The sequence below is a fragment of the Microtus pennsylvanicus genome, chromosome 11, assembly GCF_037038515.1.
Source record: "Microtus pennsylvanicus isolate mMicPen1 chromosome 11, mMicPen1.hap1, whole genome shotgun sequence".
Classification (NCBI taxonomy): domain Eukaryota; kingdom Metazoa; phylum Chordata; class Mammalia; order Rodentia; family Cricetidae; genus Microtus; species Microtus pennsylvanicus.
In genome coordinates, this window is record NC_134589.1 from 8,907,800 (window position 1) to 8,969,026 (window position 61,227).

A 61,227-nucleotide genomic window follows, 5' to 3' on the forward strand; every position below is an offset into this window, starting at 1 on the left:
AGACAGCAGGAATCAAATTGAGAGCTGAAATCAACAAAATAGAAACAAAGAAAACAATACAAAGAATCAATGAGATAAAGAGTTGGTTCTTTGAGAAAATCAACAAAATAGACAAACCTTTATTCAAATAACCAAAAGGCAGAGAGAGAATATTCAAATTAACAAAGTCAGAAATGAATTGGGAGACATAACAACAGACACGGAAAAATACAGAGACTTGTCAGGTCATATTTTGAATACCTGTACTCCACAAAATTAGGAAACTTAAAGGAATTGGACAACCTTCTGGATAAATATCATTTACCAAAATTAAATAAAGACCAGATAAGCAAATTAAACAGACCTATAACTTTTAAAGAAATAGAAACAGTCATCAAAAGTCTCCAGCCAAAAAAAAAAAAAAAAGCCCAGGGCCAGATGGCTTCATCTCAGAATTCTACAAAACTTTCAAAGAAGAACTAACTATTGTATTGGTACAATACAACTAAGTATTGGTATACTCCTCAAATTATTCCACACAATAGAAACAGAAGGAACATTGCCAAACTCTTTTTATGAGGCTACAATTACCCTGATACCCAAACCACAGAAAGACATTACTAAGAAAGAGAATTACAGACCAATCTTACTCATGAACATTGATGCAAAAATGCTAAATAAAATACTGGCAAATCAAATCCAAAAACACATCAGAACTATCATCCACCATGATCAACTTGGCTGCATTCCAGAGATGCAGGGATGGTTCAACATACGAAAATCTGTCAACATAATCTGCCATATGCTGTAGGAAGACCTGCAGCTTGTGATTATCCACCTATTGGGGCATGGCCTCTTATACTATATATGCGGACATAGAACCTGTATCAGTCCCTTTTTTCCTTTCTCCTTTCCACCGGCTGCTCATTTGGATTGCGGGATTCAACTGGTCAAGCAGAGGATTCTGATTTGTGAGTTTACCCCTAAATAAATAACTATTTCTCATTTCTGAGCTAGTGTGGGATTTCTTTCAAACATCCCTTCATCACTTGGTTCATTCCAAACTTGGCGCCCACGTGGTTTCAAACTCCACACCCACCGGGTGGACCACTTGGTACTTCCATGGCCCAGACAGGCTTGCTTTTGCCCAAGCAGTTTTTTTGTAGAATCCCCATCACAGCATGTGGCAACTTGGAAATTTTCTTGGCACACATATGCACAAAGAAGGTAGATGGATATATATATATATATATATATATATATATATATATATATATGTGTGTGTGTGTGTGTGTGTGTGTGTGTGTGTGTGTGTGTGTGTGTATGTATATATACACACATATATATGTATATATACGTATATATAGGTGTGTGTATATATATGAATGAATGAACTAAAAGAAACTAAGCAAGCTGTCATAACTTATGGCTTGCGTTCCGCATTTGTTAAAGAGATGGTAAAGACTTGGGCATCTAATGTCAGGGCAATCTCCCATGACTTTTTGCAGTTAGTTTCAGCAGTCCTGGATGACAGACCTTCCTTAATGTTTAGAATTTATTTCAGAGAAGAGTCCAAAAATATGGAACAAAAGGGAAAAGCAAAAGGCCTTGAGATTTTCCAAGATCAAATTTGTGACAAAGACCCTTATGCTGACCCACAGGTCCAAGCTCTTTACAATAAAGAAATCTTTTCCCTATGCCACAAAGCAGCCTTAAATGCTTGGGACCAGATTAATGAACTAGAAAAAAGAATTGAATTATATACAAGGGTTAGACAGGGACAGAGAGAACCCTTTACTGACTTTTTATAAAGATTAAGTAAGGCTGTACAAACAGGAATAACAGACCCAGATGTTAGACGTGTGATTTTTGAATCTCTAGCTTCAATAACTGGAGCCCATACATTTTATACTGATGCAAATAAATCATGGAAGGCAGGTTACAAATCAGAAGAATTAAGTACAGAAGAACAAAGCCCTTATAATTCTGTCTATAAAGCAGAATTATATGCCATTCTCATGGGGCTAAGGGATTTTAAAGAACCTCTTAATATAGTTACTGATTCACAACATGGGAGGAAGGAATGAGAGTTGAGGAGGGAGGTGAACTGGTCAAGATGTAAAACAAATGAATACATTTAATTTTAAAAAAAGATGCTTAATGAATGAAAGATTGAGAACCACACTGCCATCTACTGGCTGTATCTGCTTAGAACGTGAAGACTGAAAGTGAGGGAAGACTGAGCCTGACAGATGATAGGAGTCTTACAGAATTTGCACATGGGACATTAAACTGCTACAGCAAGGGTCTTAATTTAGGGCCATCTCATTGCTTGTTGTAAGGACAACAAGACCTGATGGTGCAACAACACATAGGCTACCGCCACAAGACAGGCAGAAGAGTTTTATCAACCCTGCTGACTGGTCTCCACCTCATCCCTGCTGGCCCATCTGTGCACCTTAGGTCAGTCCCCATTCCTGCTGGGGACACCATATGTCCCCAGGCATGTATCCACAGATATGAAGTCTCCAACCTCTAGTCAGTGCTCACAGCCAACCTCTGAGGTTCTGCACGGACCAACAAACATATTCTGTTTTGTTCAAAATAATTTAAGGGAAATTTGTTTTCTATGTAAGTTCCACAGTGGGTGTCCTGCCCTTGGTACAGAATCCATATTTTGGTGGCTTCATCTCTCCCTGGGCTCTAGGCAATGGAACAAGAAATCAAAAATAAATCACAATTCATAAGCTCCAACGTTAAATATAAAGCTACAAAACTCAGTTCTGTTGGCTATCAATCTAGCCAGAAACAAAACAAAACAAAAAAGATCGCGAGACCTTGTCTCAAGGGAATAAGTGATAGAACGAGATTGTTCTATGATCTCTTCATGCTCTTGTGAGTATGCGCGCGCGCGCGCGCACACACACACACGGAGGATTGGAGGAGGGGTAAACAAATATGTGGATAGAAACTTTAATACTTTTTTAAAAGTTGGAATCTGGGTGCTGGTGGAGCACGCCTTTAATCCCAGCACTCAGGAGGCAGAGGCAGGTGGATCTCTGAGTTCAAGGCCAGCCTAGTTTACAGAGCAAGTTCCATGACAGACTCCAAAGCTACACAGAGAAACCCTGCCTGGAAAAACCAAAAACCAAAACAAACCAAAAGAAAACAAAACAAAAACCAAAAATTGGAACAAATAAAAGGCAACTAATGCCTTTTTATACACAATATGAAACATAAACTTTGAAAGAAATGTTAAAGAATTGTGTGCCAACAAAGTTTTAAATGTTTAGGCCAGAGAGATGGGTAAAGGGCTTGTCATGTAACCATGACGACCTGAGTTCAGGTCTCCAGCACCTACATGCAAACTGGGTACAGTGAGTCTCATTTGTAACTTCAGCACTGAAAGTGGGGGAAGCAGAGCCAGGGGATCCCAACGTCGACTTTTCAGAAATGTTCCTTCCTTTTTGAAGTTTTATTTTTATTTTACATGTATGAGTGTTTTGTCTATGTGTATGTATGTCCTCTGTATAAGTGCAGTGCCCACAGAGGCCAGAAGGAGGCATTGGATCCCTCAAGATGGGTTCTGAGACACCTGGTGTGGATGCTAAGAACTGAATTTAGTTCCTCTGCAGGAGCAGCCTCTGCTCTTAACCTGGGAATTATCTCTCTAGCTCAGATGGGATTTTTTTTTTTTAGAAATTTGATCGTCTAGCCCCAAGATGTGCATAGAAGGTGACCCAACTATTGTTTACAGAGACTTGCTGATGTCCAAGAAAAGAGACATGACATCAAGATTGAGACCGAAGCTCTAGCAAAGACACAGCAGCATACCTGTTTAGAGTAAGAAATCAGACGAACTAAACAAACCAGAGAAGCCAGGGGGAAAATCCAAGCGTATCCAGAAATCAGTGTCTTCTTCAAATTGGCTGGAATTGCAGGGTGCTAGGAAGATGTGGGCAGTGTTAAACTGAGAGAAAGAAATATTGTTTATTAGTTCAGTCTTGATGGATAAATCAATAAAAGGCAATCACGGTGGCTTACACCTTTAATCCCAGCACTCAGGAGGTAGAGACAGGTAGTCTCTGCGAGTTCAGGTTAGCCTGGTCTATATAGTTTCAGGATATCTGGGAGACTCTAATGCATCTCTGTGTCCTCTTGCTTGTTCTGCATGACAGGCTTTGGGTTTACTTCTGAACACTGAGTGAAAATAGTGTAACGTTCTTCCAGGCATGGTAGTGCAGGTGAGTCTCTGTGAGTCAGAGGCCAGCCTGGTCTACATAGTGAGTTCTCCACCAGGGCTCACTGTGTTGCATTGGCTAGAATGGAATTTGGTGTGTAGTCCAGGCTGGTCTTAAACTCAGAGATTGGTAACTTTGCCTCCCAAGTGTAGGGACTAAAGGCAGGAGCCACCATGCCTAGTCTATCTCTCTTCTGACAGGATCTCTCAGTGGCCTGCAGCTTGCCACGTAGGCTAGGCTGACTGTCCAGCGAGTCCCAGGCATCCTCCTGTCTCCACCTCCAGAGATCAGGTATTTTAAGTATAGGCTACTATGCCTGACATGTGTGTGCTGTGACTCGAACTCAGACCCTTGTGTTTGCAAGATGAGCACTTTACCAGCAGAGCCGTCTCCCCAGGCTCTGGATGTGTTTATGTAGTAACCTCTGGACAGGAAACTAACTCCGTCTCAGCAGGTCTGTGTCTGGGGGTCCTTGCTGTGCTCCAATCTTTAGATGAGCAACCAGCACCCACAAGACACCCCACCCCCAGGTCAGCGTGGGATTGGGAGATGCAGGAGATGCCCAAGGAGGGGATACAAACCCTTCTCTCTCCACCCTGTCAGCATTACCTTCCCCACCCCACACGATCCAGAGGCCTCAGGGATATGGGATCCTCACCGAGGTTGTAGGCTGGGACCAGGAGTTGTGTCCTCTGTGGTCACGCTGGGCTGAGTGTGCACTGGTGAGGATGTGGGAGACCCCAGGTGTTTGTTCCTTCCTCAGGGGCAGAGCCTGTGATAGGAGTAAAAAAAGTAAACACAGGACAGTCTCAGTCACCGCCACTCCATCTCCTACCCACTGACACCTCTGCAGCTCTGCTTCACACAGGACCCTAGGGACATTGTTGGTAGCTGTCCCATAGCTTGTAGGCTGATGACCACACCAAGGCCTGGCCAGGGCCTCCCTTCCCATGGTGCATGTGGCTGCCTGGCACCTTCACACTTGAGGCCAGCCTTCCTACAGAGGAGAGTTTAAGTGTCAGTGTCGAGACACGTGTTAGCAGGTCCCAGCTGGCCTCAGTCCCACCTTTGCCTCCTTGTCCCTTGTGGGGACAGACACAGAGGGGTGGAGCCCTGTCTGCCTGGCCCACTCATTCCCACACTGTCAGCCAGACAGCCCACTGGGCAGTCATTTCGGAGGCATGTCCAGATGGAAAGTTCTAGAAAGGCAGATGCTTGAAGGACCCTGTGGAGAGTGGCCTCTACTGTGGAGAACTCGTGACTTTAGTAGATTTGTTCCACACTCCTCAGTGTGAACCCACAGAGGATGCTGGAGGGAAGTTTATGTGAGGGCAAAACCAACAGTGAGAACCAGAACAGGAAGCTGGGTGTGGGGAAGCCAGGGCGGGAGAGGCAGAGCCAGGAAGTTCAGTCATTCAAGACGAATCTCAACTACACTGGGTTTGTGGCAAACCTGGGCTACAAAAGACCATCTCTCAGAAAAAAATAAAAATCTGGGAATAACAGTGTGGTTCTTTCTCTGAAAAGAAAACGAAACTGGAAATAGCAGAACAGATCAGCCCTTCGGCCCCTGCCACCACCGTGCCCTTAAAGAGATGTCCTAATTTGGGTTCTATGAACAAGGCAGCCTCTGTTAGTGGACAATAAATTACAGGCATGGAGAACATTGGGACCAAAGTATCTGAGACCTGGCTTCCATTTCCCTTGACTCTCTGCCTGAAAAAGGGAACTTTTGGGGGATTCTCTGAGTTTCTTCCTTCAGGACATTGTTCTTGGGAAATGGGGACACAGAGGAACTTGGAGGGGTTGAATGGATTCCTCAGGGATCAAGAACCCCGATATACAATCTAGGCTCCTTTTGTGTCTCCGGTTCCTCCCATAAGCCCCAGAACCACTGTGATGAAGTTGGTCCTCAGGCCCTTCATGGAAGGGAGGTGTCCACTCAGTCCCAGGCCAGAGCAGCCCTTGATGGAGGGGAGCAGATGTGCAGGGGTTCTGTTTCCACGTGGAGATGGGGACCGGACCAAACGAGACCTGGGAGAGAGGACTTGCCTCCTATCAGGGCAGGAAGTCACAAAGAACCAGGCATTCAGGGCCTGTCTCTAGAAAGGTTAGGGCTTGAGACTGTCACATGGGACACAGAGAATCTCCAACAGGGTCTGATGAAACATCTCAGTGGGTAAAGACTCATGTTTGCCAAGCTCAATGACCTGAGTTTGAACACCAGGACCCATGGTATGGGAAAGAAAACTATGTGCCAGAAGTTCTCCTCTGATTGACACATAGCACTGGCAAAACCAAATACGTAGACAGACAGACAGACAGACAGACAAGTAGATAGATGTTACAAAAAGACAGGTTCTAAGAACTCACTGGTGAACAGACACTATCACACACCACCCATGCTCTCACAGGGCACGAGTGGACTCACACTCCCTGTGTCTGAGTCACTGATTCACCAAGCTCACCATGGTACTGTATCTGGATTCCTTCTTTCACGAGGGGATGACAGACCAGGGCGCAGGATGTCAGGACATGAAGGGGGCTTACCTGGGACCATGGACACCACAACCTTGAAGGAGGAAACAATTCCCAAGGAGGGATCGCTCACCCGGGAGAAGCCAGTGATATATGGCCTATTCACTCCACACTTGTAGGTGCCTGCATCCTCCAGGGTGAGGTTCTCCAAGGTCACCGTGAAGGTGAGGTTGGCTGGATGGTCCCTGATGGACACTCAGCCACTCCTAGCTTCTTTTGAGCCTCTGGTCCGGACAATCACGTTGCATCGTTGAAGTGAGTGTCTGCACCAGTATTTGGCATTGCTCTTGTATTTCTCCTCATACTGACACTACACACTCAGGGATTCCCCCACGGCGCCTGTCACGGTGCTGGGGTCACACACAGGGACACAGCCTGGAAAACACAAGCACCAATACTGCACCCTCACAGCTGGATGGGGGTCAGGCCTCCCTTGGTCAGGTCTTAGAGAGCGCTCTGGTCTGGAGGAAGCAATGAGAAAGGAGACAGGCTTTGTCAGACCCAGGAGTAAGGGTCAGCACCTATACTATCCAGAGAAAGGAAGGACCCAGCAGGAAACAACACTGTATGTGTGTGTGCGTGCGCGCGTACATGTGTCACAGTGAGAAAGAGAAACTGAGAGAGAGAGAGAGAGAGAGAGAGAGAGAGAGAGAGAGAGAGAGAGAGAGAGAGAGGATTTTACCCATGCACATATATGTGTGTATGTGTCTGTGGGTGGGACTTGAGCCCCTGTGGGAATGAGTTCTTGTGTGTGTTTGGTATGCACACATATCTGCATACATGTGTGTACACAGAGATTGTGTGGTTTTCAGGCAATGACTTCGCAGCTAACCCTCTCAGCAGGTCCTGACTGTCTCAGGTGTGGCTGACATGACAGTACTGAGCCTGACCACACCTGTAAGGCCAGGCTGGTCACTCCTGCCCTCCCCTACTTTCTGCCTTTTCTCTAAGCCCCGTCTTCCTCTGCTGGCTGCTCTCGCCCAGCTCCCATCCCACTGTCACGCCCTCTCACTTACACCAGGAGTTCCCCTTTCAAAGCTATAAGCTCCCCACGCTGTCCCAAGCTGTAAGCCCCCCACCCTGTCCCCGTGCTCACCTGGGACCTGCAGGAGGAGCAGAGATGAAGGAAGCCACACTCCCAACACTCTTGGGTCCATTTCTTCAGCTCAGATGTCACCTGCACCCACATCAAGCCCAAGAGAGGAGAAGGGGTGTGTCCTTCTGGAAAGCACAAAATGTTCACATTCCTAGTTCTCCTTTCTGTCCTATGCTTCCTGGTCCCATGTGAGGCTCCAGGTGAACTAGTACAGGAAGTGCTCTGAAGATGCTCCAGGTCCCAGGGACACTGGTCCCTATCACTCCTATCACATCCATGGCCATGGACTGAGGATGCCACCTGTCCCCCAACCCTCAGCTAAGGGCTTCACAACCTTCCCACTCCTGACAGAGCTCTGGAGAACATTTTCTTTTCTCAGGCTGCCCAACCTCTGTGACACGTCACTTCCTGAGTGGACTTCTCTTGCTCCATCTCTGTGAGTGCAGAGGATCCATAGCCTTTACTTAGTGAAGCCCACACTGTGTCTGTATCATTCACAAGGGACAGTTCTGGTGGATGCCTGGCCAGTCTCCTCTTCTCACCTTGGGTCTTGTTAGACCTCCAGAGTGGTAAATATGGATGGTAAACACATTGTCATGTCTTCATACAGACATGATATGCGCAGGAATTCCCCCAAGGGGACTTGCACAGTGTTGGGAAAGGGCAGAATGAGGGGCCCTGGGAGAGATAAGTTCTGGTTCTGACTTCTCACGTGGGCCAGGCTTGAGGCTCCCCAGGGTCACATTCTAAAGTGACCTCCATTTTAGAGGAGGCTGAGGAGGGATGGTGCCTTTGCCAGACGCAGGAGTTGAGATTGATGGCAAGGAAGTAAGGGGATAGGGAGAGAATGTTTCCATGGAAACAGGGAAGATTTGGGGTAGGGTAGCTACATTCTGTATATGTGATTGTGTGTATGTTTTTGCATATGTGTGTTTGTATGTGTTGTGTGCCTGGGTGTATATGTGTTTGTGTGTGCGCACACACATGAGAAAGAGTGAGAGAGAAAGAGAGAGCAACCAAGACATCATTCATATTGTATTGTTATAAGAAAATATCCCTACAGACATGCCCACTTGTCCAATCTGATGGGGGCAATTGCTCAATAAAGGTTCTTTCTTCCTGAAGTCTCTAGTTTGTATCAAGTTGACAAAAACTTAGTAGGCATTGTCTGTCTGCTGTTATCTTTCTAGTCTTTTCTTATTTTCTTCTTCCTTTCCAGAGGCCTTATATTAGTTATTTTTCTCATTATTACTGTAACAAAATATTTTTCTTGATTGTAAATTGATATGGAGGGGCTCAGGCCACCATGTGTGATGCCATGCCTGGGTAGATGGCCCTGGGTTCTATAAGAAAGCAGGCTGAGCAAGCCATGTAGAGCAAACCAGTAAGCACTGTTCCCCATGGCCTCTGCTTCAGCTCCTGCCTCCAGGTTCCTGCTGAATTCCTGCATGCTTCCTTCAAAACGGACTGTGACATGGAGGCCAAATTAAACCTTTCCTCCCAGCAAGCTGGCTTTGGTCAGTGTCTTATCACAGCAACACGAAACAGACTAGAACAGATGGATGGATGGATGGATGGATGGATGGATGATGGATGGATGATGGATGGATGATGGATGGATGGATGGATGATGGATGGATGGATGATGGATGGATGATGGATGGATGGATGATGGTTGGATGATGGATGGATGGATGATGGATGGATAGATGGATGATGGATGGATGGATGGTGGATGGATGATGGGTGGATGATGGATGGATGATGGATGGATGGATGATGGTTGGATGATGGATGGATGGATGATGGATGGATAGATGGATGATGGATGGATGATGGATGGATGGATGGTGGATGGATGATGGGTGGATGATGGATGGATGATGGATGGATGGGCCAGACAGACAGATGGATCTGCTTATCACATCCCTTGACTCCCACACAAGGTGCCGTTTCCCTACTTGCACCTGACCAACACTCTTAGCTCATGATTCAGTTTCTTCCTGTATTTTGGTCCCCTTCCCTCATCACCTCTTTTTTTTTTCCTAGACAGGGTTTCTCTGTGTAGCCCTGACTGTCCTGGAACTCTCTCTGTAGACCAGGCTGGTCTCGAATTTAGAGAGATCCGCCTCCCTTCTCTGTCAAGTGTTGGGAATAAAGGCTTGTGCTTCTACTGCCTGACTCATTTTATAATTTTTAAAAAATTGTTTTTATTGGGCTATATATTTTCTCCCCTCCCCTCCCTTCCACTCCCCTCCCCTTCTGCCCTCTCCCATGATCTCCACGCTCCCAATTTACTCAAAAGATCTTGTATTTTTCTACTACCCATGTAGATTAGATCCATGTATGTCCCTCTTAAGGTCCTCATTGGAGTCTAGGTTCTCTAGGATTATGAATTGTAAGCTGGTTTTTCTTTGTTTTATGTTTAAAAGTAACTTATGAGTGAGTACATAATATATTTGTCTTTTTGTGTCTGGGTTACCTCACTCAATATGTTCTCTAGATCCATCCATCTGCTGCAAATTTCAAGATGTCATTTTTTCCCTCTGTGTAGTACCATTCTGTACATGTACCACATTTTCTTTATCCATTCTTCAGTTGAGGAGCATTTAGGTAGTTTCCAGATTCTGGCTATTACAAATAATGCTGCTATAAACATAGTTGAGTTGAAAAAACACTTCACGGTTTTTAAGTAGATTATTTGGCTACCATTCTACAGTATTTTCCTTCCTGTAGGCCCCAGATGAGAGGCCACGTCAGAGAAGACCTGCATGGCCACCCTACATCACTCTTCGCTGGTTTGGCTCCTTCTGACAGGAAGTAAACTCCACGAGGGCAGCCACTCCACCTTTTTGTTTATACCTGGGCTTGGCACTTACTAGGCTCTTAGTAAATATGTGTTCAATACTAAAGGAATTGCTTAGAGAGACTTCACAATTCTGAGTGGGCTTGGAATCGTTAATCATCCCCCTTTCATTATTAATTGCTATGGTGAGTTTTGATACAGGATGAAGAGTGTCTGTCCTTGTCAAAAACAATTCCAGGGGCTGGAGAGATGGCTCAGTGGTTAAGTCGTTGCTCTTCCAGAGAACCTGGGTTCAATTCCCAGCACCCACATAGAGGCTCACAGCCATCCTTAACTCCAGTTTCAGGGAAGCTGATACCCTCCTCTTGCCTCTGCGTGGCACTGGGCATGCACATGGAGCACCGACATGCATGCAGTCAAGTGACCCATACACCTGGAATAAATGAATAAATAAATAGAACTAAAGTAAAAAAGAATGGGTGTTTCTCTTGCAGAGGACCTGAGCTCAGTTCCCAGCACCCACCCCAGGTGGCTCAGAACCACTTGACCTCCAGCTTTAGGGAATCTGCACCCTTTTCTGGGTTCCATGGACGCCTGCATACCCATGCACACACCCACATACAGATGCACAAATTCAAAATGATAATAATAATAAATATTGTTTTAAAAAAACACAGGCCAGAAACTGTTTCGAAAGATGGCTCAACAGTTAAAGGCTCCTGCTGCTCTTCCTCAGGGCCAGGCTTGGTTCCCAGCCATTATACAGCAGCACACAACCATCTATAACTCTAGCTCCAGGGGATCCTCTGTTGTAATAGGAGCGGCAGGGTTGCATCCCCAGCACCCCGGCCGCCTGGCTGGCTTATGCCCCGAAATAACAACACACAAATTGTATTTATTTAAACACTGCTTGGCCCATTATATCTATCCTCTTCTCGGCTAACTCTTGCACCTGGACTAGCCCATTTCTAATAATCTGTGTAGCATCAGTCTTACTGGGAAAGATTCTAGCCTATGTCCATCCTGGGTCGGAGCTTCATCGCGTGTGCCTCAGAGAGCAGAGCTCTCGCATCCGCCCAGGAGAGGGGAGCATGGCGTCTCCTCCAGAGAGCAGAGCTGAGCTCACTTCCTCTTCCTCCCAGCATTCTGTTCTGTTTACTCCTCCCACCTATGTTTTAACCTATGAGGGCCAAGCAGTTTCTTTATTGCTTAACCAATGAAATCAACAGATTGATATATGACACTCCCACATCAATCCTCTGACTTCTTCTAGCTTCTATGGGCAGCAGGCTCACACATAGTACATAGACAAACATACATATAAACCCATACATCACATAAAATAAGAATTTTAATTACAAGAATAAGCTCATACCAGGGTCACCTGGCAGTATCGTAGCTGTATTCTCAGGACTCCCATGATGCTCTGGCTCCAGAATCTGTCTCCCCATCCCATCCCCTACACGTGGTACCAGCTGCTCATTTGTCATGTGTCTGAGCACTGACCCACTTCAGTTTGACATGGGGAAGAAGTTGAAGAATTTAAGAAATGGTAGAGGAAGGATTTGAAAAAGAAAGGCAAGTGAGCGGAATGACTCTTGAGTAAACAAAAGCCAGCACCCTGAGTTCTACCCCTGAAACCCAAGAAAAGGATAAGGAGAGGGCCGATTTTATAGCATTGCTCTCTGAGCTCCACATCTGTGCCATGGCATGCCATATGTGCATATATAGGTTATGTGCACACCGTTACACACACACACACACACACACACACACACACACACACGCTGACCTCCACATCTGTGCCATGGCATGCCATACGTGCATATGTAGGTGTGTGTGCACACCGTTACACACACACACACACCTCCATACTTGTGCCATGGCATTCCTAAACACACATATGTCGGTGTGTTTGCACACCACTACACACGCTCACACTAACCTCCACACTTGTGCCATGGCATCCCCACATATGCATATATAGGTTATGTGCACACCATTACACATACACACAATTGGTTTTTTTTAGGACAAGATTCCAAGGCGAATCAGATAGGCTGTGGATGATCTTTGCTGAGGTCTGGAGATACGACTGTTTGTAGACGAAGGAGGCCATGAGTGGGAGGCAGGACCTGTAGCTGCCACCAATTCTTCTCCTTTTCGGCCCCCAGGTTAGTAACTCTGTGGCCTTGGAGACCTGGAACCACAGGGCTCACATAGGAGTCAGAGAAAGTCTGTTCTGGAGTTCAGGGAGAAGAAACATGCCGGGCGAGGTTGGGGGGGCAGGGAATGACCAGACCCTGTCTCACAAGAAATTCCCCCAAGTGTTCAAAATTGGGTGGGGCCAACTTCTTGGGGGTCCTTACCAAGAGTCTATGAGTGCAGACAGTGATAAAGGAAGTTTTGCATAGTATGGAGGCTGAGCTAATTTGTTATGTTGGAGCTTTGATGGTGTCCTCATAGAAAAACAGACTGGTCAAAATACAAACATTTAGTGGACAGAACCAGCTGTGCAGGCCCTGAGGCAGAGGAAGCAGCTAGACTTGGGACTGTAGACCTCAGCTACCCATAACTGTGTAGCAAGTTGCTTCTGGTTGCCTCTGATGTGGGTGGCAAAGAAGATGGATTAGTGGGCTGTATGGTTTCTTCATGATCTGTTTGTGCCAGGTCAGGAGTGTTTGAGGGAGATGAGAGTGTAGGGGAATGCATTAAAGCTGCGGCATTGCAGAGATATCCTGACTTATCAAGAAGCCAGGAAATACTTGGAGCCACAATAGGACAGCTCTGGAAGGGTAGAGCCGCAATAGGACAGTACTTCTCCTGGAGAGCTGCTTCAGCTGAGCTCTGCTTAAGGGAACATCCTAGCAGAACTATGGGCTTTTTCTTCCACCCAAGATGTTACTTCTTTTGCTAACACGCTGCTAAAAAGGTAGCCTGCAGAAATGTAACAGTCTCTCCAGCTCCAGCTAAAAGTTGTTAATTTTTTCTGCTCTGCCTTGCTCAGCCGCCCCCCAGTGAGCATCTCAGCAAGATTTCCAGCTTAGTCCCCTAAGGGACATCCAAGGCAGGTTCTTCTATTCTGCTCCAGCCAATGAAGATCGTCAACTAAGACTCCTTTGAGAAAGAGATTTATTTGGGAAGGAGGAGTCCAGGAGAGTTTCTGAGTAGCAACTTCTTCCAGGGAGAGATAAATGCCAGCCCCTTATTGAACAGGAAGAGAGGCTTATAGGGCTTCTTAAGGGTGGCATTTTCCCAGGGAGAAGGGGGATTGGTTAGTTTTTTCCCTGCTCAGGGATTGGTTAGTTTAGTTGGTCAGGGGCAGAGATGGCTCTGACTTCATGGCCAAACTGTGTTTCTTTCTCTGGTCCTTTCTAGTTTTTCTTACTCTAATCTTAGTACCAGGGCATATTTCTTTCACTGGCTCTGATTCTAGGGACAAAGTGTGTTTCTTTGGCACTGATTTCAGAGTCAGGGCATGTTTCTATGGTCCTGGGTTCAAGGATGAAGATGTTTCTTTCCCTGGCTCAGATCTCAGATACAGGCTGTGTTTCTTTCGCTGGCTCTGGGTTCATAGTCAGGATTCTCAGTGATTGGTTGGTTTCCTGCCCCAGTTGTCCCTTTTAGCCTCCAGGGAGAGTGTCCACCTCACATTTCTGCTCAGGGACATCTATCCTGGAAGACTTGAGAAAAGATCTATCTCCATAGCATGAGCAGAGTCCTGGCAATCTCAGCACCACTGCAGACTTTCAAGGGCTCCAGCCACAGACAGTCACTGCAGAAGAGGAGGAAAAGGTGCCGTGTCCGCGGACCCTCTAAGATGGCAAAACTGCGTCATGGTGAAAGTTGGCCAACAAGGCAACAAGTTGAGTAACGAGAAAAGGAGAAGTGCAGGCAATGAATCCACACAAATCGGAAGGGCGGAGGACTAACCCACGCGGGGTGTTTGCAGGAGGGAAATAAGTGTCACACATGTAAAACCTGCTGTGCTGACAAAGTCGGCCGCGAGAGAAGAAGGCGGGGACACTCAGATGAGACGCTCTTCCCTCTCTAAATTTTTCTTATATTATTTTTAAAAATTCTCTTACAGCTTCACAAGCATATACAATGAATTGGTGATTTTCAGCACTATCTCCCTTCCTCATCTCCCTTCCTGTTCCTACCTCTTTCTTTCTTTTTACCCTCTTTTTTTAAAACAAGGTTTTTCTATGTAGCCCTGGCTGTCCTGGACCTCGCTGAGTTTCTCTATGTAGTCATGGAACTCACTCTGTAGACCAGGCTGGCCTCGAACTCAGAGATCTGCCTGCTTCTGTTGGGATTAATGGAGTGTGCCACCAGCTCCTTCTAAAGGGCCTTTCGTCATTCTCTTGAGCACATGTCCTCTCTCTCTCTCTGTCTCTCTGTTTGTGTCTGTGTCTGTCTCTCTTTCTCTCTCTCTGTCTCTCTCTCTGTGTCTCTCTATGTCTGTCTCTCCCTCTGTCTGTGTCTCTCTGTCTCTCTGTCTCTCTGTCTCTCTCTCTCTCTGTCTCTCTGTCTCTCTCTCTCTCTCTCTGTCTCTCTCTCTCTCTCTCTCTCTCTGTGTGTGTGTGTGTGTGTGTGTGTGTGTGCATGTTTTCCATTGAAATTAGTTAGGATTGTTTGAATGTGGACTGAAGGCGAATTACTGGAACATGGACAACTGACCAGCAGCTACACCACTAAAACAAATGAAAAGCCTCCCCCCAACAAAGGCAGACTCCCTAGAGGTCCAACCATGTCGTCAAGGAGAAGATGCCAACACGGGGTCTTTTCCCAAACAAAATGCTAAGCGTGAGTTAGGGCTGTGGGCATAAGAGCCTGAGAGGATGAAAAGACTCCATGTTGTGGGCGTGGCACTCAGCTGAGGCTGGAGAGCTGGAAACAACTGTTTTCCACCTGAGCATTTGCCTTTGAAGCTTTCAGCTTCCTCCGTGGAGTTTAACCAGGTCTTTCTCATTTGGAAACTTGTATTTGGATGGTGTCTGGTACTCACACATTGAATAGATGCTTTTGAAGGAACAGGAGGAAAACTGAATGACCCGGTGTCGAGGCTGGCCCTAGAGCGGTCAACAGGGTGATGTGGGCTAGTGATTCCTGAGGAGATAGAAGCCTTCGCCAGTTAACTCCCCATTTGGTCTCACTGGGTGGAGAAGGTGGGGAACAAAGACTTCAGGGACCATGACTGAGCTACGCCATTGGAACCCCACTAAGCAGCACAGAGACTGAGTCGATTGCACCATCTGTGTTTGGAATGCATTAAGTCACTGGTTGTGTTGACTATAAAGAAAATACGGTGTGTTCCGTCTGTAAGGCACAGACATCCAATTTGACAGTTGCCAACTTTTACATTTCCCAGAGAGTTGGTCAAACACATGGCTGGTGGCCCACAGACTAGGGATGACAGGTGTCCTAAAGGAACTGGCGCCCTAAAAAGAAACATGACCTTTCCTTGTATTTTCTACTTCCCTGGACACCATCAGAGGAAGAAAGGCCCAGACAGGCACAGTAGGATGTTCTGAGAGAGGAACAACCTGAGGGGTTCCAGAACCTCAGCTGTCCATGCTGTAGAAGTGGGGAGCAGTCTGAGGGTGAGCCCACAGTACCCCAGAGTCATGATACTGCTGACCACAGTCATTGCTTGATATTCTTTTCTAGGCTGGGAGATGGCTCAGTCGATAAAATGCTTATCACAACCCATGGGTTTTTTGTGTTTAGTGTGTGTGTTGCGTTTTAAAGTTGAGGCACTTGTGTGTGCTTAGGATGGCAAGACAGGAAATGGAGGCAGGTAGGTCCCTCGAGTTCCCTGCTAGCTAGCTTGGCCTACTTGGCAAAGATACAGACCACTGAGAGACTCTGTCTCAAACAATAGTGGAATGGCACTTGAATTTGTCCTCTATCTAAACATGTATACTACAATGTGTAAACACACACACACACACACACACATACATACATACACACTAGAGAGAGAAAAAGAAAGAGAGAGAGGGGATTATTTCCTATATACAGGGAGGTGTTTCTCTCTGTTCGCGGCATCAGAACTCTGGACCTTCCCCAGGCCAACTTCACCTCCCCCAGAGCACCTCTGAGGTCTGTTCACCCAAAGGACAGCACTGAGCATGCTCAGGATCAGAGGCAGCTCCAGAAAGACCAGGAGGTTGAAGTAGATGCTGCTCATTACAAACCTGCGGGAAACGAAGGAAACAGAAAGTAAGAAGTCACCTGTCACAGAGGTCTAGTCTTCCTTGTGTCCGTATCTCATCCTTCAATGGTCAGATAAGGACAACCTGGGGCGCTACTAGGATGGGCTCCCTGCAAATGTACGGCTGCTCATGCTGCCTGCAAGCTAAGCTCCTGCACTGGGGAACTATGCCTGGTGTCCCTCAGTTCCCCTTTGACCACTGTCCTCTCTGCCTGGTCTCCCAGAAGTCCTCCTCATCTAGTCTTCATTCCAGCCAGGCTGAGGGCTTCCCTGTCCCTGAACTTTTGAGTTTGGCTTCTGCTACATTCTTCACCTGGATGATCCTGCCCAGCATCATCACTGTGTGGGCGCTGATACACATCTCAGGGGTCACACTACATCTAGAAATGGCTCATGGTTGCAACTGCTCTGTCACAGGAATTAACATTGGTATTGCACTTGAGACCAAAGACCCTGACAATAATGATCCCTCTTCTCCACCTCTCTGTCATCCTCATTCCCTACCCAGGTGTCCATCTCCTTTCTTGGACCATCCTTGGTTCTCCTTTGGCCCAGCCGGAGGCCATCCTCAGCTCATGGAAAGTATATACAACTGCAGGTCCTCTGTGAGTCACAGGTTAGCACAAACATGTTCCTGGAAGATGGAAGAGCTGCCCTTGGCACACCGTGCATCAAATGTCCTGACCTGTTTCCCAGGACAGCGCTCTGTGCATGCTCACACTCTCGTGGACTCTACATTTCTGGAACCTCATATCCTCTGTCTCTCCATGGCTAACACTCCATCGACTTGCAAAACAAAATAGCAGAAATACTCCCAAAGCACCAGGAGAGAAAGGAAACTTAAAAACTAATCCTCAAGAGAAGCTACAAGGTAGGAAAGCTTTGAGGCATGTTTGTTTACCTTAAGATTTAATAGGTAGAAAGAACACAGTAGAAGGAAGAGAGCAATGACCTCTGCCTTCACTGTAAGGGGAAGCAGAAGCTTGTGGTTTAGCTGTGTCCTTGACATGGGGACTTGACCCCAACAGGCTGGGATGGAATTATGCCGAGGTAGCTGTATGGTGCTGGGAGTTGCTCTGGACACCTTCAGGAGTGACGAGCATCACGCTGTCACAGCACAGTCCTCAGTTTCCCATGCTCCTCCTCTGCACTCCGTAGACCCCCACACCAGCTCTTGGCAGAGTTGGATTGGAACAATGGGATTTATTTAATGGGCTAGAGCCAGAAGGTGGTTAGAGAGGAATCTCTCTAACTCAGAGGAGACTCAACTGTGGCCCTCTGTCCTGCTCTGTAGGGAACACATGGGGAGACACCAAGTACCAGGCTCAGTCTCTTCTCCATTCAGATGAAAATGCTGCCTTCCTGTAGCTGAGGCTTAGAAGGGAAGTCTTGGTAAACTAAAAGGTAAAAGGATTGGGGAGCCCACCTCAGGCTTCGTCACGAGAATACAATCACGTGAGTGTCTCTATAAGATAGTTACTGAGTCTAGCAAATAAAATTACAAAATGGCCAGGCCAATCTGGTATTCAGATAAGCGACTTTTTAAAAATTATAAATATAGCCATGTAAAGCTGGGATAAATTAGGCTAGAAATTAACTGCTTGTGGATTCTAGGAGTCCTGGGCATCTTGTGTTTTGTCTGGAAGCTCTCCCAGGCAAGAAGCCATAAGGACACCCCAGTGGGAAAGAGCTGCTAGGGTCCAGCTCTGCTTACCAGGTGAGGGTGCTGGTTTGAGTCTCTCCACGGTTGGCAATGCTCTTCCTGGTTGTCAGTGCGGATGTCAGAACTGGAGCCATGGTTGTTAATATTACAGTTGTAGTTTCTGGGGCTAAAGATATAAACAGAAACAAGGGTCACTCCTCCTGAGGTCAGCCCAGCTCTGGGCATGGCCTAAAGCTTTTCTCACTAGGAATTAAATAGCTTTCTCTGCAGTCACCACCCAAAGCTTTACACTAATTCCTTTCTAAAGAAAGATGATGTATGGGCTGGAGATATGGCTCAGCGGTTAAGAACACTGACTGCTCTTCCAGAGGACCCGGGTTCAATTCCCAGCACCCACATGACAGCTCATGAAAATGCAGCTATCTGAAAATGCAGTCCCACGAGATCTGACACCTTCACACCAATGCACATAAAAAAATAAAAAGTTAAATAAATCATTTTTTTTTAAAAAAAAAGATGATGGACAGGCAGAGCAGCAGCTCCCCTTCAACACTCGCTTCCTCGTGGCTCACTCATCACTGTCTGGTGTGCAGTAAGCAGAAAAACCTCAGTTTTGCATGTTTCGTGTATTTTTTGAAAATCTTTATTTGTATGTGGATGGGTGTTTGCTTGCCCATGACTCTGGGCACCATGTGCCTGTGGTGACCATGGAGACCAAAAGAGGCCATCAGATCCCCTGGGACTGGAGTTGAAGATGACTGTGAGTTCCCCTAAGATGCTGAGCACTAAACCCAGTTCTGGGAAAGTAACCAGTGCTCTTAACCACTGAGCCATCTCTCCACCCCAATTTTGTCTATTTTCTTGATTGTAGTTGTTTAAACAGACACAAATCTGACTCATGACTCTATCTTGACCAGAAATGGAGTTTCTGTGGTTTCCATTATTATTTCTTGTTAAAGGGGTAGAGGCTGGGGGGAGGGGGCTCCTCAGGATGGGAGTTTAGCTCAGTGGTAGAGCACTTGGCTAGCACACATGAGGCTCTGAGTTCAGTTCCCAGATCTGTACAAGTGAGAACATGCAAGGCACACATGTGGGGGCGGGAAGACAAGGCCTTCGCACCTCACCTTGTATCCCGGTAGAAAACAGGATCAATAGAGTAGACTGTGTTTACATTCTCTAGTCAGATCTTACAGCAATGAATGCAAGGCCCCTGATTCCTCACACCAGCCATGATATTCTGGAATTTTTTCCTTACCGGGGTCAATGTTCACATTAACTTCAAAATTCGGATCATATCCAGTTCTCTCAATTGCACACCAGTAAATGCCGCCGTCGCTTATCCTCAGCTCCTCCATGGTCACTGTCACGGTGAAGTCTGTCTGGTCGTCCCTGATGGACACACGGTCCTTCTTCACCAACTGCTCCATATCCGTTTCAACCAGAATCTCACATGTTTTCCAAACAGCTCCTCGGCACCAGTACTTCTTGTAATCCTTCCAGGAGGAGTCGTAACGGCACCGCACAGTCAAGGAGCCCTGCTCGTGACCGCTCACCATGTTTGGACCTGTGATTGCATCCTGAGCAGTGGAGCAGCCTGGAAAATACAAACCCGTGGACCACTGATCTCCCACTCCAAGGGCAGGGCATACAGTGCCAGTTCCAAAGAGAGACACAACTCAGCAACAACAATCATTGAAGGGCTACCCCTTTCCCAAGATCATCCTCTTGGTCAAATTCTCAAAACTTGGCAGAAGAGCCTAGTCACGGGTCTCAGAAGTTAAAATGGTGACATTGAGCAATCACGGCTTCCTGCCATCCACCCCTCTTCATGCTGTAGTGCCCAATAAAAGAATATTTCAAAGGATCTTTTTTGCAACCATCTTTGTGTTTTCCTGGAGCAGAGGAAGTATCAGAAGACCCTGTCCACAGGACATGATCCTGCCTTCATTTCAGTACCCATGACCCTCAGGAGGTCCATCTGAAGAACCACATCCTATGGCCATGCAGAGGCCACCTCGGGTAGTCCAGCAGTCTCTAGGGGTTCTGTAGGGGACCATCTTAGATGAATGCCTTGGAAGCTGACAAAATGTCCCCAACCATTCAGATCTCTGTGTGGTACAGAGCCCACAGCACACAGACCCTGTTCTCTATTTTAGATGCATGTAAATCTGAGTTCCAAAATTCCCAGTAAGGGCTGTGGAGGCAGCTCGGTAGGTGGGGAGCTTACATAGTGTGCAGAACACCAATCAATAACAAAATCCTGCTTTAAAATGCTAAAAGAAGAGCTTCAGAGTATTGGCTTCAACGACAACAACAACATATGTTCCCAATGGCAGAGGTAAAAAAACAAAAATTGCTAAATGTAATTATTTCAAATTAAAGGACTCAACCAACAGAGTGAAGAGACACCTTCCAGCAGGGGAGAACATCTTTTCAGACTTTGCATCTGACAGGAGGTCAATTTCCAGACTATATGAGTACAAATTCAGCTCAAAGAGTCCAACGGCAATCATAATCCTATTGAAAATGATCTACTGAGGGGCTGAGGAGAGGGGGTAGCTAACGAAACACCTGCCGTGTAAGCCTAGGCATGAAGAACCTGAGTTTGTGTCCCCACCATCCATGTACAAAGTCAGGAGTGCTAGTGTGTCCCCACAGCCCAACACAGCGGTGGTCAGAGGAGACGAGGGATCCTGAAAGCTCCATGGCCATCCAAGACAGCTTCAGTTTCAGTGAGGAACCATATCTCAAAAAATAAAGCTGGGAGTAGGCATGATGGTACATGTTTCAATTGCAGCGTCCAGGAGGCAGAGGCAGGCAGATCTCTGTGAGTTCAAGGCCAGCCTGGTTTACATAAAGAGTTGTAGGCCAGCCAGAGCAATGTAGTGAAACCCTATGTCAAAAATAAAGTTATATTTAAAAAAGGTGGGGGGCAATTAAAGAATGACACCCAGTTTCTTGACCTCAAGCTTTCATATGCATGCATACCCGTGTGCAGGTGTGCCTGCAAGCACGCATGCTCTCTCTCTCTCTCTCTCTCTCTCTCTCTCTCTCACACACACACACACACACACACACACGAGCAATGAACCGAGCACACAGTTCTCAGGAGATCTTGTCTATTTCCCCTTCCCAAGGGGATCTATGTATGTGTCTCTTAGGGTTCTCCCTGTTACTTAGCTTCTCTGGGGTTGTAGACTATAGGCTTGTTATCCTTTGCTTTACAGCTAGTATCCACTTATAAGTTTGTACATATCATGCTCATCTTTCTGGATCTGGGTTACCTCATTCAGGATTTTTTTTCTAGTTTCATCCATTTGCATGCAAATTTCAAGATGTCTTTGCTTTTGTTTTTTTTAACCACTGAGTAGTACTCCACTGTGTAAGTATGGCACATTTTCTTTATTCATTCTTCTACTGAGGGACATTTAGGTTGTTTCCAGGTTCTGATTATCGCAACTAATACCGCTATGAACAAAGTTAAACAAATGTCCTTGTAGTATGACCAAGAATCCTTTGGGTAGATGCCCAAGAATGGTATTACTGGTCTTGAGGTAGGTTGATTCCCAGTATTCTGAGAAACCATCATATTGATTTCGAAAGTGGTTGTACAAGTTTGCACTCCTACCAACAATGGAGGAGTGGGAGCGCACAGTTCTTAGAGGAGATACAAATGGTCAATAAATACACAGAGAAATGCTCTAATTCACTGTCAGGGAGATAGATGCGAATCAGAACCATAGAGAGCCATCATCATCATCCCCCAGTCATTACGGCTATTACCAAAAGGACAAAATATAACAACCATAGAAGTGCATGTGGGACAGGGAGTCTCACACACTGTGCATCGTGATGTAAATGAGAGACCTGTGGGAAACAGTATGGAAGTCCTCAGAGAAGCATAGGACTGCCACACAATACAGTAACTGCTGGGGGGAGGGCGTATAGCCTGTGCTGGTTACCTTTATGCCAAGTTGATACCATCTGGGTGCATACAGAAAGAAAGAACATCAGTTGAAAAATGCATCCATCGGATTGGCCTGTACTAAAGTCTTTGGAACATTTTCTTGATGTGGGAAGGTCTAGCCTACTGTGGGTGATGTCACCCCTGTAGTATAAGAGAGCAGGCTGAACAAGCCATGAGGAGTAAGCCAGGGAACAGCACTGCACCAGGGTCTCTGCCTCAGTTCCTGCCTCCAGGTTCCTGCCCTGCTTGGGCTCCTGCTCTGGCTTCCCTCCTTGATGGACGGTGATCTGGACATGTAATCCAAACAAACCTTCTCCTCCCCTAGCTGTTCTTGGCCATGGTCTGTATCTATCACAGTAATAAAAAGCAGGCACACAGCCCGGAGGGTGAAGTGAGCATGCTGAAGAGACATCCTGCCTTGTGTTTCCTGCAGCAGTGTTCACAATATCCGTGGCATAGAATTAGCATAAATTTACTATCCTTGGTTGCATGGATAGGAAAGTGTGCTAGAGAAATGCAATGGAATAGCATAGTAGAAGGATTGAATTCCATCATTTGCAGCCCACAGATGGAATTGGAGGAAGTGAAATAATTCAGACACAGAAAGAGACTACCACACGGTTTTATTTATATGAGGAAGCTAGAATGTAATTCTCTGGGGCTAGGGGCATGGGGAGATGGACAGGTCAGCGAAGTGTTTGCTGCATAAGCAGGAGACCTGAGTTTGGATCCCAAAACACATGGGAACATCCAGGTGATGTGAGATGTGTCTGTAGCCATGAGAGCTGGGGAGTCAGCGCAGGAGGATCCCTGGGATCACTGGCCACATACACTGAGTCCGTGAGCTCCAGGCTCAAGGGAAACCCCGCCTCAACAAAGAAGTTTGAGAGTGATAAAGGTACCCAATGCTCATCTTTGTTTTCCACACGTACATATATGTGTGTTGCAGGGGGAGGGCCTGCTTATTTGTCCTGGTCGCCCAGCTAGCTTAGCCCCGAAACAACCACACAGAAACTATATTAATTAAATAACTGCTTGGCCCATTAGATCTAATTTCTTATTGGCTAACTCTTACGTATTAGTTTAACCCATTTCTATTAATCTGTGTATCGCCACGTGGCAGTGGCTTACCAGGTAAAATTGTAACTGGCGTCCATCTCAGGCAAAGGATCCATGGCTTCTCTCCCTGACTCTGCTTTCTTTTTTCCAGAATTCCGTTCTGTTTCCCTCCACACACCCGCCTAGCTCTGTTCCCCTCCAGCTCTTCTATAGGCCCAAAGAAGTTCCTTTATTAACCAATGAGAGCAACAAATAGAAGGACCTCCTACACCATATGTGTACCACACAATGTACCTGAGCACACACAAACACACATGCAGTCACCTCACAGACATATTTTTTTCAAAAGGAGCAAAATCTGACTTCATAGAAGTAGTGAACAGAATAGAGAAGATATCAGATGCTTCTAGTACAAAAAAGTGACAAATCCTTGTGACAGAGGGCAGCTACCATGATCTGACTGCCACATCCTGTACACACGTGCAAATGCCACATGGTACTGTAGTGATATTTTATTGTATTTTAATAAATAAACCTTGCCTGAAGGTCAGAAAAGCAAAGCAGTCAGCCACTGGCTCTTACCTCTCTCTCAGTCCAAAACGGTGATCCTGCCTCCAGGAATCCTCAAAATGAGACTGTGTCTGAGAGCTGTCTCCTCCAGTCTTATATTCCTCTCTAGTGCTGGGATTAAAGGCATACACCACTACAGCCCAATTTCTAGGGCAACTAATGTGGCTACTGGGATTAAAGGTGTGTGTCACCACTGCCTGGTCTGTAAGGCTGACCAGTGGGGCTGTTTTACTCTCTGATCTTCAGGCAAGCTTTATTTATTAAAATACAAATGAAGTATCACTACATTACACCCTATCAGTTTCTTTTCATCTTTTGAGACAGGTCTCCCTATGTAGACCAGACCGTCCTCGAACTCACTGAGATGTCTTAAAGCCCCAGCTACTTACCTGCGAGGAAGAGGAGCAGAGCAGGGAGCAGCCACATGATCCTGTCTTCTCCCCTGTCCTTGGTGGTGACAGAAACTAACACCCTGCAAGAACTTGAAACTCAGCTTGAATTTTCTTTAAATCATTCACTTCCTTGACAATTTCTCAATTTTGCATATTTCAAAAAAGAGGATTTGAAAAGATTAAGTCCTTGCATGTGTGGTACAGCTGGGTGAATGGGGAACTTCCGGACAGATGCAATGCTAGGTCTGAACTTGAAAGGTGGATGGGACTCCCGAGGGGAGATACAGACAGGGCAGCAGTGGCAGATAAAAAATACGGAATACAGCAAACTCCTCTTCTCATCTAGGACATGAGTGACTTGCAGGGGATCATGGGAGAGAAGAGCAGCCGAAGACAGAGTGGCTGCAGTAGCAAGGGAGTGCAGGGTATCCCAGGTGAGAAGCGTGGCTAAAGGCTCAACCTGAGGCAGGGCTGCTATGAACCCCAGAGCACGGATTTCTCCGGCCAAGGACACCCGTCACAACACTACTAGAGCCCCAAGTACTGGTTCCAAGAAAGAGGGAGAGTCTGGGTTTGAGACAAGGTCTCATGTAACTAAATCTGACCTTGAACTTCTTCCACCACCAAGCTCAGTTTTATGAAGGTCTGAAGACTGAAGGTTTCAAGCATACTAGCAAGCGCTCTACCGAGTGAGCTGAACTACAACCCCTTCTTTGGTTTTTCCAAGACAGAGTTTTGCTGTATAGTTCAAGTTGACTTCAGACTCTCTCTCTCTCTCTCTCTCTCTCTCTCTCTCTCTCTCTCTCTCTCTCTCTCTCTCTCTCCAGTGTCAACCTCCCAAACTGTGGGAATCTACAGTTGGTTTAAATCCAGAGGACCAGTTGTATGGATGGATATAGATACAGTGTATCCCTGGCATCAAATTCATGGGAGGAAGTTTTTAAGTAGATACACACCCACAAAGAGAGACAGAGACAAAAGAAGAGTTAGAGACAGAGACAGACACACAAGGGGAATGCTTATGATGGCCAGTCTTCATTGTCAGCCTGATTAGATTTGAAATCACCCAGGAGACCACCCTATAGGTGTCTCTGTGAGAGTGTGTACAGAGAAGTTTGAATGGGGAGGGACAACCAACCCTGAATGTAGGCAGTTCTAAAACCTAGACTGAGATCCATAAGATACTTCTTGATGGAAAGATTAAGGGCCACACTGCCATCTGCTGGCTGAAACTGTCCCAGAACACTCAGGCTCAAGGGGAAGGAAAATTGATCCTGATGAGCAATGGGAGTGTTAAAGACTTTGCAGTCAGGACAGTAAACTGCTACAGAAAAGGATCTTAATCTAGGATGCTCTCATTGCCTGTCATAAGGACGACAAGGCTCTCCGGCTCCTACCTGGAGAGCGTGCTGGGCATGTGAGCCAAGGTGCCAGCTGTGTGTGAAGGAGGACTATGAACCCTCCAAACATCCTCCTCACGGGTAGACCAAGGGTTGGAAAAACCACCCTGAAAAACCACACCAGCAAAGAACTTGCATCAAGATCAAGACTGAAGAACATTAATGTGGGTGACTTAGCTCAAGAGGTCTGATCACTGGATATCACGGAGTCTGACAGGATGGCTTCTCCCACGAGCGTGCACAGAGAAGCAGAGATGTTGGTACAGTTCCCGAGGGGACTGGGGATTACAGAGTGTGAGCTGAGAGTTACAAATCAGACGTTGGAGCTTGCCTTCTGATATGTGAATATCACAATTCTGGATGATGCTAAAGTTTATCCCAGCTGTGCTAAGAAAGCTGCTATTGATACAGATGCTGTGCGATCGGCAATCCAGTCCCGGGCCAATCAGTCTCTCACTTCTCCTCTCCGGAGAGATCTTTTATTAGATAATGCAAGACAAGGAAATCAAACCCCTTTGCCATGGATCAAGCCATACTCAGATCCTAGATTGTCTCCTGACATCTATTGCTTAACTGCCCCAATCTATAGGTTTAAGTCGTTACAGAAAAAGGTACCTACTCCTGCAGGAAGAATAACCGTTCCACGGGGAAGTGCTGGTTCAGTTCCTAGCAGACCCAGTACTCCCATGCTAGGCACACAAACTCCACAAACCATGTCTCTCTCAACTAAAGTAGGCACCCCAATGTCCCTCACAGGACAAAGGTTTACAGTACAGATCCCCCTTCACAGTCTCCTCGGTCCCCAGCTATCAAAGCTTCAATTCCCGCAGCCCTGGCAGGTCAGAATGTTCTGGCTAATCCGTCATTAATTGGGTCCACGAACATTCTCAATACTATGAATACAGTATCACAAAATACAGCCAATGGGTCCACAAATGCGCTTGAAAGAAAACGTGGAGATGATGCTGATGACTATGAAGATGATGGTGACTGTGATTAAGTTGTAATCTAGCCTTGATGCATGTAACATGTATACTTGGTCTTGAATCCATTGTACTGAGATCAAACAAGTATGTTATATGTTTTAAAGTTGTATTTTAGAAAATGGTATTTAATAAGTATACTTACTATGCGTTACAATTGAAATGCTGTTTTTTATTTTATTTTTTTTAATTTGTATTGCTTTGTAAATAATGCCATTCAAAATTTCCACTTCCTCCCCTCCTCCCATTTCCTTCCCTCTCCCCCACTTACCCTCCTCTCTCCCCCTCCAGTCCTAAGAGAGGGCAGGGTACCCTGCCCTGTGGGAAGAGAAAACAAACTACCTTTTTTTTTTTCATTTTACATACCAATCCCAGTTCCCACTCCCTCCCCTCCTCCTATTCCCTCCATCTTTCCCCCACACTTCCATCCACTCCCCAGAGAGAGGAAAGCACATTGCTCCGAGGAAGGACCAAGGCCCTCCCCCACCATATCCAGGCTGATCAAGGATTCCATCCAAAGAGAATGGGTTCCAAAAAGCCAGTACAAACAACAGGAGGCAAATCCTGGTGCTACTGCCAGTGGCCCAGCCATACAACTGTCACCCACATTCAGGTGGTCTAGCTTGGTCCTATGGTGGTTCCTTCCCTGTCCAACTGGAGTTGGTGAGCCCCCATTAGCTCAGGTTAACTGTTTCAGTGGATGTCCCCATTATGGTCTTGACTTCTTTGCTCATATTCTCCCTCCTCCCACTCTTCCACTGGACTTTGGGAGCTCAACCCAGTGCTCCGCTGTAGGTCTCTGCCTCTGTTTCTGTCAGCTGCTGGATGAAGGTCCTATGGTGACTTTAATATATTCATCAATCTGACTACATGTTGAGAGGAGCGGAGCGGCGGGTTGCGTTCCTGCCGCCCTGGCTCACGGCCGCCTGGCTAGCTTATACCCCGAAATAACAACACACAAACTGTATTCATTTAAACACTGCCTGGCCCATTAGTTCTAGCCTCTTATTGGCTAATTCTCACATATTGATCTAACCCATTTCTAATAATCTGTGTCGCATCACGAGCTGGTGGCTTACCAGGGAGATTTTTATGTTTTTGGTTGTGAGCCTAGCCTTTAACGGCTGAGCCATCCCTCCAGGCTGCCAGGGAGATTCTTAACCTGCGTCTGTGTCGGATGGGAGAATCATGGGGACTGACTGACTCGGCTTCTTTCTCCCAACATTCTGTTCAGTCTTCTCCTCCTACCTAATTTTCTGTTCTATCAAAGGGCCAAGGCAGTCTCTTTATTTAACCAATGAAATTAACACAAAACAGAACACTCTCCCCCATCAACTACAGAGAAAGGCCAGTTTGGACACACTCTCCACTATTGCTTAGGGTCTTAGCTGGGGTCAACCTTGTGGATTCCTGGGAATTTCTCTAGTGCCAGATTTCTTGTTAGTCCCATAATGGCTCCCTCAGTCAAAATATCTCTAAACAAGTAATGGTTTTTTGTAAGCTTTTATGCATAAAAATTTAAATTGTCATATATATATCAAGACCTGAAGGTGTGACACTGTGGGCCAATCACAAGACAGGCAGAAAAGCTGAATCTGCCCTGCTGACATGTCCCCACATTGTCCTCTCAGGCCCATCTGTGCACCTTAGATGTTAGTCCCCATGCCTGCTGGGGCACCATATGGCCACAGGCATCTATCCACGCTCTGAAGTCTCCTTTTAGTCAGGGGTCACAGACTAGCTTCTGAGGTTCTGCATGGATTGACAGACACGTTCTGTTTTGCCCACAACAATTTAAGGGAAATTTGTTGTCTGTGTAAGTTCCACTGTGGAAACTCTGTCCTTGGTCCAGAATCCATATTTTGGTGGCTTCATCTTTCCCTGGGTTCTAGGTAATGTCACAATCCTCCACACAAATGTATTTGACTGGTTTTTGTTTGTTTGTTTGCTTTGACCAAAAAAACAATCCTGGAAGGATGGTGGGCTTAACAAACACTATTGAAACATTTGGATACCCACATGCTAGAAAACTCCATGCCTAGAACTGCTTCCCTCCGTACTGACTAAGAAATCCAAAATAAATCACAATTCATGAGCTCCAATGATAGATAAAAAGCTACAAAACTCAGGTCTGTTGGCTACCAATCTAGCTAAAAAATGGTGAGCTCCATTGGATAGTCCACTTGCTCCTGAATCAGAGCCACTTGTTGGTTCAAGGTCAATATGTCCAATTGAATATGTCCATTAAGATCATTTTGAATGTCCAAAGCATTGCTGACTCTTTCATCCAGCTGGTTCACAGTCTCAGCCGTCTGCACAGTCTGGGAAAGAGCAATTCTGACAGCAGTAGCTGTGGTAGCAGAGATAGCAATAACAGCAATCACAGCTGTGGTGATTCCAAGGTCTCTCTCCTGCCGATCTTCTATGGTCCAGCACTTGTTGCCATATTTGCTGATACTCCTGACACTGCCATGGTGTCCCCCAGGCCAGGCACCCGAGTGGGCCAGGGCAACATGCATTTCACCACAGCCACCTATCAAAGCTCTGCTCCAGCTGCCTTCTGGCCCCAGATGCACTCTCTCTGGGTCTAAACTGCTGCATGGAGTGGAGCAGAACTCAGGGAAGCAGGCTCGCTGCTCCTGCTCCAGAACCATTTAAGGGGCCCCACTTGAACAATCTTTTAGAGAATTTGGGCATTGTCAACCCGTCTGGCTACTTCCTACAATATGTCCAGCCTGCAAGGTGTGCTGGGGTAAAGGTGACACAGAACCTGTGGGAGTGGCCAACCAATAATGACTGGTCCAGCTTGAGGTCCACGCCATGAGAGGAAGCCCAATCCTGACATTGCGTGGATGGCCAGGAAAAGAGGCTTGTCAGCCCAGAGACCCAGAATAGAACCAAAAATGACTAGCAGAAAAAAAGTCAATGAAATGATTCCTGGTGGTGGTCTACTATACCTATAGACTGGTGCCTAGCCCAGTTGTAGTTAGAGAGACATCGTTCAGCAACTGACAGTCACAGATGCAGAGACCCACAGCCAAACACTAAGCTAAGCCAGGGGAACCCTGAAGAAGAGGAGGATGAAGGGTTCTAGGAGCCAAAGGGGTTGAGGTCACCATGAGAACACGAACCATAGAATCAATTAAGCAGAACTCGTAGGGCCTCACAGAGACTGAAGCAACAATCAAGGACCCTGTGTGGTCTGAGCCAGGTCCTCTTCATATACGTTATGGTTGCATAACTTGGTGTTCTTGTGGGGCCCCTAACAGTAGAAATGGGAGGTATCTCTGACTCTTTTGTTTGAGCTTGGGACCCCTTTCCTCCTACTGTGCCACTTCATCCAGCCTTAATATGAGAGTTTATGCCTAGTCTTATTGTGATTTGCTATGTTGTCCAGTTAATTTACCTGGAAGGCCTGTTCTTTCTTTTTTAAGGGAAGCAGAAGAGTGGGTTTAGGGGAGAGGAGATGGGGGCTGGAGGAGAGGAGGCAGGAGAAATTGTGGTTGGGATGTAATATATGTAAAGAATAAAAATGAAAATTTCAAAAGAGCACTTGCTGCTCTTGCAGAAGACTCATATTTGGCTCCCAGCACCAACAAGGAGACTCATAACCATCTATAATGCTAGTTCCAAGGAATCTGATGCCCTCTTCTGACCTCTGGTGGCACCAGGCATGTATGCACATGGTTCACAGACAAATATGCAAGCAAAGCTCTGTTGGCACAAAATTCTTTAAAAGAAATAATGTTAATAGTCAAAGAAACTGGATCTTTTTTCCTTACTGATGGGAAAATAAGATAACATTGCCATGCTGGAATAGTTGGATTATTTATTATAAAACTCAACATATACTCATTATATATCTTAGTAGTTGTGTAAGCATACACTGGAGAAATCAAAATGCATAATCATATAAAATAAAATATGCATGAATATGGATAACAGTTTTATTTGTAATGGAAATGATCCAAATACTGCAGTGAACAAGTGGTTAAGCTTTTATGAATTTATTCCACTATACAGTGGAATAATACCCAGTAACAAAGAGGAGTGAATTATTTCTAAGTACATCTGCTTGTATGGCACAATGGAATAATACCCAGTAATAAAGAGGAATGAATTATGTCTAAGTGCATCTCCTTGTATGGATCCCAGAGGCATTGTACTTACTGACGGAGTGGGAAAGCTGATATAAAATATGACACTGAAATGCTTCCATTTCCAGAACATTCTCAAAGTGACAAAACCAGAGTTGGAGAGCACACCAGTGGTCTCTAGTGGGCAGTAGTGGGCAGAGTGGCATGAAGTAGGTTTTGTGATGATGAAGCAATTCTCTGTTTTGACCATAATGGCCTACATGGCTGTACTTGTGGGACAACAGTGCATAATTAAATGTGCGTGCAAATGAACACAAGTGAAAACTGTTGAGAACCGAGTAAGGGCTGCAAACCCGCTCACAATATTGTGCTAGCACTAGCTAACTGCTGCTGCTGCTTCTTCTCCTCCTCCTCCTCCTCCTCCTCCTCCTCCTCCTCCTCCTCCTCCTCCTCTTCCTCCTCCTTCTCCTCCCTCTCTTCCTCCTCCTCTTCCTCTTCCTCCCTTTTCTCCCCCCCCACACACATACAGTACACCACCACTAGGGGAAGCTGGCAGAAGGGTTCATAGGACCCTGTGCACTATAGGTATTAGGTATCTAGAGGTTCCACTGACTGTGCATGTCAAGTTCAGTGTCCCCTTCATCCTAACTCAGTTCTGCATTTTTACATCACCTTCCCTCTTGAAACACTCGTGGTTGGTGCTAAGAGCCTCGGGGTCTCTGTCCTTGGTACTGAACGCTTACCTCAGTTGCTTCACCATACATTCAGAGCTCTGTTCTTGGTCCTGAATGCTCACCTGGTAATTTTACCTATCTCTGGGTGCACCAGCTAATCTCTCCCTGTTCCTTCCCCCTCCAGCCCTCAATATTCTGCTAGCCCACACCTCTAAGCTCCTAGTTGACACCCTCTGTCTGATAATGCAGTCACTAGCCTCTGCATCACCCAAGCCTGCTCCTCTCTTTCCTACACCCGTCAGTTACTCCCATCTCACAGACTTAGGCCCTCTGCTCTTTGACTCTTCTTTGAAGACATTGCATCACCTGCTAGGCAAACTCTCCTCTATTACTTCCAGGATCTCAGTATGCTCAAGTGTATCCAATGTTTAGAAAAAAATGTAAGCAAGAGTTGATGCTGAATCCACACACTCCATCTGAACTGCTAGAAGAAAAGCTTCACCATGCTGGGCTGACAGACATGTCTCACCCTAAGAAACTACATCTGTGGTGTAGTCTGTCAGTGGGTAGAGGCTCCATAGAGAAATATCATTGTGAGGCTACTCCCTGGGTCTTTACATCCACCTATGATGCTCCTATAAATGTGTCCTCTCTGTGGAAATAAACATCACTAGTTCACGGCAGGCTTGACCCTGAGGGTGGAGAGAGAGATCTGATCTGAATGTCTGGAATGAATGGAGATGGTGATGCTGTGGCTAACCCTGTGGGGCCCCCTGCAAAGAGCATCAAGGATGGAGATGCTGATGCTGGGATTACCCTGTGAGGTCACCTGCAAAGGGTATCAAGGATGGAGAAGGTGATGCTGGAATTACCCTGTGAGATCCCTTGTAAAGAACATCAAAGATGGAGATGGTGATGCTGTGGCCAAGCCTGTGAGGTTCCCTGAAAAGATAATCAAAGATGAAGATGGTGATGCTGTGGCTAAGCTTGTGAGGTCTCCTATAAAGAACATCAAGGATGGAGATTGTGATGCTGTGGCTAAGCTTGTGAGGTCTCCCACAAAGATCATCAAGGATGAAGATGGTGATGCTGGGGCTAAGCCTGTGAGGTCCCCTGCAAAGAGAATTAAGGAAGAAACTGGCAAGCAGTCAACAAATCAGCCATGTCTGAGATGAGGATGTCCAGTGGATACCCAGACGATATGATATCTCCTCATCACCAGCCCCACACCTGTCTCTGGATATCTGTCTTTCTCCCCAAGGTGGACTCAGCCAGTTTCTAATGTGAACAGAGATGGACCCTCAGTTAACACTATGCACAGAAGACCCCAAGAAATACAAAATATTTCATGGCACTCACTGCCTCTTTCTCTACTGATGATCTGAAAAATAAAAGAGACACTGAACTTCACTTGCAAAGTATTTTCAGTCCAGCCAAGCACATGCTGAACTCAGACACACACTCTCTGGTCATAGGGACATAAGGAGACCTCAATATCATGGTGAGCTAAAAGAATCAGACAAGGTAAAAGAATGCTGTGTGTTTGGAAGAGTGGGCAGTAAAGATGCTCAGACAGAAACCAAATCCTCTGGGATTGTTCTAGAAGAGAGAACATGGCCCAGGATCCAAGTCTCTGAGGAACATGTTCCTCAGGGAACCTCTTCTCTATAGGAAGGAGGTGATTGTTGTCATTGAAGACATTGAGATATTTTTTATGTCACAGTGATCAAGGGGCTAGGCTTGTTTTCAAGAACCTTCTAGGGGATTCTTTGTAGCTGACATGAGAGCAGAATCCAAGAAATCTGGAGAAAGGAAAGGGGTACCTCCAACATGAGGCCCAGGGAAGTCTTGTTCCCTTTTTGGGATTGGTGGGGGATGTTTGAGACTGTGTCATTATGTAGCCCTGGCTGTTCTGGAACTCACTCTGTAGACCAAGATGGCCTCAAACCCACAGAGCCTCACCTGCCTCTGCCTCTCACAGCACTGGGATTAAATGTGTGTGCCATTACTGCCAGCCTCATTCCCTCTTTAATGCTGAGGACTCCACAGGAGTCTGATACCTAAGACTCACAGATAATCAAGATCTTCCCTTGAGATATGGGAATGGTGAAGTCCAGAATCCAAATACTGCTGCCTCCATGCAGAGTCAATTCAGAGTACTGGTGTGTGCCTTGTCATGTCTGCAGGGCTGAGTCCCTCCCAGGTAATTTCTGGGATGCTTCGCTACATAGCTCTTGGGTAGCTCATTCTAAATTCCCCTCAGGGATCTTCTGAAGTCTGTTCACCCAGAAGACAGCACAGAGCATGCTCAGAAGCAGTGGTAGCTTCAGGAAGACCAGGACCTGGAAGTGGATGCTGCTGAGCAGGGACCTGTGGGAACATGAGGATGGACAATGAGTTCAAGGGGAGGTTCCAGGACCCATCCGTCTCCTCCCACATTTCCTAATGCCTTGCCTCAGAATCCCGAATGATCCAGAATCAAACTAGGAAATGATTCAAGGACGTCTGCTCTTGTGGTTCCACCAACCTGTCTCTTGTTAAGGAGAGGTGATTGGTGAAGGGAGGGAAGGGTTCTAGGTAGACACATGACGTGGAGATACCTACTGTCTCCCAGGTATTAATTGAGTTTATTGGTGGTAGGGCAGATTCGCATAGCACAGACTGGCTTCCTGACACAGTTACGACTTTGAACCTCTGTGTCTTTTGTGGTTGATTCTCTGGTGCATATTGCAGATGTATACTACAGTACCCAATCTGGGGATCGAACTCTGGGCTTTGTGCATGTTAGGCAAGCACTCTAGCAACTAAGCTATGTCCCCAACCTTCAGTTGACTTCTTGAAACTAGTTCTCTTGAATTTCCCTCCCCGTTCGAGGCCTAGAGGCACTGTCTTAGTCAGGGTTTCTATTACTGCAATGAAACACCATGACCAAAAAGCAAGTTGGGGAGTAAAGGGTTTATTCTGCTTACACTTCAGCATTGCTATTTATCACCACAGGAACTCAGGGCAAGACCTCAATCAGGGAAGGAACCTGCAGGCAGGAGCTGATGCAGAGACCATGTGGTGTAGAAGGTCCTTCTGTCTTTGTGTTGCTTTCATTGGTTAATAAAGAAACTGCTTTGGGCCTGTTAATAGGGCAGAACTTAGGTAGGCAAGGGGATGGAACTGAATGTTGGGAGAAAGAAGGCAAAGTCAGAGAGAGACGCCATGGATCCACCTGAGACAGATGCTGGGAATTTTACCCGGTAAGCCACTGCCACATGGCAATACACAAATTAATAGAAATGGGTTAAATTAATGTAAGAGTTAGCCAATAAAAAGTTAGAGCTAATGGGTCAAGCAGTGATTTAATGGCTACAGTTTCTGTGTGATTATTTTGGTTCTGGGCTGCTAGGACCATGGAGGAGTGCTGCTTACTGGCTTGCTCCCCTTGGTCTGCTCATCTGGCTTTCTTACAGAAGGCAGGACCACCAGTCCAAGGGTGGCATCACCCACAATGGTCTGGTCCCTTCCCTATCAATTGCTAATTAAGAAATGTCCTATAGTCAGATCTTACGGAGGCATTTCTCAGTCGAGGTTCCCTCCTTTCAGATGACTCTAGTTTGTGTGTCAAGCTGACACAAGACTAGCTAGCACAGGCATCATAGCCCTTTCTGAGTTCATCTGGCAGAGAAGGAAGAACGAGTGCAAACTTCAGCCTGGAGCTGAGCCTGCTCCTTTTGAGCAGCTCCTGGGAGCAAGAACCCCGGCTGAACAAAGACCTTTGCATTTATTTATCTGTTTATTGTGGGGCTCAGAGATGGAACAAAGGTTGTTAGACCTAGTGGCAGGCACTCAGTGGGTACACTGAATCACCTCCCTGGCCTTCAACAATGGCTTCTGAAAGAGGCATAGAGCTAGGACTCCAAGTCTAGAGTCCGGTGGGGGAGGGATAGAAAAGAGAGGTGGGAATGGGAAGGATCTGTGACTCTACAAAACACAGACTCCATTCTGAGCCTGTGTCCCTCCAGCCCCTCCGCCATACTTGGCATCCACATGTAGGCTTGGAGAATTTGAAAGCTGAGATCAATAGTAAGATCCCCTCAACGTGGGTGACACTGCCAGCCCCCAGAATCCTAAGCACCTGACTCTCTCCAGGCCTTGGATCCTTACCATACTTGGAGGAGGAACATCTCAATGAAGCTAACCCTCAGGTATCCAGCATTCACTAGTGGGAGGATAGGAGTTGTAGCTGGGAGTGTGGTCTCCACGGTAGTTGGGGCTGTTGGAGATAAAGATGGACATCAGTTCACCACGTGGTCCCAAGCCAGTGCTAAATCAGTATCTGTGTGGATCTGTCCAAGGCAAACCTCAGCCACATCGTGGGTTTGTCTCTGAGGCCTGAAGGAGCCTTCCTGCCAAAACACTGGCCAATGTCTCATCTCAAACTTTCTTCCCATCCCCCTCTCACTGCCTGAGGGAGGGCAGGAGGGTGTTCCACGGGTCCCCCACTGCTTGGCGAGATGGCCATGAGAGGGAGTGTGAAAGAAAACAGCTCAGTTTATGGCCAAAAGATCCTCCCAGAGACCATGGAGGGTTCTCAAGCATCCTTCATACCGGAACAATTAAAGATCACTTTAACTCACCAGGCAGTAGTGGTGTATGTTTTTAAGCCCAGTACTTGGGAGGCAGAGGCAGGAGGATCTCAGTGAGTTCAAGGCCAGCTTGGTCTACAAAGCAAGTTCCAGGACAGCCAGGACTGTTACACAGAGAAATCCTGTCATGAAAAAAGAACAATAACAATAATAAATGAGTAAATTTTACCACTAAGGAGGAGTTAGATCATCCCTTGGCTCCTCCTAGAGACATCAGGTGTTGGGTCGTTTGTGTGACCTATCCCTCAAAGCCCCTCCTATGGTGGATAGGTCAGCCATCTCTCCCCAACCCCACTGAGAGGAGGACAACACTCAGAGGCACCCTTCAAGACAATGCCCACCCATGTCCCACGCCCAGACACTTCCTCAAAGCTCTGTAGCTGGAGCCGGCATAGCCTTACCTGGGAAAACATGTACCTTTACAAGGACCGCGAGGTCACGTGACCACGAATCCCAGATAAAGAAAGTCTGAATCTTGCACCAGTAAGATCCAGCATCATCTAGGCTGAGGTCTTCCATGGTCACCGTCACGGTGAAGTTCTCAGCATGGTCTCTGATGGACACTCGGCCATTCTTCTTTTCCTCCCCGTTTCCTTTGATTTCCACAAGAGTTTCGCATTCCGTGTCGTGCGGTCCTCGACACCAGTATTTCACATGGTTCTTGTATGACTTTCCATATTGACACTGCACATGGAGAGAGCCTCCCACGTAGCCAGACACTGAGCCAGGGCCAGTCAGAGAGAAGCAGCCTGGAAAACATAAGACGGAGTCGAGGCCTCCTTCCCGACGGGCCTGGAAGGAACTTTTCCCGAGTCATGGGGAGATCCGAGAAGAGGACCCGGAGGGACATTTGTACGTGGGACCCAAGCCAAATGGACTGGAGTCTGTGGCAGAGACAAGGAGAAACCTGTCCCCATTGGAGACTTGGCACCAAGTGACCACACAGGGACCCCGCCTTTAGGGACGGTTAAGTGAGATCAAGGCTGGCACAAAGTTAGAATGCATCCAAATCACTTCCTCTGAACTCAAGTTTCTGCATTCTGGAATCTTTTGCAAGTCCAACTTGCTCTTTAAAAATTCTACTTCTTGGGCAGGGAATCCTGACTGCTCTTCGGACTGGAGAGGGAGAGGGAGAGGAGGGGGCATGGGGAGTAGGGGGAGGGGGAGGAAAAAGGAAGCGGGGAGGAGGCGGAAATTTTTAATAAAAAAAAGGACTGGGTCTGAAAAAGCGTGGAATAAAACCGGACTCGCTGAACATAGCGGACAATGAGGACTGCTGAGAAATCAAGAACAATGGCAGTGGGTTTTGATCCTACTGCACGTACTGGCTTTGTGAGAGCCTAGGCTGTTTGGATGCTCACCTTACTAGACCTGGAAGGAGGTGGGAGGTCCTTGGACTTCCTACAGGGCAGGGAACCCTGACTGCTCTTCCTGACTGCTCTTCGGGCTGATGAGGGAGGGGGAGTTAACTGGGGGAGGGGGAGGGAAATGGGAGGCGGTGGTGGGGAGGAGGCAGAAATCTTTAATAAATAAATAAAAATTCTACTTCTTAATTGCATGTGGAGGAGGCTTCCTCCCACTCAAGAGGCTAAGACAGGGGGATTTTGAGTTTGAGGACAGCCTCAACTACATAGTGAATTTCAAGCCAGCCTGAGCTACATAGCAGACCATCTCAAAACAAACAAACAAACAGAAAACCCTGATTTACTCTACTATTGCAAGAAGGCTGTTTGCCCTGCTATAAATTACTTCGTATTGTGTAAAATGCTTTTCCAGACTGTGTCTTGCCATGAGAGACTATATATATGCATGTGTATATTGTTTTATTTTGAGACAGGGTTTCTCTGTGTAGTCCTTGTTGTCCTGAAACTCTTCTGTAGACCATTCTGGTCTTAAACTCACAGAAATCCTCCTGTCTCTGCCCCATAAGTGCTGGAATTAAAGATGTGTGCCACCACTGCCCAGCAAGACTCTATTTTTTTTTAAAAAAAATATTTTTATAGCCAGGCAGTGGTGGCGGACACCTTTAATCCCAGCACTCAGGAGGCAGAGGCAAATGGATCTCTGTGAGTTCAAGACCAGTCTGGTCTATAAGAACAAGTTCCGGGACAGGCTCCAAAGTTGTAGGGAAACCCTGTTTCAAAGAAAAAAATTATGTTGTATTTTATGTGTGTGGTGTGCACACCCACAGAGGTCAGAAGAGAACCCCTGGAACTACAGTTACAAATGGTTGTGAGCCTCCATGCGGGTTCTAAGAACCAATCTGGGTCCTCTGTGAGAGCAATGAGTGCTCTTAATCATGGAGTCATCTATTCAGTCCCAAGGAACCACACTTTGCAGGCAGCTTTTGACTATTTGAGGATGGAGGATAGCTGCACACATCAGAGTGGACACAGACGCCAGCATCAGCACCACCCACATGGCCCAGGCTGATAGCGGACATATTCCTAGAAGGAGAAAGAGGCCACCCTCTAGATTTATTGGGGGTAAGCTGAGACTGTAGGGGTAGGGGACATGGGCAGTACAGAGAGAAAGGGAAAATATGTGAACATGAGAAGGCTGTGGAGTCTGCTTGTCCTGGAGTCTGATTGGAGTCTCTCACCAGCAGATGAGAACATTCTAGCACAATCAGTATTTGCTGTAAAGGCTGCTGTCATAGAGTTGACATTCATTTCATATATAGATATTTAGTGTTAAAGCAGCAATGGCCCAAGCTTAAGATTTGAATATGTATGCCCTTGGGTAAGGCTTTTTTCCTTTCCTCACATTGCCCAAGAAAGTGGTATCTTAGAGAAACTGTCTCAAAAAACAAAAAAAGAAACAGACAAAGGCCTTTTTTTTTTTTTGATAAGCCTTCTTCCCTTGAACTGCAAGCCCAAATAACCCTTGCTCCCCTAAGTTGCTTCTTGTTGGGTGGTGCTTTGTTACAGCAGCAACAAAACTAATACATTGTAGCAGCCTGACCAGCAGGAAGCCTCCTGAGATGTAATACATTGTAGCAGCCTGACCAGCAGGAAGCCTCTTGAGATGTAATACATTGTAGCGGTGTGACCAGCAGGAAGCCTCCTGAGATGTAATACATTGTAGCAGTGTGACCAGCAGGAAGCCTCTTGAGATGTAATACATTGTAGCGGTGTGACCAGCAAGAAGCCTCCTGAGCTGTTTCTTGAACAGAACAAGCTTGTCTTGATTCTAGACGCTTCCATAGCCAGTGGTGAGAGCTCAGTGGAGGAGATGGATCTAAGCTTCATTTTCAGTTCTTGTAGTTGCTGAAGGGACACCAGACCCCTCAAACATGTGGCTCTGGCAGGCTCCCCTTTCTCCCCATTCCCTCTGCATTGCTAAAAAACCATTAGATTGCATTCCTAAAGCTAGCCGTCAAGGTCTGTTCCCTTATTCGGCCACTTCCTCCTCCTGAGGCTGACTACCAAGATCCAGCAATCAAAAGCCTCCTTTAGCTCACCTAATTAACATGTCCAACTAAAATTAAACAACTCATCCTAACACGAGGGTCCCCCTTTACAAACAGGCTTTGAGGCATGTGTCTCCTCTCTATCCAGAGGCAGCCTTTGGCTACTCCTTCCCCCTTTCCCTCACCACATCTCTCCTTTACCACCGCAAACTAGTCTACTCTAACACAGACCTCCCCTTCTTCTCCTCTTAGGAACGACACCTGCAAGGTCATTTGCTGCTCTTTTTTTTCCTCCTGAGTCAGATGCAGTTTCTTTAACTTTTCTTCCCTGCTGAATAAAGGCTCTCTCTGTGAAACAGGTGTTGGGTGTAGTCAGTGTCTACTCTGGGGTTCATGGTGCAGGTGGGGTCTCCTTTAATTGCCTCTAGCTGTGTGTCTGTAAGATGGGGACATTGTTGCCTTCCCTGCCTAGGTCACAAGTGGCTCAAAGGCTAAAAGGGCATTAACATCCACTGCGGTCTCCACAGGCTGCTGAGAACACATGGTTCTCAACATTCTGCACTTCAATTATTTCTTCTTTTGTTTTTCCATTAAAAATTATTATTATTTCATTAAATATTAAAATTATCACAGGCATGGTGATGCATGCTCTTAATCTCAGCACTCAGGAGGCAGGGGCAGGTGGATCTCTGTGAATTTGAGGCCAGCCTGGTCTACAGAGTGAGTTCCAGGACAGCGAAGGCTGTTGCACAGAGAAACCCTGTCTCAAATAAACAAGCAAACAAAACCCTAAAAACAAAAATTATTTTATTCAAATTATGCCTTCTAAAAGAGAAGTCTCGGTGTGAGTCATCTTTGAAAGGTCTCGTGCTGGTTCAAAACCACATTTGCTGAACGGAGCATCTCAGCTAGACTTGGCGTCATCTCAACTGGAAGACAGCGGATGACAAATTGAACAATATCTTCAGTGTGGTGTGAGAGCCTGAGTCAGCTGAGGGCTTGGCAACTCTGACTGCATGAGTCTGGTGAGCCAGACTGTTAGACAATTTTACCCAAATTCCAATCTGAGCATTCGTACAATATTCACGCCTCTGGATGGGGATTGCCTTCCTTCTCCAGGCTCCTCCCTGCCAGGCAGTGGGTCATGGTGGTGCTCTTAGCGCCACCATGCAGCCACTGGGGCACCTCAAGCCAGAGGCCAGGACTCTGGTAGCCACTGATCCAATCAAACCTAAGAACCTTCCAGAAATTGCAGGAGGAACCTACCTCTCTACTACATAGCAACAGAAATGCCTTTTGTGTTTTTGTTTTTGAGATAGGGTTTCACTATTGTAGCCAGATCAGCCCTGCCCTGGAGATCTTCTTGCCTCTGCCTCGTGAGTGCTGGGATCGAGGCATGAGGCATCACACGCAGGGCGTTATTTTATTTAATAAGATGTCCTCGGGTTCATTCATGTTTTGATAACTATCAGGACTGATTTGAGCATTGCAAAATGTGTACAGACATCAAAATAACATATTGTACCCCAGAAGTGTGTGCAATCATCTTGTCAATCAAAGAAAATTCTAGTAACACTACAAACCTGGAAGTGTGGACCACACAAATACAATAAATAGAAGTTCTAGTTTCTGCCTGGAATACCAGGACCCAGAGCTGTATGACAAGAGGCCTGGGACAGAACAAAGCACAACTAGAGGAAAAGTGTCAATGACGCCTTATGATATTCTGCTATGCTCATAGATTGGTACCTAACCCAGCTGTCGTTAGAGAGGATTCATCCAGCAACTGATGGAAACAGATGCAGAGACCCTCAATCAAACATTAGACCAAACTCGGGGAATCTTGCTGAAGAGAAGGAGGAAGGATTGTAGGAGCCAGAGGGGTCAAGGACATCACAAGAAAACCCTCAGTATCAACTAACATGGGCTCATGGGGGTTCACAGAGGCTGAACCAACAACCAGGGAGCCTGCATGGGACTGACTTAGGCCCTCTGCATACATGTGACAGTTGTGTAGCTTGGTCTTCTTGTGGAACTCAATCAGTGGGAGCAGGGGCTTGTCTCTGACTCTTTTGCTGGCTTTTGAGACCCTATTCCTCATACTGGGTCCCCTTGCCCAGCCTTAATACAAAGGGAGGTACTTAATCTTACTGCAACTTCATAGGCCATGTTCTGCTAATGTCCATGGGAGGTCTGCCCCTTTCTGAATTGACATGTTCTGCTAATATCCATGGGAGGTCTGCCCCTTTCTGAATTGAAAAAGAAAAGCAGTGGATTAGGGGCTCAGAAGGGAGGTAAGGGGAGGGACTGGGTGGAGAGAAGAGAGAGGAAACTGTGGTCCAGATGTAAAATAAATAAATATGTTTAAAAAAAAAAAAGAAGTTCTAGTTCCTCATTAAATTTTTGTTGCTTTGTTGGTGGGGGCATGGTGTTACTAGAGGTCAGAGGACGACTTTAGGGGTCAATTCTCTCCTTCCATTTTGTGGACTTTAAGGATCAGACTCAAGGCTTGTATGGCAAGAGCTCTCACCAGTGAGCCGGCTCACTGGCACTAGCTTTAATCCTTTTATTTTGGTTTTATTGTTGCTGTTGTTGTTTGGTTTTGTTTTTCTTTATCTTTCTTTCCTTTCCTCCTCCTCCTTCTTTTTCTATAGACAAGGTCTCCTTGGTAAGCCAAAGCTGGCCTTAACTTCACAGTCCTCTTACCTCAGGCCTTTGAGCGCTAGGACTACCGGGTGTGCACCTCCCTGCCAGGCTATTTCTGTTGGTTTTATATCAGAAACCACTTCCTTTCTCTTGACCTTTCCCATACCTACTCTGGAATTGTCCCTACCATCTTTCTTTCTATCCTTTTCTCGTTCCTCATTCTCAGGCTTACGATATAAACCCTTGTGGGTCTCCTCTAGGAATACCAAATGACTGACTTTCCCCAGTCCACATTTACAACCTTGGGTGGGTGCAGTGGGTGGAGAGGAATTCTGTGGAAGAGGAGGGCAATATGCCAGAGCTGAGATGCAGGAGAGTGCATTTTATGTCAGTACAAATTAGCTCAATTTTAAATCTGGGTGTAAGCGCTTGCCTGCCCAGGTGCAAATGCACCCTGGTGAAAAGGTGAATGGGCTGGATGGGGATGCCCGCCAGCTCTTGAAGGATGGGCACAAAGAGGGTCTCATCTTCCGTTTAACTGCACTGAGCTACAGCACTTGGGTAATTTTGTCAGATATAAACAAGCTTACTCAAAGAAGCAGGAGTGGTCCTGCTTCGTGGTGTTTGCTGGTGACTGTGGTGTCGATATTCTCATCATACCTGACTTTAAGCTGCTATTTACTGTAGAGATGGGAAAAGCCTGGAGTTGTCTCCTGTGATCTGAGACAAGGCAGCTCCAACCCATCAAAGTTTCTGAAATCTACTCCAGCAGATTTCCACCAACTCTCCAAATTATATGAAGAATGTATCATCATCATCACCACCATCATCTTCACCATGCTCACCACTATCATTATCGCCATCACTGTCACCATCACCACCACCACCATCACCATCACCATCATCATCATCACCATCACCACCATCGTCATCATCACTATCACCACCATCACCATCATCACCATCATCATCACCACCATCACCATCATCATCACCACCACCACCATCATCATCATCATCACTATCACCACCATCACCACCATCACCACCATCATCATCATCACTATCACCACCATCACCATCATCACCATCATCATCACCACCATCACCATCATCATCACCACCATCACCATCATCATCACCATCATCATCACCACCATCACCACCATCATCATCATCACTATCACCACCATCACCATCATCACCATCATCATCACCACCATCACCATCATCATCACCATCATCATCACCACCATCACCATCATCATCACCATCATCATCACCACCATCACCACCATCATCATCATCACTATCACCACCATCACCATCATCATCACCACCATCACCATCATCATCACCACCATCACCATCATCATCACCACCATCACCATCATCATCACCACCATCACCATCATCATCATCACCATCATCATCACCACCATCATCATCATCATCACCATCATCATCATCACCACCACCATCATCATCATCATCATCATCATCACCACCATCATCATCATCATCACCACCATCATCACCATCACCACCACCATCATCATCATCATCATCACCATCACCATCATCACCATCACCACCATCATCATCATCATCACCATCATCATCATCACCACCACCATCATCACCATCACCACCATCATCACCATCATCATCATCATCATCACCACCATCACCACCATCACCATCATCATCACCATCATCATCACCACCATCATCATCATCATCATCATCACCATCATCATCATCACCACCATCATCACCATCACCACCATCATCACCATCACCACCACCATCATCATCATCATCATCATCATCACCACCATCATCATCATCATCACCACCATCATCACCATCACCACCACCATCATCACCACCATCGTCATCATCACCACCATCATCATCATCATCATCACCATCATCACCATCACCCTCACCACCACCATCATCACCACCATCGTCATCATCACCACCATCATCACCTTCAGTCAGAGCAGTTCGAGTGTCTTATAAGTGTGACACTACAAATCTAATAGTCTGACGTAGCCTAAAGATCTACATTTTGTTTTGTTGTCTGTTTGTTGTCCTGTTGTTTTATACCAGGCTTTCATGGAGCCAAAGCTGGCATGTGAGCTAGCTACTTAGCTAAGGATGTCCTTAAGCTTCTGATCCTCCTGCCTCTGTCTCCCAAGGGCTGACAGGTATATGATACAACTCCTGGTGAAATATCTAGATCACGATGATGGTGAGGGATCATGGAGATCATCCAGTCTCCTCTCACTTTACTCACGAGAAGACTATGTTTAGGGACCATCAAGACGTCTCAGTGGTTTGCTGTGCAAACCTGGCTATCATAGTTAGGTCCCTAGAAACCCCATAATGGTGGAAGAAGAGAACTGGCTCTACAAAACCAGCCTCTGACCTCGCTTTCCCACCCACAACCGCACACACATGAATGAACATTAAAAAAGGAGAGAATGTAAGCAAAAAGGTCAAGACCATGATGTGAACACCCACTGAAACGTTTACCTGAGCTAATGGGAGCCCACCAGCTCTAGCTGGACTGGAAAGAAACCAGCATAGGACCAAACTAGACCACCTGAATGTGGGTGACAGTTGTATGGCTGGGGTAGACTGAGGGGCACTGACAGTGGCACCAGGATTTATCCTTACTGCTTCTTCTGGCTTTTGGGGATCCCATTCTCTTTGGATGGATACTTTGCTCAGCCTAGATATAGTGGGGAGGGCATTGGACCTTCCCCAAAGCAATGTGCCTTACCCTTTCTGGGAAGTGGATGGAGGGTGGAGTAGGGGGAGGTGAAGGGAATGAGAGGAGGGGAGGAAGTGAGAACTGAGATTGGTATGTAAAATGAAAAAAAGATTGTTTTCTTTTTTTTAAAAAAAAGGAAAGAAAAGCAAACTATGTGTGATCAGAATCACTCAGCTGGTCTCCTCCCTTTAAATCCTAGCCTTTCTCTATTGCTGGTGGATGTACAGATGCTTTGGAAATCAGTATGTTGATTTCTCAGAAAATTAAGAAACAATCTACCTCAAGACTCAGCAATGCCGCTGACCCAAAAGACACTCAATCATACCACAAGGACATGTGTTCAGCTATGTTCATAGAAGCATTATTGGTAATAGCCAGAACCTGGAAGCAACCTAGATGCCCCTCAACTGAAGAATGGATAAAATGGTACATTTACACAATGGAGTACTACACAGTGGTAAAAAGTAATGACATCTTGACATTTGCAGGCAAATGGGTGGATCTAAAAAAAGAACATATTGAGCAAGGTAATACAGACCTAGAAAGACAAATATAATATGTACTTACTCATAAGTGGCTTTTAGACATAAAGTAAAGATAAGCCAGTCTACAGGCCACAACCCCAGAGAAACTAGACAACAAAGAGGACACTAAGAGACACATGCATGGATCTACATAGGAAGGTGAAAAAGACAAGATTTCCTGAGTAAATTGGGAGCATGGGGGTCACAGGAGGGTAGAAGAGAAGAGGAGAGGAAGAGAGGGGAGGGGAGAAAACTGTATAGCTCAATAAAAACAGTTAAAAATTAAATTTAAGAATATATAAATCCTAGTCTTTAAATTCTATGTTCTGTTGGGTCCCACAAAAACTCATCTGCAAGAATGAGAAAAATTCTCTAATCTTCATCCTCAACTATTTTCCACAGGAAAATGTGTTTTCTTCCTTGTCTGTTTCTGTTTTTTTTTTTTTTAAGACAGAGGTCTCACCATGTAGACAAGTCTTTTGCTCACAGAGATCCACCCTGCCCTGACTGGAATTAAAGGCATGTACCACCATGCTTGGCCCTTTTAAAGATTTTTTTAAAGGCAAGATCACACGATGTAGTCAAGGAGGGCCTACAAGCTGCCAGCCTCCTGCCTCAGCCTCCTGTGTGCTGTGGTTACAGGTGCAGACTATCACACCTGCTGATGCATTATTTCTTACACACCTTTCTAACCTTTTTAAACGAAACATCAGGAAGATGAAGCCATTGCCACTTCTGCCCTTCCCAGTCTTTAGGATCTCCATCTACACTTAATATAAATTATGGCTTCTCTGTTCGACACCTGTTCATCCATCAAGACTGATTTCTATGAAGCCTCCATTCCTCTGAGAGCAAAACTAGGGGTCCCTGGTGTGGTCTATTTCTCCATGAATGCTCTTGTTGTAGCAAGTCCCACACCGTAGTAAAATTTCTTGGCTGCCTCATTCAAATAGGACTCCCTTGACTGAGGAATTCGCTTATAGTTACAGCATCCAGAACAAACCAGGCATGCACCTGCTACTTAGTAAAGGTTTGTTGGAGTATACAGATAGAGAAGGAGATGGGCCAATGGATGTGTCCACTGCCCCTCTTCTGCTGACACGTCGATTCTGGCTTGAACGCAGGAATCTCACTATCCCACCCTCTGCAAAGCTAGGTTCACAGAAGCATAAACCCACTCACCTCGCAGGCAGAGAAGGAGCAGACCTGGGCCCAGCCACATGCTCTTTCCTTGCTCGGTGCTTGCTGTCTCCAGAAAAATGCAGGTGGCCGCGGGAATCAAGCTGTGTGCGGCAGAACCCTGGTGCCCACCTCCTTGTTCAAGATTTCTCTGGGTTAGTCTCTCATCTACTTCTTCCTTGCTCTGAACTACTTCCCAATTTAACAAAAGGGGAAGATGAGAGAGAGCCGCTTCAGGGAAGGAACAGCTCCTCCCGCACTTCTGCACAGGTGCCACAGCTGAACCTTCAGGAAAGCCAGATGCTGAGTGTGAAAACTCCAGCCCAGGAAATCCCTGTTTCTCCCACTCCACTTCTTAGTTAGTACACTTCCCGGCTCTCCGTAGCTTTCCTCTGCTACGGTTATCAGCTTTGGGGTCATGAGTGCTCCCAACTCGAAGAGCAGAGATGAACACTCTGTCTCTCTCGACAATTACTTGTGTGAAGTTGACTTCACACCTCCTCCTCCAGCCCAGCATCCCAATATCCCTCCAGACTCAACCTTCTGACTTCCTGCGGGCCAGCACTATTTAAGTTATCATCAGGTGTTCAGCTAATTCAGAATCAAAGTCGCCACCACTCAAGGTACATATTCCAGAGTATTGCCAACTCAAATCCTGCTTCCATCGTTTTATAGCATTATTTATTTATCTACTGTGTGCACACATGCCACGGTGCGTGTGTTCTACTGTGTGCACACATGCCACGGTGCGTGTGTTCTACTGTGTGCACACATGCCACGGCGCGTGTGTGGAGATCAGAGGACAATTGCGGGAGTCAGTTCTCTCCTTCTACCATGTGAGGCTTGGGATCGAACTCAGGTCACCAAGCTTGGCAGCAAGCACCTTCACCCACTGAGCCGGCCCCCCATTTCTACTACGGACTAGCCGTGCACTCTTGAGCTTGCTGCGGCATCATTCTTCCCTCCAGCATCCTCCAGCGTCTTCGTCGGTGAAGCAGAACAAGCGTGGCAGTTCTCTTGTTGTTACTTTTTGCTTATTTGTTATTCTTGGGCAAGTCCGTGTGTGTGAAGCGTATTTTATCCTCACCTGCATTGCTCTCGCTTGACTTCCACCCCATTAAATCCTTTTGTTCTTCTTGACAATTCTCCTCCTGTATTCATGGGGTTTGTTTGTGTTTTGTGTTTTGCTCTGTGACCCACTGAGTTCAGTTACGGTTGCCTGCATAAGTGTGGGGTGGGAGGCTTTTTACTGGAGCGTAGACAAGTTCCCTCTTCCAGCAAAATAGTGATAATCCTTTTTAAAGAGTTATTCGTTTTTATTTTGATGTATGTGTGCTTACCTGAACGTATGTCTGTGCACTACATGCATGCTTGGTGCCCGGAAGGGACAGAAGAGGGCAAAGGATCTTCTGGAGATAGTTACAGACAGTCGTGAGCCACTATAGATGTGCTAAAAGGGGGAGATTTCAGGTCTCTCCACCAAGAAGGTCTAACCAGGGACTGGAGAGATGGCTCATCAGTTAAGACCACTTGTTGCTCCTTTCAGAAGACAAGGGTTCAGTTCTCAGCACCATAAGGAAGCTCCCAAGTGTCTATAACTCCAGTTCTAGGGAATCCAACACCTTCTTCTGGCCTCTGTGGGTACCAGACATCAATACATTGTACATACATTTACCTGCAGGCAAAACATTCGTGCACATGAATAGAAACAAACAGATGTTTAAAACAAACAAGATCAAACCAGTCTCCAGCTCTTTCCATTTGGTGTGTGTGTGTGTATAACTGTATGCTTTGCTTTACCTAATCTCATATCTAGAGATGTTTATTCAAACTAAAACATATCACATAAATGCCTGAAATTCCCAAGAATAAATTAAAAATTTGGAAACAAAACCAAATATTTTTAAAGCAAAAAAAAAACCCCAAAACCAAAATAGAAGCTTGGTGTGGTGGTGCATGCCTATAATCCCAGCATTCCCAAGGTGGAGACTAAAAAATTGCTGTAAATTTCAGGGTTATCCTGGGCTAGAGGAGTGAATTATGGGCCAACCTAAGATACATAGTAAAACCCTGTCTCAAAAAAAAAGAAAAAAAAGCAATAAATAAATAACAATAAAGGAAATGGAATGTAGCAAACCCACAAATAAGCCTAATGTGATGTCATCTCATTGTACCCCAAATTCCATAGGCATCAGTAGGTTTGGTACCTAAGAGCTTCCCCCAGAGGCTCATGGGAATTTTCCACAAATTGCAGACCTGGAGTTCTCATTTGCAGTGAGTCAAAGTCAGGAGTCAGATCTATAAAAAGAGTGGAAGGCTATGAACAAGAAATGGTGCCAGCGCCCCCCCTCCCATCGTCCCCTCTTCCCCACCCATGGGGAAATGGCCTTGGGCTGTACACAGCAGGGGTGGGGAGGGGGAATCTAAAGTTGCACAATGAGAAAGAAGCAAGCAGCTGCTAGGCAAGGACCAACAATTGAGCTCCCTGCTGCAAGCTCGGTCCTCTCAGGGTCACTGCAGCCACAGAACAGTCAGTGAGGGGGCTCGTGGCAGCGCTGAGGTATCTGGGGAGAGTCAGGAGTCACTGGAGAGTCTCCCAGAAGAACAGACACCTAGGGCCAGCGAGACAATACCGTCCTTGACGAGGGAGAACTGGAAGTAAATGGATCCTTCTTACGGGGCTGTGAGATGGCTCAGTCAGTAAAGTGCTTATCACGGAGGGGTACCAGCGTTCAGATTCCCAGCACTGATGTAAAAAGTAGCCAAGAACAGCTGTTTGCCGATAATACTAGCAACGGGAAGGAAGAGAGGCAGGAGGAGCCCTGAGACTTGCTGACCAGCCAGTTTAGCTTAATCAGTGAGCTCCAGATTCACTGAGAGACCATGTCACAAATAATAAGGTGGAGAGTAGCTGAGGACCTCCGCATGCACACATGTGCACACCCATATCCAGCCACCCTGGCCAGCTTTTCTGATTTGTTTTCTTCTATTATGGAAAGGCCATAGAGGACCCAAAAGGGGAGATATTTATAAATAGTGTTCAGGCCAGACATGTTAGCACATGTCTTTAACCCCAGAACTCAGACTCAGGAGGCTGAGGTGGACAGGTATCTGTCAGTTCAAGGATAGCTTGGTCAACGTAGCAAGTTACAGAATGGCCAAGATCACACTGTAATAACCCGACTCAAAATAAATAAATAGAAATACAGAGGCCGCCTAGGAGATAAAAAGATATACATAAGGTCTGGAGAGATGATTCAGTGGCCAAGAGCACCGGCTACTCTTCCAGAGGACCTGAGGTCAGGTCAGTGCCCGTCTGCTGTGTGCCGTGTGTGCCGTGTGCCATGACAGCTCTGTATGACGAGCACCCAGTTATATCATTACGTTTACCCTGGGCTTAGCCCATCCTCCATGCAAATGAAGTTTGACTATGTCTTTTCATGAAATACTAAAAGCCAAGAACTTCTGAAAGACCCAAGCTTAGCTGCTGTAATGCCATTTTGCAAGGCTTTCACACAAACAAGTATAAGTTCAAGGTAAAGTCGGTACTCCTAGGCTGCCAAACAGGATATCTATGGTCAGACATCAGGCCTAGGAGGGGGACGAAAAGTTCTGGGGAAAACCACATGTACCCTAGATAGAGCCAAGCCAGCTATTATCAGATCTTCATGTCCCTGGGGAACTTGTCCCCAAGTGAACCCATCGCCTCATTCGAACTGACCAATGGAATCCCTGTAACCCTGCATGCTTCTGCCGCCCATTTCCATATAAAAGACCCCATGCCCAGCCTGAGGGCGCGCAAGTCTTCCAAAGAGACTCTGACGCCCGCAGGTACCTGTGTACTCTCAATAAAAAAAAAAAAACCTCTTGCCATTGCAGCCAGTGGTCTTGGACTGTTCCTTGGGTTCAGGGGTCTCCTCCTGAGGGAAGGACCTCTCTGAGGGTCTTTCACTTCCATGGGGCAAGCCCACCCTGTCTTCCCAGCCGCCAGCCTCCTGCCACCTATTTTGCCTGTTCTTTTCACATGAGTTAATCCAACAGCACTGCCTCCTTCTCTCCACTGAGATTCCCCAGCATTCGGAGCAGCTGGGATCTATCCGTCTAGTCTCACTGTGTATGGAGTTGAAGGCACAGTCTTGCTCTCAAGAGCTACACACACACACACACACACACCTGTATTGTTCCTGGACCTCTGGACAACCAGCCTGTCTGGGGGGCTTTCCTTGGGTTTTTGATGAGCAGAGATCCCCTGCCCACCTAGAACTGGAGCTGAAACTCTATACTCCCTTCCATCTCACCCTCTCACTCCCTAGCGCGGCCCCACCCTCACAGGCTAGCTCCCCATCCCAGCTCAGGCCTCCCCCACTAGTCCAGCACCAACTTCCCCACACTGACCCACAACCAGCAGTACCGCCCTGCCTCTCCTCTGTGAACACTGGGGCTGGGCCTCCTGCCAACTGGATGGAGTCCCTCTTATTTTCTCCTCTGCACTGGGATTCTGTTACTTCCTCATCTCAGAAGTTACAGCTTCACAGAAACTGGAGGCAGGAAAACGACAGAAACATTGTGGTTTTGGGTCTCATAATAATTAGCACAGGGCTCCCAGTTTCTGAAGGGTGGCCCACAGCTTCCCCAAACAGACAAGCCACATTCTCATGTATCACTGAGTCTTCAAATGCAGGACTGGAAATTTGACCCTCCATTGTAATTTCTTTCTCTTTTTAAAAAGTGTGTGTGTGTGTGTGTGTGTGTGTGTGTGTGTGTGTGTGTGTGTTTCCTGCATAAGTCGGAAGAGGGCGTTGATTCCCCCAGAGTTGGGGTTACAGGCGGTTGTGAGCCTTTCAACATGGCTACTGGGAACTAAACTCAGGCCTCTGCAACAGCGGTATGTGCTGTTAACCACTGAGCCATCTCTCCACCTCCGTACTAGCAAATCTTGGTAAAACATTGCTGGCGCGGCCTGTGTAGCAAACATCATCTTTAACTGCACAACCTGTTGATGCACATTTTAGTTGGATTGCCACTGTGGGCACAAAGGTAGGTGTCAGTGAGCATGCTGGAAGCAGTCAGAGAGCCACTCAAATGCATAGTCGAGGAAAACTTAATAAGAGTTAAGGAAAATGAGCAAGAGACAGAGAAACAAAAGAGAGCAGGAAGTCCTTACCTCTCTGAAAGGAGCTCCACAGGGGCTGAGCAGGGCTTCGTAGTCTTATGGGTTGGGGATCACAACACAGAGCAGGCCAGAGCAGGGGCACCCTCAGAAATATTAGCAACAGGGAAGGCAAACTCATGATCTGTGGAGGGACATGAGGACAGGAGGGAAGTGACTTGCTCTTTGCCCTCCTTTTTCTTCAGGGACCCCTAGGACCCCATCTCCACTCCAGGCAACACCAGCTGGAATGGCTGGCCCAAGGGGAGCCATCAGGAAGATCTCCCAGGTGGGAAGGGTGCTGAGAGTGGACTTTCGAGCCAGAGACACCTCCACATCAGAGACATCGATACCGAGGCAGGCCACAGAGTCGCCTGGTCTATACCTGGCCTCCAGAGGACACTGCAGACCACAGCATGTCAAACTTCCCCAAGCCCTTGTGCCTCTGACATCTGATCTTCTCTTCCAGGAACCCTATGGACCGTTTGTTCAGGACAAATAACCCCCGGGACAGAGTGACTTCAAAAACTACCACTTTCGGGCTCTCGGTTATTTCAGTTTGCGCTTTCCTGGAATTTTTTTTAACTACTTTTCCATCTGAAATCTATTTTGGGGTTGTTTTCTGTAAATTTCTTCAATAAAGATCTCTTTGGGGTTCTTTACTTTGACCGAGAAAGCTTTCTTCTGGCGCCAGAGTTCATTGGATGGCTCGCTGAAGGCCAAGGGAGCCAAGCATGTCAAAAGCAGAGCCAATTTAGTGTCTCTTTTTATATCCCTCGCACTTGTCCATGAAGTACCTTGAGGCCGGACTTTGAGCTCTGTAGCAGGAGATGACACAGAAGTGTACACAGTCCAGAGGCCTAGAGAGTGTGCCCACTCGGCCATAGACTGTGGAGTGTATACTAAGGGAGGCTTGGTACCACGTACGGGATGCTAAAAGGATGGGCAAGGTAGCCCCCAGCCCCAATGAGACTTGCATGTAGCAAGCAGAGGCAAGCACCTCCAACCATAGCACCATGTGACAAGAGCAATGGAGACCAGAGGAGGGGCAGAACCAGCTGGGACTGGAGGATCGGGGGAGGCTTCAGAGAGGAGACAATGATGATTTACATGTCTGGAGGAGTGTAAGAACCAGAGTGGACACATAGAAAAAACCCTGTCATCTCTGGGCCTCGTAGCTTGGTGGATGGAGCGTGCCTGCAATCCCAGAACTAGGGAGGCAAAGGCAGGAGGGCTCAGGATTCAAGACCACTCAGGGCTGCAGAGAGAGTTCAACGCTAATGCTAGGCTACTGGTGAGATCTCATTCACACAAAAACAAGGGAGATGGGCCAGCAGGATGGACCAGTGGGTAAAGAAAGCTGCCACTAAAGCTGACAATCTGAGTTAGAGCCTCAGGGCACACATGATGGAAACAGAGAACCAGTTCCTCCTTCAGGTTGTCCTCTGACTTCATATGTGCACTATAGCTTGCATTTGCCTGAAGATGTGAGTGTGCACACACACACACACTCAAACTCAGGCACACATGTTTATTTAAAAAAGAAAAAAATTTAAGGGGGGTTAAAAAGCACTGTTTGTCAACACCTAGGAACCATAGGCCTTTCGTTTACAGCATGCATGTTCCTAGTCAGGGGCCTGGTTGACCTGGTTTGATTCCAGGCAAGTACGTCACCCAGCCTGGCGCCCATGATGCTCCAGTACACTGATGCACTCTGACCCTGCTCCACCAGGACAAAAGCTTCTGGATGGTGCTGCCGCCAGGTCCTTTCCAGCCTCATGTCTCCAAGCCATCATTGTCAATAAGTCTGTCCCTGCCGTCGCTGCTTGACTTGCCCCAGAGGAGCCCAGCCAAAAGTGGCAAAGCTGAGACGGCAACCCTTCCTGGCCCTCTGGTTTCTTCATTAACTGAGGCTGAGGGGCCAGTCCTCGGTCCACCCAAGGTTCTGGTCTCCAGCCCCCAAGCTCACCTTCCTGCAGCCCACCTTGCACCACACCAGTGAACGTCTGTCTGCACTCAAACGTGCTCATTCAATGTAGTGTGTAACACGTGCCCACAAAGTGGACGGACACACAGACCCGACACACCAACGTACACAGAACTAAGACCAGAACATATTCACCCAACATGCACACACACACATCTGATATCCTGATTTAAAACACGTCAGACATGACATGAATGTATGTAACAGATATCCTGATTTAAAACACGTCAGACGTGACATGAATGTATGTGACAGATACCCAAGGCATGGTCACATTTGCACCCAATGTGATTGGCCATATTCATTGTCAATGGGATTTTGAACCATCTACGGGACACCCCTTTGGGTGTGTCTGTGAGGTGTTCCAAGACCTGCCTTTGAAAGTGGCCAGCACCACCCCAAGAGCTCAGGTTTCAGACCAAATCAAGGAGACAGTGAGCTGAGCACCAGCGTTTGTCTCACGCCACTGCCTGATTGGGGATCCAATATGGCTGCTCATGCTCTGACCTCCATGCTTCTGCCGTCGTGAACTGAATCCTCTCAAACTAGGAGCCCAAAATAAACCTTTCCCCTCTATTCTTAAGCCTCTCCTGTCAGATATTTTGCCACCACACTGAGAAAAAGTAACTAACACAGACCACAGGCACAAAGGAATCCAACACACACATATATAGGAGATAGAGAAAAAGCACACGGGGCTGGTCAGCTGACTCAGTGGGTAAAGATGCTTGTCGCAAAGATTGGTGACCAGGATCCACACGGTGGAAGGAGAGAACCAAGTCTCAAAAGTTGTGCTCTGACCTATACACACTGTGGCATGTATACTTCCCCTGCTACATAAATAAATCAAAGTACTAAGTTTTTTTTTAGGACAGATGCATAAAACATATACCCAGAGACAGAAAGCAAATGAGAATTCATCACACACAAACACAGCAGATATACATACATACAAATATATACACAGCCAGGTGGGATGGGGCTCGCCTGTAAGTCTAGGACTGGGGAGATTAAAGCAGGAAGATCCGGGACAAAGGCCAGTTCGGGCTACACAATAAGATCCTGTCTCAAAAATAATAATAATCTGGGAGTGATGCTATACACACACACACACACACACACACACACACACACACACCTTTAATCCCATCACTTGGGAAGCAGAGGCAGGTGGATCTCTGAGTTGAGGCCAGTCAGGTCAATGTATCAAGTTCTAGGACAGTCAGGTTACATAGTGAGACCTTGTCTCAAACCTCAAATAACAGTAGCAATGAAGGTTGTTATAATTATAATAAGGACCCCTGTTTTCTGAGAGACTGCTACTGTATCTAATGTCTCATCCCATGCCGACAATCACCTTGAAAGAAGGGCCGATTATTATCCCCATTTTGCACAGGAGGAAACTGTAGTGTAGCAAGAACAATCAGTCACACAGAAATGAGAGCCAACATTCAACAGTCGGAATCCAGAGTTGGTCCCTCCTCTTCCAAACCCCACATCTTTAGTTAGTTTATTCACAAAGTCTGTGACCGGATGAGGACCGTGAAGGTTGGCGAGCAGACACTCCCACCCCTAACCTTTCTGCAAGGGCTCTGAATCTGGAGTTATGTCACGGTCTGCTCATCACAGGTCAGTAGAACAACAGAAAGCAGCCTGATATTTGGAAATCTCAATGAAGCACACTGCAATCACTGTCAGGAACTGGCCCACACTTCATTGTGCAACTCCTTCCAGGCCCGGCCTGAAGTTTGGTGCCCACAGAAGTTTCGGTATGACCTCCTGTGGCGAGGAAGAGGGCTGCGGGTGTAGGGGTTCAGCCAAGCAGAAAGGTACAACCAACAATAAGCTCTGGCCACAGAGCAACTTGGGACCATCTTCACCAAATCTATATCTTTGCCAAGCTACACAATGGTCAAGGGAACTGTAAAAAGCCCAGGATTAGATCCCAACATGTTCAGTTGATTGTCAACCAAGACAACAAGGCAAAGAGATGGTAAGCAAGAGTTCCTGTGCCTAAAGACAGCACCGTTGGCACACTATTTGCTGTGTGAACATGTGTGCCTGAAACTGACCCTCAACAGGCACATAAAGCCAGGCGTGGACAAAACTCAAGTACAAGTGGATCAAAAGCCTCAACATAAAGCCAGCCACACTGAACCTTATAGAAGAAAAAGTGGGAAGTACACTTGAACACATTGGCACAGAGAACCACTTCTTAAACATAACCCCAGCACCACAGACACTGAGAAAAACAATTAGTAAATGGGACCTCCTGAAACTGAAAAGCTTCTGTAAAGCAAAGGACATGGTCAACAAGACAAAACAACAGCCTACAAAACAGGAAAAGATCTTCACCAACCCCACATCAGACAGAGGTCTGATCTCCAAAATATACAAAGAACTCAAGAAATTGGTCATAAAAAACAAATAATCCAATAAAAAATTGGAGTACAGACCTAAACAGAGAACTCTCATCAGAGGAATCTAAAATGGCTGAAAGACACTTAAGGAAATGTCCAACATTCTTAGTCATCAGAGAAATGCAAATCAAAACAACTCAGATTCCATTTTACACCTGTAGGAATGGCCAAGATCAAAAACACTGATGACAATTTATGCTGGCGAGGGTATGGGGTAAAGGGAACACTCCTGCATTGCTGGTGGGAATGCAAGATGGTACAACCCCTTTGGATGTCAGTGTGGCAATTTCTCAGAAAATTAGGAAACAACCTTCCTCAAGACCGAGCAATACCACTTTGGGTATATATTCAAAGGATGCTCAGTCGTGCCACAAGGACATGTGCTTTGTTTGTCATAGCCAGAACCTGGAAACAACCTAAATGCCCTTCGACCAAAGAATGGATAAGGAAAATGTGGTACATTTATACAACGGAGTATTACACAGCATAAAACAATAACAACATCTTGAATTTTGAAGGCAGATGGATGGAGCTAGAAAACATCATTTTGAGTGAGGTAACCCAGACCCAGAAAGACAATTATCGCATGTGCTCACTCATAAGTGGTTTTTAAACATAAAGCAAAGAAAACCAAACTACAAATCACAATCCTAGAGAACCTAGACAACAATGAAGACCCTAAGAGAAACATACATAGATCTAATCTACATGGGAAGTAGAAAAAGACAAGATCTCCTGAGTAAACTGGGAGCATGGGGACCTTGGGAGAGGGTTGAAGAGGAGGGGAGAGGCAGGGAGGTGAGCAGAGAAAAATGCAGAGCTCAATAAAATTTAAAAAAAGAAAGCCAGGCATGGTGGTACACACTTGGAATCCTAGTGTCAAGGAGACTAAGATAGGGGGGTCCCTCGGGCTCCCTGGCCAGCAAGCCTAGCCTAATCGATGACCTCTAAGTCCCAAGTCCCAGTGAGAGACCCTGTCTCAAAAACCAAGGTGGACAGTGCCCAAGAAACCACACCCATACCATACCTCTGCCCGCATATGCACATACACACACACACACACACACACACACACACACACACAAGTGGTTCCCTTAACAAACAGAGCTGAGATCTGGGCACGAAGGCTCCCGAGTGAAATTCCAACCCTTGGAAGATGGAGGTGGCAGGAGAAGTGCATCTCAAGCCATCTTGGGCTACAGTTGTAAAGCCTTGTCCCCAAGTAAACAAATAAATAGGCAAAATGTTGAACCGTAGTGCTGAGGGCTGGTGAGTAGATAGCTCAGCGTGTAAAGGCATGGGCTTCAAAAGCCTGCAGACCGAAGCTCAAGTCCCAGAACCCTTGCAAAGATTGGAGACAACCAACTCTGATCGCTACGTGCACACCACTGCCACACCCCACCTCCATATCAGGTACATATACAATAACAATAAAGAGTCTAATGGGCAAAATAGGACATGTGCACTATGTAAACATGAGAAGAACAGAAAAGAATCACATCGATTACTTAAGAGGCTGCCTGAGCATGAGTGTCATAATCCTTGGGTGGTGTGGGAGAATTGTCTGTATTCTGTCAATCATGTTTTAAATAAATGCTGATTGGCCAGGCAAGAAGAATAGGTGGGACAACCAGACAGGACGTAAAGGTGAGGCACTGAGAACAGGAGAATGCTGGGAAGGAGGAAGCCCATTCCTCCGCAGTCCTGCCCAGATCACCAAAGAAGCAGGATGTGGCCTGCCCCATTGAAAAAGGTACTGAGCCATGTGACTAACATAGATAAGAATAATGGGTTAATATAAGCTACAAGAGCTAATAAGTAGCCTGAGCTAATGGGCCAATCAGTTTTATAACTTATGGAGATCTCAGTGTGATTTTCTTTGGGGCTTACCGGCTGTGGGAACTGGGCAGGACAGAAACCCTAACAAAGCAGGCCCTTCAAGTTACACTCGGGAAAGACATGGCCGCACATAAAAGAACTGCCCCCCCCCCCACTCAATCAGGGCCATGAAACAGGCCCAGGCTGCAGGAAACCTGCGAGTCCCTCAGACCAGCAAGCGTTTGCTCCCGCTGTTCTGTGGCTGAACTGAGTCTATTCCTTTCTTTTTCTCCTCTAACCTGTTTCTCACAGTACATCCATCCATGCCCACCCCATTCAGGTTTTCTCTCTGGTTAAAACTTCTTAAGTCAGGCATCCCCTCTTCTTCCTCTCCCTCCTCCTCCTCCTCCTTCTTCTCTTCCTCTCTATCTCTCTCTGTTTGAGTAAATATGAATGTCTGTGGGTAGACACACCCGTGTGTGCATATGTGTAAAGACCAGAGGTTGATGAGATTGATGCCCAGTGCCTTCCTCCATAGTTCTCCACTCGATTTCCTGAGGCAGGGGCTCTCCCTGAACCTGGAGCTTTTTCCAGGAATCCTGTGTCTCGCTTCCTGAGCACTGGGATTACAGGCTAACCAGGTGGCTCACCCTGTATGTATGTGGCTCCTAGAGACCCGAACTCTGGTCCTCATGCTTGCACAGTGTCTCATTAGGTTTTTGTTTTGTTTTGTTTTGCTTTGCTTTGTTTTTGAGGCAGGGTCTCACTATGTAGCCCTGGATAGCTTGGTCCTCACTTTGTTGACCAGGCTAGCCTCTGCCTCCTGGTTACTTTTTATTGCCAACTGGACACAACTAGGAGTCAGTGAGGAAGTAGAGTCTCAATTGAGAGACCACCCAAAGCAGATGGGCTTGCAGCTATGTCTGGGGGTGGGGGTTGTTATGGTTGTTGACTAGTGTAAGGGGGTCCTCTGTTGGGAATATTATTTTCAGGTGTGTTACTTTTGTTTATGCTGCGTTTGTTTAACTCTGTGAAGCTGTGATTCTTTGCCTGTCTAAAACACCTGATGGTCTAATAAAGAGCTGAATGGCCAATAGTGAGACAGGAGAAAGGACAGGCTGGGCTGGCAGGCAGAGAGGATAAATAGAGGGAGAACCATGGAAGAGGAGGAGCAAGGGAACAAGGAGAGGAGGACATCAGGGGCCAGCCACCCAGCTACACAGCAAGTAACAGAGAAAGAAGTAAAGAAAGGTATACAGAAATAAAGAAAGATAAAAGCCCAGAAACAAAAGGTAGTCAGGATAATTTAAGAAAAGCTGGCTAAAAACAAGCCAAGCTAAGGCCGGGCATTCATAATTAAGAATAAGCCTCTGTGTGTGATTTATTTGGGAGCTGGGTGGTGGGCCCCTCAAAAAGCCAAAAGCATAAAACAGCGCACAACACTCCACCCCTGGGCAGATGGTCCTGAACTACAGAAGAAGCCGGTAGAGCCGGTAAGCAGCATCCTTCCATGGTTTCTGCTTCAGGTCCTGCCCTGACTACCCTCAGTGATGCCCTGTGACCTGGAAGTGGAAACAAAAATAAACCGTCTTCATCCAGTTGATTGATCATGGCATTTGTCACAGCAAGGGGAAAGTAAGCTAGACACACAGTAGCTCTTTATCCACTGAGCATCCCCCAACCCTTCCTCACAGCAGGGAGAACCATGCCTTATCCTCTGGATAAAACGTTCAGATAGACACAGCAGAGACAGCAAAGCCACCCTGTGTGCTGGGAATCCACAGACCCTCCTCGCTTGGCTGGGCTGCACACAAGCCGTCAAAAGTGTTCTTGCTCACAAAACTGCTTGCTTTTCTCTTTCCCTCTTATCTCCAGAGATGCCTTCAGCCCTGTGAGGCGACACCATCAATCACAGTTAATCACTGGATACTGCCCTGCCAGACACAACAGGGTGCGTTTTATCAGCCTCTACATTTCGTGCATTTTAGGTAGAAGTGGCAATTCCTGCTTCTGCTTCTACTTGGGAAACAGACTCTCCATTTAGAGAGAGAAAGAAAGGAAAGAGAAAGAGAATAGGAATGAGCTGGGATCAAATGATGGTGGATAAGGGGGCGGAGCAACTGTGTGATTTCAGAAAGGAAGGAACCCTCCTATTGAAAGGTTCGTGAGAAAGCCAGAGGCCCGTTCTGAACATCGCTTCATAGAGACAGAACAAGTCACTAGGAGGATGACTGACAAAGGTCACCTGGGTGGACGTGCATATTTTGTATTCTAATGCTGTCTGTGTGACCTAAGAAATAGACTGCCACTTCCTGCCGGATGGGCATGAACGTAACGTCACTTTTATTTTTTCTAGATTCTTTCCTGGTTGTACTTATGCTCAGCCTGTCTCAGAAACAGAAAAGGGGCTGGGGAGAGGAGGCTAGAAGGGCAGGAGAATAAAGGAGAGGTGGGAGAGAAGGAAGGGAAGGAAGAGGAGGGGGAAGCATTCATAAATGAGCGCTAGGAGTCTGGCTTCTCAAACTTGGCTTCAGTGTGTGGCCAGTTGTGACCACTATTCCCCAGGAGGTCCATTCCCTCAAGGCTATAGGTAGAGGTGTCTGCTAAAAAGTGTTTTAAAAAATCATATAGTTAAAAATCTCTGGAGCTGGAGAGATGGCTCAGAGGTTAAGAGCACTGGCTGCTCTTCCAGAGGACCTGAGTTCAATTCCCAGCAACCACATGGTGGCTCACAGCCATCTATGATAAGATCTGGTGCCCTCTTCTGGTATGCATACAGAACACTGTGTGTATAATAAATAAATAAATAAATATTTTTAGAAAAATCTCACAGGCAGTCAGGTGGTGGTGCACACCTTTAGTCCCGGTATTTGGAGGCAGAGGCAGGTGGATCTCTATGAGTTCAAGGCCAGCCAGAACTATACAGAGAAACTCTGTCTCAAACTCTCCCACACAACAAAAAAGAAAACATCTTTACATGTGGAAGCT

The 61,227-nt window shown here is 46.5% G+C and overlaps 2 protein-coding genes and 1 pseudogene across 3 annotated transcripts; 1 reads left to right on the forward strand and 2 right to left on the reverse strand.

Annotated features, from left to right (window-relative positions):
* Positions 1–11,579: 11,579 nt before the first annotated feature.
* LOC142859727 (CMRF35-like molecule 3) lies at positions 11,580–24,602 on the reverse strand. 2 transcript variants are annotated; one of them, XR_012912235.1, is made up of 5 exons: positions 24,529–24,602; positions 19,799–20,137; positions 18,595–18,709; positions 12,453–16,863; positions 11,580–12,350 (listed from the first exon to the last, which is right to left on the reverse strand). XR_012912235.1 is itself a non-coding variant. In XM_075990030.1 (4 exons), exons 1-4 carry the CDS (start codon positions 24,563–24,565, stop codon positions 16,671–16,673), a joined length of 684 nt encoding a protein of 227 aa, XP_075846145.1. In that variant the 5' UTR covers positions 24,566–24,602; the 3' UTR covers positions 11,580–16,670. The 2 variants fall into 2 exon arrangements, 1 of the variants encoding a protein (XP_075846145.1); XM_075990030.1 differs by having other exon boundaries at positions 11,580–16,863.
* Positions 24,603–26,149: 1,547 nt separating this feature from the next.
* Positions 26,150–26,931, forward strand: LOC142859887 (transcription initiation factor TFIID subunit 9-like; annotated as a pseudogene).
* A 4,584-nt stretch (positions 26,932–31,515) lies between these two features.
* Positions 31,516–47,004, reverse strand: Cd300e (CD300e molecule). Its single transcript, XM_075990046.1, has 4 exons — positions 46,869–47,004; positions 36,721–37,068; positions 35,838–35,946; positions 31,516–34,055 (listed from the first exon to the last, which is right to left on the reverse strand). The coding sequence occupies exons 1-4, from the start codon at positions 46,906–46,908 to the stop codon at positions 33,929–33,931; spliced, it is 624 nt and encodes a 207-aa protein (XP_075846161.1). The 5' UTR covers positions 46,909–47,004; the 3' UTR covers positions 31,516–33,928.
* Positions 47,005–61,227: the final 14,223 nt, after the last annotated feature.

What these genes read in the sequence shown, in the direction of transcription:
- LOC142859727 (XM_075990030.1), bottom strand. Translation starts at nt 24,565, where the DNA reads ATGTGGCTGCTCCCTGCTCTGCTCCTCTTCCTCGCAG. An exon ending in TAATGTGAACATTGACCCCG is followed by an intron (nt 18,710 to 19,798) that starts GTAAGGAAAAAA and finishes TTATATCTTTAG; the next exon opens with CCCCAGAAACTACAACTGTA. An exon ending in CAAACCAGCACCCTCACCTG is followed by an intron (nt 16,864 to 18,594) that starts GTAAGCAGAGCT and finishes CGTTTCCCGCAG; the next exon opens with GTTTGTAATGAGCAGCATCT.
- Cd300e (XM_075990046.1), bottom strand. Translation starts at nt 46,908, where the DNA reads ATGTGGCTGGGCCCAGGTCTGCTCCTTCTCTGCCTGCGAG. An exon ending in GCTCCTTCTCTGCCTGCGAG is followed by an intron (nt 37,069 to 46,868) that starts GTGAGTGGGTTT and finishes TATGTTTTCCAG; the next exon opens with GCTGCTTCTCTCTGACTGGC. An exon ending in AAAGGTACATGTTTTCCCAG is followed by an intron (nt 35,947 to 36,720) that starts GTAAGGCTATGC and finishes TATCTCCAACAG; the next exon opens with CCCCAACTACCGTGGAGACC.